This window comes from Prionailurus bengalensis, chromosome X, assembly GCF_016509475.1.
Source record: "Prionailurus bengalensis isolate Pbe53 chromosome X, Fcat_Pben_1.1_paternal_pri, whole genome shotgun sequence".
NCBI lineage: Eukaryota > Metazoa > Chordata > Mammalia > Carnivora > Felidae > Prionailurus > Prionailurus bengalensis.
Genome location: NC_057361.1, coordinates 98,370,776 through 98,441,875, shown reverse-complemented (window position 1 = coordinate 98,441,875; position 71,100 = coordinate 98,370,776). Strand labels below are relative to the sequence as shown.

General features: G+C 46.2%; 2 protein-coding genes across 2 annotated transcripts in view; one reads left to right on the top strand and one right to left on the bottom strand.

Moving 5' to 3' along the window:
* Positions 1–31,896: 31,896 nt before the first annotated feature.
* Positions 31,897–62,283, top strand: LOC122477767 (A-kinase anchor protein 17B-like). The gene is made up of 6 exons (XM_043571123.1): positions 31,897–32,264; positions 35,743–35,808; positions 50,469–51,237; positions 52,745–52,875; positions 55,592–55,826; positions 57,650–62,283. The coding sequence occupies exons 3-6, from the start codon at positions 50,485–50,487 to the stop codon at positions 59,288–59,290; spliced, it is 2,760 nt and encodes a 919-aa protein (XP_043427058.1). The 5' UTR covers positions 31,897–32,264; positions 35,743–35,808; positions 50,469–50,484; the 3' UTR covers positions 59,291–62,283.
* Positions 62,284–65,557: 3,274 nt separating this feature from the next.
* The window catches only part of PGRMC1 (progesterone receptor membrane component 1), an 8,461-nt gene continuing 2,918 nt past the window's right edge, over positions 65,558–71,100 (bottom strand). The window contains exons 2-3 of the mRNA XM_043571122.1: positions 70,037–70,192; positions 65,558–66,915 (exon numbers count right to left, since the gene is read on the bottom strand). Of these exons, the coding sequence (XP_043427057.1) occupies positions 66,812–66,915; positions 70,037–70,192 (260 nt within the window). The 3' untranslated portion in view covers positions 65,558–66,811. The remainder of the gene's footprint in view (positions 66,916–70,036; positions 70,193–71,100) is intronic.

The window sequence follows — 71,100 nt, the reverse complement described above, 5'->3', positions numbered from 1 at the left end:
TATGCAAACATTAACCAAAAGAAAGCAGAAGTGCTTCTATTAATATCACATAAAATAGACTTCAGAGTAAAGAAAATGACCAGTGACAGAGAGGGATATCATATGATGACAAAAACGTCAAAATTCGCCAAAAAGACATAGCAATTCTGAATCTATATACAGAAAACCAAAAACTACAAAATGTGTGAAACAAAAGCTAGAGACAGATAAATGCCACAACCGTACCTGGAGACTTTTTCTCAACAGCTCACAGAAAAACCAGACAGAAAATAAGCAAGGATGTAGAACTCAACAACATCAACCAACAACATGTAATAGACATTTCTAGAACACTCCCCCTAACAACAGCCGAATACGCATTCTTTTCAAGTGCCCACAAAACATCCACGAAGGTAGAGCATATTCTGGACCACAAAACAAATCCAGAAAAATTTAAAATAATTGTGTTCTCTGATCCCAATGCAATCAGAGTAGAAATCCATAAACAAGAAGGTAACAGGAAAATCTCCAGCCGTTGGAAATTAAAAACATACTTCTAAGGGCACCTGGGGGGCTCAGTCGGTTGGGCGTCCAACTTTGGCTGGGGTCATGACCTCGCGGTTTGTGGGTTTGAGCCCCGCGTCCGGCTCTGTGCTGAAGGTTCGAAGCCTGGAGCCTGCTTCAGATTCTGTGTCTCATTCTCTCTCTGCCCCTCCCCCACTTGTGCTCCGTCTCTCCCTGTCTCCCAAAAATAAATAAATGTAAAAGAAAAAAAAGTTTTTTTAACCCATACTTGTAAATAATCCACCGGTCAAAGAGAAAAAGTCTCAAGGGAAATAAAAAGAATACCTTGAATTGAGAATGAAAATTCAACATGTCAAAATCCGAGGCGTGCTGCTAAAGCAGTATCAGGAGGAAAATTTATAGTACTCGATGCCCCCATTAGAAAAGAGGGCAGTGTCAAATCAATAATCACAGCTTCCACCTCAAGAACCTAGAAAAACAAGAGCAAAATAAACCCAAAGAAGGAAGAAAACGATAATGACAAAGACAGAAATCAAAGAAATCAGAAACAGAAAAACAATAGAGCAAAACAATGAAACAAAGAATTGGTTCCTGGAAAAGATCAATGGCCAAACCTCTACTACCACTGACAAAGAAAACAGAGAGAGAAGGCACACTTTAGCAACAGCCAGGCTCAAACAGGGGCTAGTGCCATAGACCCTGCAGACATCAAAAGGATAATAAAAGAATACAATGAAAATTTCCACACACGTAATTTTGACAACTGAGACGGAACGGACCAACTCCTTGAAAAACACGAGCTGCCGCAACTAGCCAGATATGAAATAGCTTATTTGAATCATCTTCTGACTTCAAGAAATTGTTTATAACTTAAAAATTCTCGGGGCGCCTGGGTGGCGCAGTCGGTTAAGCGTCCGACTTCGGCCAGGTCACGATCTCGCGGTCCGTGAGTTCGAGTCCCGCGTCGGGCTCTGGGCTGACGGCTCGGAGCCCGGAGCCTGTTTCCGATTCTGTGTCTCCCTCTCTCTCTGCCCCTCCCCCGTTCATGCTCTGTCTCTCTCTGTCCCCAAAATAAATAAACGTTGCAAAAAAAAATTAAAAAAAAAAATTCTCGAAAAAGAAATCTCCACGCCCAGATAGCTGTACTGGAGAATGATACGAAACACGTAAAAAAGGATGTATACCAATTCTACCAAACTCTTCCAGAAAATACAAGAGGAGGAAATACAGTTGACCCTTAAACAACACTGGAGTTAGGGGTGCTGACCCACACAGCTGAAACTCCATGTATAACTTTAAACTCCCCTCCAAACTTAACTGCTAATAGCCTACTGTTGACCGGAAGCCTTACTGATAACATCAATAGTCGATTAACACATATTTTGTATGTTGTATGTATTATACAATACATTCTTACAATAAAGGAAGCTAGAGGAAGGAAAATGTTATTAAGAAAATCTTTTTATAATGTTTATTTATTTTTGAAGTGGGGGGGAGAGAGAGAGAGAGAGAGAGAGAGAGGACAGAGAGAGAGGGAGACACAGAATCCGAAGCAGGCTCCAGGCTCCGAGCTGTCAGCACAGAGCCCGATGCGGGGCTCGAACTCACGGACCGCGAGATCGTGACTTGAGCCAAAGTCGGATGCTTAACCGACTGAGCCACCCAGGTGCCCCATTATTAAGAAAATCTTAAGGAAGAGAAAATACATTTACAGTACTGTACTGTAAAATATCCACATGTAAGTGGACCCACGCAGTTCAAACCCATGTTGTTCAAGGATTTACTATACTTCCCAATTCACTTTATGAACTGTTATTAACCTGATATCAAAACCAGACAGACATCACACAATAAAGAAAACTATATACCAATAACCCTCATGGATACAGTGGCAAAAATCCTTAACAAGATATTAGCAAATAGGGAGCGCCTGGCTGGCTCAGTCGGAAGGGCATATGACTCTTGATCTTGGGGTCACGAGTTTGCACCCCAAGTTGGGTGCAGAGATAACTTAAATCAATTAATTAAAAATAAAAAGACTGGGGCGCCTGGGTGGCTCAGGCGGTTAAGCGTCCAACTCTTGATTTCGGCTCAGGTCTCGATCTTGTGGTTCGTGGGTTCGAGCCCCGCATTGAAGCCTGCTTGGAATTTTTTGTCTCTCCCTCTCTCTCTGCCCCTCCTCCACTTGCATGCATCCCCCCCCCCTTCTCTCTCAAAATAAATAAATAAAACTTAAAAAAAAATAAAAATACAAAGGCTCTCTGGCAAAACTCTTGGCTCCTGTCTGGCTTATTGATTCCTGGAAGACGGAGTGATGCAGATGTGAATTCATAACATATTTTCTATATGGTCCTTGTGGTTCTTAACATGGGCTTCTCTGTGTTAATGTAACGTAACGTTATACTCCTATTAGACGTATGTTACTTGGGGGCAAGTTGAGTCAGTACATCAGTACTCTGTCTAACCGGGAGGCAGTGACAATGCTTTACAATTGAATCATCTGTTGGCACTTCTAAAAGGTTTTCACGTATGACACAAGTGTCAACATAAATTGAAAATATGAGGGCAGGGATCACAGGAGGTCTCCAGAGGAGGCTGTCAAAGCGCCACTGAGCCAAAAGGAGAGGAAGAGAGACAATTGCCAGGGAAAGGTAATGAGCCCTCCTCCCCCCTAGAGAAATTGGTGACGTGCAACCTTTAAGTCTTAGCTGGCAAGACACCGCCATCTTGGGGGGGCCATTATTCTGTCTACCATGACTTCCCGTCTCCCTACTCTGTAGGGACCATTTCTCTCAGTCTCCACAGACGTCTTTCCCTGTGGCGTCTCCCATAGGTTTTCTGTGAATAGTCACTGTTCATAGAAGAAACTTGTGGCATTTGGCTTTGTTGTTTTCGTATTTTGTTTTTGGTCAGATGCGCCTCAGGATGAAAGGGACTGTCTCTGTCTTCACTGGTGGAGTTCTCTAGCTCTGAATGGAAACCCAGGAGGGCTGCTTTCAGTCTGGAGATCTCTGGGTCTAATTCACGGGGAATTTAAGGAAAGAAGCCGGTGGGAGTTTTGAAGTGGCCCGTCACTGGGAGCGCACACAAGTCAACCGGGCCCTTGGTCTCCACCACCCCTGGCTTGCCCCTCCACAACCCGCCCCCCACCCCCAATCTCAGCAAACAGCAAATCCAATTTTCCAGTTTCTCATGCAAAAACTCTCCTCTCGGGGCGCCTGGGTGGCTCATTTGGTGGAGCGTTGGACTTCGGCTCAGGTCATGATCTCACAGTTCCTGAGTTCGAACCCCAGATCGGGCTCTCTACTGTCAACACACAGCCCTTTTCCAATCGTGTCTCCCCCCTTTTTGTTTTCTCCTCCGCCGCCTGCGCTCTTTCTCTCAAAAAAAATCAACATATAAAAAACAAAAATCTCACGTTTCCTCTCACATCCAACATTTAAAACATCAGCGATCCCTGTTGATTATCTGCAACGTATGTTCAGAACTTGACCACTTCTTACACCTCTACTGCTGACACCCTGGTCTGAGCCACTGTCACCTTTCTCCCTAGTCATGGCATTAGTTTCCTATGTGGTCTTCCTCCTCCTGTCCTGCCTCCCTCCGGTTTCTTTTCTTTTCTTTATTAAGTCATCTCTATACCCAGCGTGTGGCTTGAACTCACCACCCGAGATCAAGAGTCCCAGGCTCCACCAAGTGAGCCAGCCAGGCGCCCCGCCCCCCTCCAGTTTATTTTCAACACAGCAGCCACAGTGGCCTTCTCGAAATGGACTCCAGATCATGTCTCTCCTCTTATAATTCTCCAATGGCTCTCAATCTTGTTCTGAGGATAAGGTAAAGTCATGGCCCACAAGCGCCTGGGTGCCCCCATAGGTTAAGCGTCGGACTCTCGATTTCAGCTCACGTCATGATCTTAGGGTTTGTGAGTTTCCAGCCTCCCCATTGGGCTCTGCCCTGGCAGAGCAGAGCCTGCTTGGGGTTCTCTCTCCCTCTCTCTCTCCCCCTCTCCTGCTTTGCACGCTCTCTCTCAAATTAAACACTAAAAAAAAAATTTTTTTTTAATGCTTCCTTCTCAGTGAGTCTTTCTGGCCATCCTTTCAAAATACAATGCCTCCTCCAACACCTCGCCTCCCTTTCCTGCTTAATTTCCTCCCTGGCTCTATTTGTCATATATATATATGGTGCAGTTTGTTAACTGCCTGCCTTACCCCTCCAATATAAATTCCCAAGGGCAAAGATTTTTCTCTGTTTTATTCATTGATGAAACCCCCAGTGCTATAAACAGTGCCCGTCACGTAGTAAATGCCAATAAACATTTGTTGGATGGATGAATAAACGAACTTTACATGTTCCTCCCCACCCAGTCCCACGCTAACTATTCCCTCACCCAATTTCAGCATCACAAACTTGCACCCTTCCCCTGAGACCTGAGTTCACTTTGCGTCTTAAAAATGATGTCCCAGGGACACCTGGGTGGCTGAGTCGGTTAAGCCTCCGACTTCGACTCGGGTCATGATCTCACAGCTCAGCTGGGGGGTTTGAGCCCCGCATGGGGTTCTGTGGTGACAGTTCAGAGCCTCAGCCTGTTTCGGATTCTGTCTCCCCCTCTCTCTGCCCCTCCCTCACTCACGCGCTCTCTCTCTCTCTCTCTCTCTCAAAAGTAAACATTAAAAAAATTTTAAAACACGATGTCCCAAGGTTCGAGGCTGACCACGCCCACTCTGCCAAAAGGTCCCTGTGGGGACACCGGCCCCGCCCTGGCAGTGTGGGAGGACGGGGTTCCAGCCCACCACGAGGTCTAGAGATCAGGGAAGGCTTCTCGGAGGACGTGACAACCGAGTGGAGGCTGAGGGGCCAAAAGTTTGGACCGCCCAGAGAAGTCAAAGCTCAGAGGGGACCGTTGGGAGCTTGAGGGAGGAGGCACTGGCGGCTGGTGGGAGCCATCGCTGCTGGGATCCTGGGTGACCGGGACTCCGGGGGCAGGGTGGGTGCACGTGCGATCCAAGCCGCTGCGAACATTGGGCTCACCCACGAAGCCCGTAGAGAGGGGCCCGGCCAGGGTGGCCTTGCCCCTTGTGACCGCGGCTGCATTGTCCCAGATGGTGCAGCCGCTGACCCTGGAGCTGCTGGAGGAAACCGGGCAGGCCACGGAGGTGGGGTGAAGTAGGATGCTTAGAGCTTGGAACAAGGGGGAAATAAACCTAAGAAATACAAAAACACCTGGGGGGAAAAAAAAAGATGTCCCCAAAGATTAGCCCCAACCCCACGGAAGGAGTTTCAGGTATTCTAACCAGAAAGGTGTTATTCTTGGAGAGTGAGAAGGTTATCTGCAATCACAGCATTCTTGGGAAGCCCGCAAGTATTTATTTTTTTATGCCTGGAGCGATCCCCGGCACGAAGATAAGGTCACGCCACGTAGACTGCTCCGCCCTTTGCAATCCCTGCAGAAGTCAGTGCGGTCCCTATAGCCTCACATAGCGGTCCTATGATCTCTGTGGGATAGATTCGCAAAGCGGGGTCACCGCTGGCTCCGGCGGCCTGGGCTTTAAAAACGTAAAAAACGGTGTCAGATGATTATCCAGAGAAGGTTGTAAACAGTCATACTCCGGCCAACTATGTAAGAGAATGCCTGTTTCCCCACGTGCTTACTAGTACCAGATGTTACCGATCTTTTTCATTGTTGCCCATCCGATGGAGCGAAATGGTATCTCGTGTGGATTTCCATTTCCTTTATCGCTTGGTGAAGTTGAACATCTTTTCATCGGTACCTTATTCATTCTCGCACGTCTTCGTATGTGATTATCTTTCCTTCGTCCAGCTGTCTTTCGGGTCATTTGTTATTTCTCTCTCTCTTTTTTTGTTTAACGTTTTTTTTTTTTTTTTTTTGAGACAGAGAGAGACAGAGCATGAACGGGGGAGGGGCAGAGAGAGAGGGAGACACAGAATCGGAAGCAGGCTCCAGGCTCCGAGCCATCAGCCCAGAGCCCGACGCGGGGCTCGAACTCACGGACCGCGAGATCGTGACCTGGGCTGAAGTCGGCCGCTTAACCGACTGAGCCACCCAGGCGCCCCTTCTCTCTCTCTTTTTTTTTTTAATATTTTACTTTTGGGGCACCTGGGTGGCTCAGTCGGTTAAGCGTCTGACTTCAGCCCAGGTCACGATCTTGCGGTTCGTGAGTTTGAGCCCCGCGTCGGGCTCTGGGCTGTCAACACAGAGCCCGCTTGGGATCCTCTGCCCACCTCTTTCTCTGCCCCTTCCCTGCTGATTCTCTCTCTCTCAAAATAAATAAATAAACTAAAAAAAGAGAGAGAGAAAAGAGAAGTTTTATTTTTAAGTAATCTTTACACACAACGTGGGGCTCAAACTCGCAATCCCGAGGTCAAGAGTCGCATGCTCTACAGACCAAGCCAGCCAGGCGCCCTTCATTTGTATTTCCTTATCAATTTATACATTGGGGGTATAGAGAGCCATGGATAGGTACAAGGTTCTGTTTTGGAGTGATGAAAATGTTCTAATATTAGATTACTATGATAATTCCAACAACTCTGTAAATACACTAAAAAGCTGTGAATTTACACTTGAAATCAGTGAACTTTATGGTAATAAATTGTATCTCAGTAAAGCTGTTAAAAATGAAAGATATATTGGGAAAGCAAATTTTTTTAATGTTTATTTATTTAAGAGAGAGAGAGAGAGAGAGAGAGAGAGAGAGAACTGAGGAGGGGCAGAAAGAGAGGGAGAGCGAGAATTCCAAGCTGGCTCCTCTCCGTCCAGGCAGAGCCTGACGTGGGGCTCGAACTCACGAACTGTGAGATCATGACCTGAATTGAAATCAAGAGTCGGAATCCTAACCGACTCAGCCACCCAAGCACCTAATGGAAAATGAATTTTAATGGCTGTATAAAATCCCTTTTAATGGAATAATCATATTTTATTTAACACCTCCAATTGCTCCTAATTATTTCCAGTATTTCATTCATAAAGAAATCGTGATGAATATCTTTGTGCATAAATCTCTGCTTTTTCTTAGGATACATTCTTAAAATAGGAGTTCCTTGGGGGGGGGCATAGATTTTTTAAGAGGGAAGTATGATTTCTAATAAAAAATATGAAACTAGTTGACAGTGAGCCCATCTTAATCTGAACATTTTATTTTTTATATAATGTTTTTTTATTTATTTTTGAGAAAGGTAGAGTGTGGGCGGGGCAGGGGCAGAGAGAGAGGGAGACACAGAATCCGAAGCGGGCTCCAGGCTCCGAGCTGTCAGCACAGAGCCCGACGCGGGGCTCGAACTCACGGACCATGAGATCATGATCTGAGCCAAAGTAGGATGCTTAACCGACTGAGCCACCCAGGTGCCCCTTATTTTATTTTATTTTTTATAAGACTTGCAGTGTGTTCTTTTTAAAAAATTTTTTTAATTGTTCTTTTAAAAAAATTTTTTTAATGTTTATTGTTTATTTTTGAGAGAGACACAGAGTGCAAGCAAGGGAGGGACTGAGAGAGAGGGAGACACAGAATCTGAAACGGGCTCCAGGCTCTGACCTGTCAGCACAGAGCTCGATGCGGGGCTCGAACTCACGAACCGTGTGATCCCGACCCGAGCCGAAGTCGGATGCTTAACTGACTGAGCCACCCAAGCGCCCCTTAATCTGAACACTTTAGAGTCTTCTCATTAAGTTCAGAATGCCACATTTAGTACCTCAAAACTATTGTGGGTGCCTGGCTGGCTCAATCTGTAGAGCATGTGACTCTTGATCTTGGGGTTGTAAGTTCGAGCCCCATGTCGGGTGTTGAGATTACTTAAAAATAAAATCTAAAAAACAGGGGCGCTTGGGTGGCTCAGTCAGTTGAGCGTCCGACTTCGGCTCAGGTCATGATCTCACGGCTCGTGAGTTGGAGCCCCGCGTCGCGTCGGGCTCTGGGCTGACAGCTCAGAGCCTGGAGCCTGCTTTGGATTCTGTGTCTCCTTCTCTCTCTGCCCCTAACCCACTTGCATTCTGTCTCTGTCTCTCTCAAAAATAAACATTAAAAAAAATCTAAAAAGCAAAACAAAATGATTCTTGCGGTACCTGGGTGGCTTAGTCAGTTGAGCGTCCGACTTCGACTCAGGTCATGATCTCACGGTTTGTGAGTTCGAGACCCGCATCGAGCTCTCTGCTGTCAGCACAGAGCCTGCTTTGGATCCTCTGTCCCCTTCTCTCTATTCCCCTCCTCCCCCCCCCCATCTCTCAAAAATAAATAAACATAAAACCAACCCAAGCTACCATTGGCCTGGGCTCTCCTACTATGGTGACATCAAGCGTCATTATAACTGCCCACAGAGATCATTTTCAGTTTTGGTCACTCAAAAATATACAGTGAACTTCTCTATCACCAAGCGTTTAATTGCTATAGACCGATGGCTAGAAAAACAATATGAGAAAGTAAGTTGCTTTCCCTGGCTCAAATCCCTGGGGAGTAGAGGCTAATTTTAGCACAATTTGTGGCAAACGCAGGAAGTAGTGTTTATGCGGTTTCATCTGTTACCATTTCTGTCAGCAAGATAGGAGAAAATGCAGCAATAGTAAAAGTTACCATGACTGGTAACTATAAGGTCCTACTCTGGACGGAAAAGAGCCGGTTTTCCTGGTTAACTGTGCTGAATGCTAAGAAGGAAACTCATCTGGAGGGACTGTGAAGGTAAAAGCTTGTATTTCCTACCTGTTCGCTAGACCCGCCCTCAACCCAAGCCCTTCTTCCATCCTCAAAGTTTTAGATTTAGCTGGGCGAATTGATTGACGGTGGTTGATTTCTTGATTTCTAGGACATTAGCAATACTTAAGAGGCTCTGTGCTGTAATGGGAAGTTTTTTGGGCTAGGAACAAGCATCCTGGATTTTTGTCCTGACTGCCATTTATTTATCGGCTGTAGGATTGGATGTTTGGTAAATCGTGTACCTTATGTGGATGTCGGTCTCTCGTGTCTAGTTGATTTCTAAGGGCCCTTGCAACTCTGACATGCTATGGTTTTAAAGGAATAGTAGAATTAGAAGTCTTCGATTAAGTGGTAGGTCGGGAAACAGATTTGGGAGTCAAGGTCAGAAGAGAGAAATTAAGTCACATCAGAAACCTATCATGATTGGCGTCCCTGGGTGGCTCAGTCAGTTAAGCGTCCAACTTCGGCTCAGGTCATGATCTCGTGGTTTGTGAGTTCAAGCCCCACATCGGGCTCTGTGCTGACAGCGCAGAGCCTGCAGCCCGTTTTGGATTCTGTGTCTCCTTCTCTCTCTGCCCCTCCCCGTCTCGCGCTCTGTCTCTCTCTCTTAAAAATAAATAAACATTAAAAAAAATTTTTTTTAAAGAAACTTATTATGATCTAGGGTATTTTATGTTAGATTCTTAAGGCCATCATACAAAATTGAGGAGGGCCTAGGTAGTGCAGTTGGTTAAGCGTCTGACTCTGGGTCTCAGCTCCGGTCACGATCTCATGGTTCGTGAGCTCGAGCCCCACATCGGGCTCTGCACTGATGGCGTGGAGCCTGCTTGGGATTCTGTCTCTCCTTCTCTCTGCCCCTCCCCTGCTTGTGCTCTCTCTCTCTCTCAAGTCAACTCAAAAAAATTAAAAAAATATAGTTGAGATGGCCCAACTCTGCATTTACTTAAAGAACCATATGTGCACAATGGTGGATTCTGTAATATGCAGACTGCACCTCAACAAAGCCTTCAAAATATACATTTGATTGTCATTTTATCTCCAAATAATAATGGGCAGGGTGTCTGAGATCGTGTGAAGTGAGAATCCGCTCACTTCCTTGCATGCATGACAATGAGTGAGGGCAAAGGGACATGTGAATAACCTTGGGAGTCTTGTTGGCTCCGAGAAGCTGCCAGGCTCTGGGGAGAATGATGGAACTAAAATGTCATTGTCACAAGGGAGGCAACTATTGATTTCACCGACAAACCCTGTAATTATGGAACACAATGCCTAGTCGCATTAATTAGAAGGGATGAGAGAGGGGAGCTGGGGGCCCTGCTGGCGGGAGAGAGGGAGAGACTCTTCTCGTAGGTGTGGCCTCGGCATGCGGGAACCAGCTTGAAGGTCTCTATCGGCAAGATGTAAGACTGGGCCAACATAACAATATATCCAGGCACGTGATAAAAATCCAGATGATACGGGGCTGGCTTGGTCGGTGGAGCGTGCGACTCTTAATCTCGGGGTTGTGAGTTCGAGCCTCGAGTTTGGTGTAGAGAATACTTCAAAATAAAATCTTACAGGGGCGCCTGGGTGGCTCAGTCGGTTAAGCTTCTGACTTCGGCTCAGGTTATGATCTCACGGTGGGTTCGAGCCCCGTGTCGGGCTCTGTGCTGACAGCTCAGAGGCTGGAGCCTGCTTCCGATTCTGTGTCTCCCTCTCTCTCTGTCCCTCCCCCACTTGTGCGCTCTCTCTCTCACTCTCTCTGTCTCAAAAATAAATAAATAAATAAACATTAAAAAACATTAAAAAAAATAAAATCTTACAAAAACTCACATGACATAAAAAAATGGCATAAGGGGATAGACAGTGAAAAATAAGCCTCCTTTCCAACTTTGTCCTCCCCAGGAACATCTACTATCTCATTTTTTTGTGTATCCCTCCAGAGATATTCTATTATCCTATGCATATACAAATATATGCATACACATATGTATGTATATATACAAATACACACACATACATATACATGTGTCACAAACGGTAGGATACTATTCACATTGGTTTTTGTCTGTATTTGTTTTCACTTAACAACATAGCTCGGAAATCACTTCATATATTGATCTGCCTTATTCTTTTTTTAACATCTATACAGTATTTTCTTGTCCTGCAACTTATTTAACTGGTCCCCTTTGAAGGATATTTCATTTGTTTCATTGGCATCTGGTCTATCTTCATAAATTGAAGTTCACCAGTGAACAAAAAAATTGTTCCCAACATGGTGTTGCTGATGAAGGTCTTGGATATTTTTTGTGCTTAGTATAACAATTTATTTATATTTGTATTTTTTTCAATAAGTAATCATCTCAGTATCCCCAAGACATTTTTTTAAACTGTCTTTTTTTTGTTAGGTTTTAATTTTGATTCTAGTATAGTTAACATACAGGGTTTTATTAATTTCAGGTGTATGATATACCAATTCAATAATTCCACACATCAAGTGCTCATTAAGACAAGTGAACTCCTTAATCCCCATCACCTATTTCCCCCACCCCCCCACCCACCTCTTCGGGAACCATCAGTTTGTTCCCTATAGTTAAGAGTCTAGGGCACCTGGGTGGCTCAGTGGGTTAAGCATCCCAACTCCAGCTCAGGCCATGATCTCCGTGGTTCGTGAGTTCGAGCCCCGCGTCGGGCTCTGTGCTGACAGCTCGGAGCCTGGAGCCTGCTTCGGATTCTGTGTCTCCCTCTCCCTCAGCCCCTCCTCCGCTCACCTCTGTGTCTCTCTCGCGCTCTCTCTCAAAATAAACACTAAAAAAAAAAAAAAAAAGAATCTGTTTCTTGGGGGCGCCTGGCTGGCTTGGTCTGTAGAACATTGCGATTCCTGATGTCAGTGTCATGAGTTCAAGCCCCAAGTACGGCTTAGAGTTTACTCAAAAAAAAAAAAAAAAAGTCTGTTTCTTGATTTTTCTCTTTTCCCTCCCTTTGCTTGTTTGTTTTGTTTCTTAAATTTCACATATGAATGAAATCTTTCTCTGAATGACTTATTTCGCTTAGCGTTATACTTTCTAGCTCTATCCAGGCTATTGCAAATGGCAAGATTTTGTTCTTTTTTATGGCTGAATAATATTCACAATGTGAATACCACAATGTGGTGTGTATATATATATATATGAAATATTATGTGTGATATATATATAATCACAGTGTGATTATATATATATATAATCTTATGTGTAATATATACGTATCACATCTTCTTTATTTATTGATGTCCATTTATCAATGGACACTTGGGTTGCTTCCATAATTTGTCTATTAATAATATTGCAATAAACAAGGATGCATATATCCATTTGAACTAGTGTTTTTAAATTTTGTGGTGGGGGGGGGGTGGTAAATATCCAGTCGTGTGATTACTGGGTTATAGGGTAGTTCTGTTTTTTAACTTTTTGAGGAACTTCTAAATTGTTTTCCACAGTGGCTGCACCAGTTTGCATTCCCACCAACAGTGCACGAGGGTTCCTTTTTCTCCACGTCCTCTCCCACACCTGTTGTCTTCTGTATTTTAGATTTTAGGCATTGTGACAGGTGTGAGGTGGTATCTCATTGTGGTTTTGATTTGTGTTTCCCTGATGATGAGTCATGTGGAGCATCTTTTCATGTGTCTGTTGGCCATCTGTAGGTCTTCTTTGGAGAAATGCCTATTCATGTCTTCTGCCCATTAAAAAAATTTTTTTTTAAGTTTATTTATTTTTGCCAGAGAGAGAGAGAGAGAGAGAGCTTGAGCAGGGGAGGGGCAGAGTGAGAGGGAGACACAGAATCCGAAGCAGGCTCCAGGCTTGGAGCTGCCAGCACAGAGCCCGATGCAGGGCTCGAACTCACTGTCGGTTAAGCATCTGACTTCCACTCAGGTCATGATCTCACAGTTCGTGCGTTCGAGCCCCGCGTCGGGCTCTGTGCTGGCAGCTCGGAGCCTGGAGCCCGCTTCAGATTCTGTGTCTCCCTCTCGCTCTGCCCCTCCCCTGCTCGTGCTCGGTATCTCTCAGAAATAAAAAAAATAATAATAAAAAAGAAATGCGATGGATTTCTGTACATTGCTTTTGTATCCTGCGACTTTACTGAATTCATCTATCGATTCTAGTAGTTTCTTGGTGGCGTCTTTCGGGTTTTCTATATAGAGTATCATGTTATCTGCAAATAGTGACAATTTTACTTCTTCCTCACCAATTTGGACTCCTCTTATTTCTTCTTGCTGTCTGATGGCTGTTGCAAGGACTTCCGGGACTGTGCTGAGTAAAAACGGTAAGAGTGGACATCCTCGTCTTGTTCCTGACCTTAGGGGAAAAGCTCTCCAGTTTTGCCTATTTTTTTTATTTATTTTTTTTTAATTTTTTTTTCAACGTTTATTTATTTTTGGGACAGAGAGAGACAGAGCATGAACGGGGGAGGGGCAGAGAGAGAGGGAGACACAGAATTGGAAACAGGCTCCAGGCTCCGAGCCGTCAGCCCAGAGCCTGACGCGGGGCTCGAACTCCCGGACCGCGAGATCGTGACCTGGCTGAAGTCGGACGCTCAACCGACTGCGCCACCCAGGCGCCCGGATTTTTTTTAAATGTATTGTTGGATTTGATTTGCTAGTGTTTTGTTGAGGATTTTTGCATGTATGCTCATCAGAGATATTGCCCTGTAGTTCCCTTTTTGTGTGGTGTCTTTATCTGGTTTTGGTATCAGGGTAATGCTGGCCTCATAGAATGAATTTGGAAGTTGCCCTTCCTCTTCTATTTTTTGGAATATTTTGAGAAGAATAAGTATTAACTCTCTAAAAAAGTTTTTTTTAATATGCATTTATTTTTGAGAGAGAGAGAGAAAGAGAGAGAGAGACAGAGCACAAGTGGGGGAGAGGCAGAGAGAGAGGGAGACCCAGAATCCGAAGCAGGCTCCAGGCTCTGAGCTGTCAGCACAGAGCCCGACGCGGGGCTCAAACTCACAAACCGTGGAGATCGTGACCTGAACCGAAGTCAGACTCCCAACTGACTGAGCCACCCAGGCGCCCCAGTATTAATTCTTATTTAAATGTTTGGTAAAATTTGCCTGTGAAGCCTTCTGGTCCCGGTCTTTTGTTTGTTGGGAGGTTTTTTGTTTTTTGTTTTTTGTTTTTTATTCAGTTTCATTGCTGGTAATTGGTCTGTTCAAATTTTCTATTTCTTCCTGCTTCAGTTTCGGTAGGTAATGTGTTTCTAGGAATTTATCCATTTCTTCTAGGTTGTCTAATTTGTTGGCATATAATTTTTCATAATATCCTCTTACAATTGTTTGTATTTCTGTGGTATTGGTTGCTATTTCTCCTTTTTCATTTGTAATTTTGTTTATTTGAGTTCTCTCTCTCTCTGATGAGTCTGGCTAGAGGTTTATCAATTTGGTAGATATTTTTAAAGAGCCAGCTCCTGGTTTCATTGATCTGTTCTATTGTTTTTTTGTCTATATCATGTGTTTCTGCTCTAATCTTCATTATGTCCTTCCTTCTGTTGGTTTTGGGTTTTGTTTGCTCTTCTTTTTCTAGCTCCTCTAGGTGTAAAGTTAGGTTGTTGATTTGAGATTTTTCTTGTTTCTTGAGGGAGGTCTGTATTGCTATAAACTTCCTTCATAGAACTGCTTCTGCTGCCATCCCAAACATTTTGGAGCATTGTATTTTCATTTGCATTTTCATTTCTTTCCCTGTAATTTCTTCTTTGATTTCCTGGTTGACCCATTCATTGTTTAGTAGCATGTTCTTTACCCTCCAGGTATTTGTGGTCTCTCCAGATTCCTTCTTGCGATTGACCTCGAGTTTCATAGTGTTGTAGTCAGAAAAGATGCCTGGTACGACTTCAGTATTCTTGAATTTGTTGAGACTTATTTTGTGGCCTAATGTGTGATCTATTCTTATTTTTCATTTATTTTTTATTTTTTATTTGAGAGAGAGAGAGAGAGAGAGCGAGCACATGGGTGGGGGAGAAGGGCAGAGGAGAGAGAGAGAATCTTAAGCAGGTTCCACGCTCAGCACAGAGCCTGATGTGGGGCTTGAGCCCACAATCCTGGGATCATGACCTGAGCCAAAACCAAGAGTCGTTCGTATGCTCAACGGGGCCCCAGTGTGTGATCTATTCTGGAGAATATTCCATGTGTACTTGAAAAAAAATGTGTATTCTGCTGTTCTGAATATATCTATCAAGGGCATCTAGTCCAGTGTGTGGATGATCCGTCCATTGATCTAAATGAGGTGTTAAGTCCCTTACTATTATCGTATTACAACCAAGTAGTTCCTTTATGTTTGTTATTAACTGTTTTATGTCGTTAGGTGCTTCCGTGCTGGGTGCGTGAATATTTACAATTGCTGTATCTTGTTGGATCGTCCAATTTATTATCGTATAGTGTCTTTGTCTCTTGTTACAGCCTTTGTTTTAATTCTTTTTTTTCCTGTTTTTTTTAATTTCTTTTTTAACATTTATTTATTTTTGAGACAGAGAGAGACAGAGCATGAACGGGGGAGGAGCAGAGAGAGAGGGAGACACAGAATCGGAAGCAGGCTCCAGGCTCTGAGCCGTCAGCCCAGAGCCCGACGTGGGGCTCGAACTCTCGGACCTCGAGATCGTGACCTGAGCCGAAGTCGGACGCCCAACCGACCGAGCCACCCAGGCGCCCCTCAGCCTTTGTTTTAAAGTCTATTTTGTCTGACACAAGTATTGCTACCCCGGCTTTCAGTAAAACTGCAATTTTGGGGCACCTGGGTGGCTCGGTCGGTTGAGCGCCCAACTCTTGGTTTTGGCTCAGGTCATGATCTCATGGTTCATTGGTTTGAGCCCCACATTGGGCTCTGTGCTGGCAGCGCAGAGCCTTCTTGGGATTCTGTCTCTCTCTGCCCCTCCGTGTTCGTGCTCTCTCTCTCTCTTTCTCAAAGTAAATAAGTAAACATTTTTTAAAAACATTATTTTAATGATGCGATAAAGAGCTACAGTTAAATCCAAGTACAAATCACTTCTAAAGAATGGATTTGGCCTGGCCAAATAGAGTTTGCCAGGCTGGACAGAGGTTTCTACATATTCAGGCTCCAGTTTGGAAGGGCAGTTCAAGCCTTTAAGAATACTTCCTTGAAGGAGAAGAACCCGGAAAGGTAGTACAATGGAGCGGGAAGAGTTCAGGGTCCGGAGTTAGCAGGCTTGAGTTCCAGCCCCAGGTTTGTCACTAACCAGCTGTGTGACCACCTTGGGTAAGTCGTGCACTCAGAGGTTCAGTTTTTTCTCACGTGTTAAATAGGGGCAGTGAAGTGCTTTCTAAATGTTAATTACAAGTATTACCTTACCTTCAGGGATGAAGACGTAAAACCAGAAAAGCTGGGGCTTCAGGTAGAGTAAACACACAGATATGCACAAATTGCAACCTGAAAGTGAAGAGATGGGCTGAGACAGAAATAGCCCCTTCTCAGCTAGATATATATTCACTCAGAACTTAACAAAGGGCCAGGTAACCCCTTTTTAAAAAGTTCCTGTAGGCCTACAATTTAAAGGTCCATCTTTGTGGGGCACCTGGGTTGTTCAGTCGGCGAAGCGTCTGACTGTTCATTTCGGCTCAGGTCGTGATCTTGTGGTTCGTGAGTTCGAGCCCCACGTCAGGCTCTGTGCTGACGGTGCAGAGCCTGTTTGGGATATCTCTGTCTCTGTCTCTCTCTTTCTGTCAAAAATAAATAAATAAACTTAAAACATTAAAAAAAAAATAAATAAATGTCTATCTTTGTCACAAATTGTTGGAAGGCGTACTGCTCTTCTCTGGATACAAATATCCAGAGTTGTCCGCATTACAAACCAGTGACCAAGGACAGAAACCCATAACTGTCAATGAGAGTGAGAGGGAGGATTTGCATTTTAAGGGGAAAATGATCTCTATTTAGATATGTCAGGGCAGACAGACCCAGCAGCTGTTTTTGAAAAGAATTGGGCGACTTGACGTTTCATTGGAATAAAACCTAGAACCAGCACTAGAAAGGAAAAACCAACCAGCACCCTGTGAGACAAGGAGAGGAGACAGAGACCAGAGTGTAAATGGATGTAAGATTTTTGGAAGGTAATTCGGCAATATATACGCTGGAAATAAAAATGCACACGCTCTGTCCTTCTGCCTCACTTTCCTAAAAAAAAATTGAGTTCGAAAGCCATTAGGGGAAGCAGAACAAGGTAGCCATCCACGGTCCGATTAGGGTGCTGGATACTGAGCACAGTGAGGGGGGTGTCCCTGCGGAGGGCGGCCTCGTAGGAAGGGCCAGGGTCCAAGCAGGCAGGTGCAGGTATCCTCGGGGAAGGGCGGCCCGGTGTGGGAAGCAGAGCCTGGGAGGATGGATGAGGGCATCTCATGAGGGCGTGTCATGATGGAGTGTCATTGCCAGGGAGTGTCAGCCTGAGCTGGGTGGGGAGGAAATCTGTGTAGGGGGGCAGCCCCTGACGGGGAACGAGGGACCCCAAACAGGACGAGCAGACTCCATGTCAAGGAGGGTGGTAATGGAAATGGGAGATTGGTTACCATATTAGTTATCTAGTTGCACGTAGCAATTTACCCACAAACTCAGTGGCTCAGAACAGCCAACATCTCTCAGCTCAGGTTTTGTGTGTCGGGAATCCGGGCCCGGCCCGGCCCAGCCGGATGCCTCTGGCTCAGAGTCTCTCACAAAGCTACAATCTGAAGGCTCAGCTGGGGGAGCATCTGCTTCCAAGCAACCATGTGGTTGTTAGCAAGATTTAGTTCCTGGTGAGCTGTTGTCTGAGGGCCTCAGTCCCTCCGTGGGTATTGGCCAGGAGCCTCCCTCAGCTCCTTGCTACATGGGACTCTCCGTTGGGCGGCTAGCTTCCCTGAGAGCAAGGGAGGGGGAGAGAGAGTGCAAGTGAGCAAGCCGGAGCAAATTAGGAGCCAGAATCTTCTTGTAACTTTTCTTACAAAATTTGCTGAATTCTATCATTAGGCGGGATTCACTAGATCCAGCTCACGGTCAAGGGGAAGTGGTCACACAAGTGGGAGAATACCACTAGGCAGAGATCATTGAGGGACATTTTAGAAAAATTGTCCATACTTCCCAAAGTGGCCTACAGATTCAAGGCAATCCCTGTGCAAGTCCCAATGGCAGTGTTTATAGAACTAGAAACAACAACCCTAAAATTCATAAAGAGCCACAAAAGGCTATGAAGAGCCAAACCAATCTTGAGAAAGAAGAAAAAAGCTGGAGGAAGCACACTTGCTGATTTCAAAATACAAAGTGACAATAATTAAAACCGTATGATACTGGCATAAAAAAACAGACACATAGGCCCGTGGAACAGAATAAAGTACTTGGAGATCAACCCATGTACAGTAAAGGTTCAACCAGGGTGCCAAGAATACACAATGAGGGAAGGACGGTGTCTTCAACAAATCGTGTTGAGAAAACTAGATATCCACGTACAAAATAATGAAACTAAACCCTTCTCTTATACACAAAAACCAACTCAAAATGTATTAAAGATTTAAATGTAAGATCAGAGGCAGTAGAACTCATAGAAGAAAACAGGGGAAAAGCTTCATGGCATTGATCTTGGTGATGGTTTCACGGCTATGAAACCTTTGGTGTTGCACAGGCAACAAAAGCAAAAATAGACAAATAAGACAATATCAACCTAAAAAGCTTCTGCACAGCAAAGGAAACAACATAGTGGAAAGGCAACCCATGGAATGGGAGAAAATATTTGCCAAACATATATCTGGGAAGGGGTTAATATCCAAAAAATATAAGAAACTCTTATAGGTGAAAAACAACAAAAAAAAATCGAATAACTTGATTTTTCAAATGGGCAAAAAGTGAAGTAGACATTTCTTCAGTTAAGACATAAAAATAGCCACTGGGTGTAAAAAGAAGTGATTGTCATCACTGATCATAAGGCAAATGCAGCTCAAAAACACCTCGCATCTGTTAAGGTGGCTATAATCAAAAAAGACACCAGATAACAAGTGTTGGTGAGGATGAGGAGAAATTGGAACCCTTGGGCGCTTGGGTGGTGTGACCACCATGGAGAAACAGAATGGAGTCTCCTCAAAAAATTAAAAATAGAACTATATTATGATCCAGCTATCCCACTTCTGGGGATATATATCCAAAAGAATTGAAATCAGGATCTCAAAGAGATATGTGTTCCCATGTTCACTGCAGCATTATTCACAATAGCCAAGATGTGGAAACGTCCTAGGTGTTCACTGACAGATGAAAGGACAAAGAAAATACGGTCTATACATACAGTGGATTATTATTCAGCCTTCAAAAAGAATGAAATCCTGCCATAAACAACAGCGTGGATGGACCTCGAGGACATTACGCTAAGTGAAATCAGCCAGTCATAGAAGGGCACATATTGCATTATTCCACTTATGTGAGGCATCTAAATCGTCACATTCATGGAAGAAGCTAGTAGAATGGTTGTTCGCAGGGGTTTGGGGAAGGAGGGGGTGCAGTGTTGCAGTTCAAGGGTATGAAGTTTCATCGTGGAAGACGAATAAGTTCTAGCCGTCTGCTGTATAACACTGTGCTTATTGTGCACTGAAAAATCTGTTAAGAGAATAGATCTCACATTAAGTGTTCTTACCACAATAAAGAAGAAGAAGAAGAAGAAGAAGAAGGGGAAGAAGAGGAAGAAAGGAGGAGGAGGAGGAGGAGGAGGAGGAGGAGGAAGAACAGCACAGTGCTTAGGAAGTCATTTAGATCTTTGTTTAACCCCAGCTCCATCCTATCTGTTTAATCCCTGGTAGCTATCCTACCTTGGGCCATTTACTCTCTCTATGCTTCAATTTCCTGTCTAAAATGGGGATAATCATGCCCATCTCATAGGGTATACTGAGAACTCAACGAAGTTTTGCATGTAAAGCGGTAGGATAGTGCTTGGCACATGATAAGCAGTCAATAAATGGTAGTTACTGCTAAAAAAGAAAAGAGGGGCACCTGGCTGGCTCAGTCGGTGGAGCATGTGACTCCTGATCGTGAGTTCAAGCCCCATGTTGGGGTTAGAGATCACTAAAATAAATAAATAGATAAACACACACACACACACACACACACACACACACACAAATAGAAAAGAAACTTCCCAGCACAGTTACATACAGGGGGATTGATAAAGTGAGTAACTATATTAAGAATAATAGAAACTAGTTATCTTGGGGTGCCTGGGTGACTCAGCTGGTCAAGCATCTGACTCTGGATCTCAACTCGGGTCTTGATCTCAGGGTTGTGATTTCAGGCCCGGGGGTTGGCTCCACATTGGGTGTGGAGACTACTTTAAAAAAAGAAAAGAAAAGAAACTAGTTATCTCACTGTCACAACAAATACAGAAAGCCACCAGACTGGAATGAGTGAAGTGGTGTTGGATGGGATATTTCAGAGTGAACTCATGGTTAGATAGAGAGAGAGAGACAGCTATAGCTATAGATATAAGGTCTGTGAGTGTGTGTGTGAGTGTGTGTGTTTAAGCATGTGAGTAAAGATGCGTAAGTGGAGACCTTGAGAGGGCCAGAGAGAGGCAACACACTGGTAGCCATATCTACACCTAGCACCCAGATTTGGCTTCTTTTTCCATTTATTGAGAGAGAGAGAGAGAGAGAGAAAGGAGAGAGATAAAATGGGGGAGGGGCAGAGAGAGAGGGAGAGAGAGAAAATTCCAAGCAGGCTCCACCCCAACAGATGAGGGGCTCGAACCCATGAACCTGAGATCATGGAGATCACGGAGATCGTGGAGATCAGGAGATCATGACCTGAGCTACAGTTGATCGCTTAACCGACTGAGCCACCCAAGCGCCCCCAGATTTGGCTCCTAAATGCTATTTTCCACTAAAGGGAACTGGAGCTTCTCAGAAAGGTGGCTAATTTCAGGACTGAGGCAGTGAAAGTACAAGATGATCCTGGACTATCTTGCGCCAGAAGCACTCAAAGAATGATGGGGACGTGTCAAAGGGACATAGAAGCCAGTTCAAAGGAGCCCCCGGTGACCAAACCTAGGACAACTCGAGTAGCAAAGGAAACAATGGAAGTAATCAATAAGAAACCCCGAGTCTATACCATTATAAATAAACAGATGAAGACATTGAAAGTTTGATGGGAAATGGAAGATTTACACAACTTCAAAGCACTTTCCCGCGATATATTTATTGACGACGAAGAATCAGGGTGGGGAAACATCAGGACATGTAGACATCACGCTCCGCCTGATGGCATGCAGAGTACGGTGTCACTTCTGTCACAGTCCCGCCAAAGATGTGTAACCTGAACCTAATTATGAGGACACATCACACCCACCCAAACTGAGGGACATTCTCCAAAAGAACTGGCCTCTAGTTTTCATAAGTGCCAAGGTCTTGAAAGTCAATGAAGGACCAAGGAAATAGTCCAGACTAATGGAGATGAAAATGTGACAGTGAAAAAGCACCATATGGTTCGGAACTTTTGCTATCACACACCATCTGGGGGAAACCGAGGAGGCCTGAGTGGGACCTGAGGATTCGATGTTAATTATTAATGCTCATTTCCTGATTTTGACGATTGTGCCATAAATAGGAAGATGTCCTTGTTGGCCACAAAACCCACACAAATTATTCAGGGATAATGGGGCACCGGGTTGGTAACTCACACTCAAATAGTTCAGGAAGAAATACCCAGGACATTCTGTGCTGTAGTTGCAACTTTTCTGTAAGTTTGTGGTTGTTTCATAATAATAATAGTAAATAATAATAATAATAATAATAATAATGGCTCAGTCAGTGGAATATGCGACTCTTGATCTGGGGGTTGTGAGTTTGAACTCCACATTGGGTGTAGAGATTACTTAAAAATAAAATCTTAAAAAAAACAATAATGAAAAGAATGGCTTGGTTTGAAAGGCAGAGACCGTCGGAGGGACTCTTTCAGACTAAGGGAGGCTAGGTGGAAACGACAAATGTCAGGTCTGATTCTGAATTGCATCCCAGAAACCCCATCCCCCAATTTTTTTTTTGCTGTGAAGAATATTATTTGTGCAATTAAAGAACTATGAATATGGTCTACAGGTTAGACAGCAGTATTTCATCAATATTAATTTCCCAATTTTAATATTTGTGCTGTCCTTACGGAAGAGAAATATTTTGTTCTGAGAGATACATGCTGAAGTATTTAGTCTTTTTTTTTTTTTTAATTTTTTTTTCCCAACGTTTATTTATTTTTGGGACAGAGAGAGACAGAGCATGAACAGGGGAGGGGCAGAGAGAGAGGGAGACACAGAATCGGAAACAGGCTCCAGGCTCCGAGCCATCAGCCCAGAGCCCGACGCGGGGCTCGAACTCACGGACCGCGAGATCGTGACCTGGCTGAAGTCGGACGCTTAACCGACTGCGCCACCCAGGCGCCCCTGAAGTATTTAGTCTTAAAGTAACATCGTGGGTAAAATTTATTCCCAAATACTTCAGGAAAAAAAGGAATACCCTATTATTCAAAGGAAATGATAAAGCAATTGAACAAACTGTTAGCAATTGAGGAAACTGGGTTAAAGGAACATGGATGTTCACGCAACTTGCCTGTTAAGTCTGAAATTGTCTTTTAATAAAAAGTTACTAAGGGGCACCTGGCTGGCTCAGTCGGTAGAGCATGGCACTCTTGATCTTGGGGTCGTGAGTTCGAGCCCCACGTTGGGTGTAGAGATTACTTAAAAAAGAAGAATAGTTCCCAGGGCATAACACCTTTGATCGGCTCTAGAAATATGACTATGGTTCTCAAACATTTCCTCCGGGCTGCCTTCCTGTGTGTACTCCCCAGCCTCCCTGATTATAAAAGCAGGTCTTACAGAAGGTGGGGTTACAGAGATCTACTTCTGTTCTTAGGTCCCCTTAATAAACCATTTCTTGTGAAGCTGGAAAAAACAAGCTACCAAAAAACAACTACCAAAGTTACCCCAGATGCACACATTTTTGTCCCGGCAATTCCCCTGCTAAAAAGTACCCAACACGTGTATAAAGAGATACACGCATGGATGTTGATTGTAGCATTATTTGAAATAGTTGCAGACCAGGCTCCATCGAATTGTCCGTTGATAGAGGTTTTTTTTCTGTACCATGAAACACTGTGTAGCTGTTAAAAACAAAGAGTAAATCACCTCAGGCCTGTTAGGGTGACTACTATAAAACAAAACAAAACAAAACGAAACAGAAAATGACAAGTGTTGGTGAGGATGTGGAGAAATTGGGACTCTTGTGCCCTCTTGGTGGAAATATACAATGGTGCAGCTGCTGTGGAAAACAGTGTAAAGCTTCCTTAAAAAAATGAAAACTAGGGGCGCCTGGGTGGCGCAGTCGGTTGGGCGTCCGACTTCAGCCAGGTCACGATCTCGCGGTCCGTGAGTTCGAGCCCCGCGTCGGGCTCTGGGCTGACGGCTCGGAGCCTGGAGCCTGGTTCCGATTCTGTGTCTCCCTCTCTCTCTGCCCCTCCCCCATTCGTGCTCTGTCTCTCTCTGTCTCAAAAATAAATAAACGTTGAAAAAAATTTAAAAAAAATGAAAACTAGAACCACCGTACGACCCAGCAACCCCACTTCTGGGTATGTATCCAAAAGAATTGAAGGCAAGGTCTTGAAGACATATTTGTACATCATGTTCATAGCGGCACTATTCACGATAGCCGGGAGGTGGAAGCCACCCAGATGTCCACTGGCGAATGAATGGATAAATAATATGCGGTGTCTACACACACAATGGAGTATTATTCAGCTTTGAAAAGGAAGGACATCACGTGTCACACCATGGATGAACCTTGAGGACATTATGCTAGAAAGAAGCCAGTCACAGGAAGGCAAATACTATACGATTCCACATATTATGAGATGTCTAACCTAGTCAAATTCACACAAACAGCACAATGGTGGTGCCAGGGGCTGGGGGACAGGGAAAAGGGTTGTTAAATGGGCATAAGAGTTTCAGATTTGCAAGACAAAAGGTTCTGGAGATCTGTTTTAGAACAGTATGAACATATATATGTATGTTCTTTATATATTCAATATATATATTCAACATATATATGTGTACTGTATATATTCAATATATATTTATATATATTATATATATTCAATATATATTCTTTTTTTTAATTTTTTTAACGTTTATTTATTTTTGAGACAGAGAGAGACAGAGCATGAATAGGGGAAGAGCAAAGAGAGAGGGAGACACAGAATCTGAAACAGGCTCCAGGCTCTGAGCTGTCAGCACAGAGCCCGACGCGGGGCTCGAACTCACGGACTGTGAGATCATGACCTGAGCCGAAGTCGGACGCTTAACCGACTGAGCCACCCAGGCGCCCCCCAATATATATTCTTTATATATATTATATATATACTCAATATATATATTCTTTATATATATTATATATATATTCAATATATGTATTCTTTATATATATTATATATATATTTAACTGTGTACTTAAAAATGATAAAAAGGGTCAATTTCAGGTTCTGTACTTTCACCACACTAAAGAAATGAGTAAATCTAGATGTTTGCTATGGAGAGATTCCCAAGGGAGATCATTAAGTCAAAAAACAAGGTGAAAAATGGTGTGTATGCCAAGATTCTGTGTTTGAAAGATACATGTTTGAGTCTGTCCTTAAAAAATTCTGGAAGGATACATCAGAAGCTGTTAACAGGGGTTACTCCAAGAAGTAAGGCTGGGAGGGGTGCCAGGGTAGCTCAGTCGGTTGAGCGTCCGACGAAGGCTCAGGTCATGATCCCGTGGTTCATGGGTTTGAGCTCTGTGTAGGGCTCTGTGCCGACAGCGCGGAGCCTGGAGCCTGGAGCCTGTTCGGATTCTGCGTCTCCCTCTCTGTCTGCCCCTTCCTCGCTCACAGGCTATCTCTCTCAAAAATAAATAAACATTAAAAAAAAAAAAAAAGAAAGAAGGCTGGGAGTTAAAAAGGGGAAAACTATTTCTATGTTCTCACTTTACTTTTTGTGTTAAAGTCTTTTGTACTGGGGGGAGGGGAAAAATAAATAAAAATAAAGCCTTTTGTACTATTTTTCTTACCACATGCATACATGATATTTATAATAAATGTTTAACATTTTACATTATGGCTAATATTGAGTGCTTACAATGTGCCAGGCATTGTTCTAAGCACCTACATGGAGTAGCTCATTTAATCTGAAAGTTACTCTATGAGGTAGAAAAAAAACTAGTGTTATTGCTACCTTATAGATAGGAAACAGTCTCAGAGGGATTAAGTAACATGGCCAAGGTCACTCAACGTCACTCAAGGTAGTAAGTCCTCCTTGAGTCAAACTCAGGCAATCTGACACTAAATCCTACATTTTATTTTTTAATGTTTATTTATTTTTGAGAGAGAGCGGGGGGGGGGGGGGCAGAGACGGAGAGACAGAGGGAGACAGTGGATCCAAGCGGACTCTGCACAGCCAGGGCAGAGCCCGATGTGGGGCTCGAACTCATGAACCGTGGAATCAGGACCCGAGCTGAAATCATGAGTTTGATGCTTAACCGACGGAGCCACCCAGGTGCCCCCATTTTCCTTTTAAAACACCTTTTCTCGGGGCGCCTGGGTGGCGCAGTCGGTTAAGCATCCGACTTCAGCCAGGTCACGATCTCGCGGTCCGTGAGTTCGAGCCCCGCGTCGGGCTCTGGGCTGATGGCTCAGAGCCTGGAGCCTGTTTCTGATTCTGTGTCTCCCTCTCTCTCTGCCCCTCCCCCATTCATGCTCTGTCTCTCTCTGTCTCAAAAATAAATAAACGTTGAAAAAAAAATTAAAAAAAAAAATAAAATAAAACACCTTTTCTCAAATCCTCTTATAAATAGTCACAGTGTTTTTAAAGCTGGCAGCGAGGGCCCCACATTCATTTTAGAGGAGAGGCAAGTAATCAAATCTTTAGAAAAGCAGGGAAAAAAAAGATGGGGAGAGGAAAGTGTGGGTCTGCCGTTACCGAGGAATGGCTTCCCTTTACTTGTTCATGGATGTGAAAGTCTAGATTTTATTGTTCCCGTTCTTTCTATTTCAGATTTATACGTATTTATTCATATTTATTCATATTTCATATTTTTCTCTATTCGTACGGGGACAGTTTCGCTGGGGCAGTATATGTAAGGGACTGTGGCCGGGGAGCACCAGGACACTGGGAGAATTTTTCCAGGAGCCCAGTTGAAGGAAAACCAAAAGATGATTGCTGTTTTAAGCTACTACAAAAATGGTTTATGTATAATGATGGGGAATCCTGGAGTGTTAAAAAGTTAGATCAAAAATCTGGAGATTATCTAGCCCAATTCCCTCATCTCACAGGTGGAGAAACTGAGCCCCAGAGGAAAAAATAAATCACTACAGGCCACACAGCTACTGAAGATGGGGTCTGTACTAAATCTAGGTGTCCTGATTCCTTGGCCACTGTTTTATAAGACTTCCAAAGCCCATGGGGGGTGCCTGGGGGGCGCAGTCGGGTTAAGCGTCCGACTTCCACTTCGGCTCAGGTCATGATCTCATGGTTTGTGGGTTCGAGCCTCACGCCGGGCTCTGTGCTGACAGCGCAGAGCCTGGAGCCTGCTTCGGCTTCTGTGTCTCCCTCTCTCGCTGCCCTTCCGCTGCTCAGGCTCTCTTTCTCTCTCTTAAAAATAAACAAACATTAAAAAAATTTTTTTTTTAAAGCCTTCCGAAACCCTTTAAAACCAATGAACAAATCCTTGTAAGAACTCAGTGAGGTAGGTTAGTGTGGTACTTCTTTTGACTTTTGAGCCATTTACTGAAAAAATGATTAGGTGGCTGTAATGGAAAACTGATTCTACTGTAATTAAACATGTTTTTAAACACTCCAAAAAGAGCAGACTATTAAGGAGGCTTATGACCTCAGGAATTAGCTTTCGGTTTCTTACGCAACCAGTTTAAAGATCACCGCTTCTCACCTGGCATCTTAAATTCCTTTTATATTAGGCATAAAGCCTGTCTTTGCTTAGTGAGATTAAGCAAATACGGGGTCATTAGATCAGCTGCATCTCAGTGCTGTCAGCAAATGAATGGGGGGCAGGGGCAGTGTGGCATCCGCGACTTGCATAAATTATTAGAGTGCATCCCTTTGCCTGTTGGCTTTCCTTCCAAAAGGCTCCCTTTAGGCTGTGGCTTCTTATCCGCCCTTTTGTTATATGGAGTACGCAGGGGGCGCACAACAGGCTTATGGAATTTATTGTGGTAATTTTTATCTGAGTATCACACAGTTTGCCCAAGCAGACTTTTTTTTTTTAATATGAAAGTTATTGTCACCTTGGTTTCCCTACAACACCCAGTGCTCCTCCCAACAGGTGCCCTCCTCGATGCCCATCACCCGCTTTCCCCCCCTCCCGCTTTCCCCCCCCACCCGCTTTCCCCCCCTCCCGCTTTCCCCCCCTCCCGCTTTCCCCCCCACCCGCTTTCCCCCCCCCCCCCCGCTTCCCCCCACTCCCGCTTCCCCCCCCCTCCCGCTTCCCCCCCCCCATCAACCCTCGGATTGTTCTCAGTTTTTAAGAGTCTCTTATGGTTTGCCTCCCTCCCTCTCTAACTTTTTTTTTTTTCCCCTTCCCCTCCCAAGCAGACTTTAATTAAGGTTTGCATAGACGGTTCTTTTTTTTTTTTTCAACGTTTATTTATTTTTGGGACAGAGAGAGACAGAGCATGAACAGGGGAGGGGCAGAGAGAGAGGGAGACACAGAATCGGAAACAGGCTCCAGGCTCCGAGCCATCAGCCCAGAGCCTGACGCGGGGCTCGAACTCACGGAGCGCGAGATCGTGACCTGGCTGAAGTCGGACGCCTAACCGACTGCGCCACCCAGGCGCCCCAACATAGACGGTTCTTGAATCATTAAGGGCAGATGGGTTGGAATTTTTAATTCAAAATTCTAATGGAAGCGACTGCATCATGGACCTGAGGCATAGGTTAAGTTTGGAGTTCTGGGCTTCTGGTCTGTCCTTTCTCAGGTTTTCCTCCTTCTAGTGTTCACTGCTCTCACGCTGGAGCATGCGCGTCCTTTCCAAAAGGTACCTCTGGTCCGAAATTATTTCCTGCCACCGTGAAAATGCCCAGGGCCCCAGTGTCCTGATCGCAGCCAGCAGGATGGGGGAGATGACAGACCGAGCTGAAAGAAAGCTTGCAAAGCATCTCACTTGATTTTAGTGACGGGGAAACTGAGACCTAGGGTGCCGGGTCGGTCACTTGCCCAAGGTTAACAGCAGAGCTGAAATTTGAATACCCCGAGGAATGATTTAACGTAGATGAGTAGATGAGTCTTCGCTTCCTCCCCTGTAGAATGGAAAACGAGGTATTAACTCAGGTCACTCTGAGGATCAAATATGATAAAGTAAGTGAAACCACTCTGAAAACTGCAAATTGGGATAGGCACCTTAAAAAGTTTTTTTTCTATTGAGCTAGGCTGTCTTCCTTTTGCTAAATGTTAATCACTAACACATACTGGCATGTGGCTCTTCCAAGTGGGATTTGCATTTTGAAATTTTTTTTTAAATTTTTTGAGAGAAAGCGCATGCGTGGGAGCAGGGGAGAGGGGCAGAGAGAGAGAGAGAGGGAGAAATAGAGTCTTAAGCAGGCTCCATGCCGAGTGTGGGGCTCGATCCCACCACCCTGGGATCAGGACGCAGGCCGAAATCAACAGCTGGACTTTCAACCAGCTGAGCCACCCAGGTGCCCAGGTTTTATTTGCATTTTGAAAGAGGAGATCCTGAGGACACGTCTAATCCTAGAGGGGGAAAAAAATGGACAGAGAAGCATTCTGGGTGCCCCTCAAATCCCTTAGTCGTGCAGAGCCAATATTTGAACAGTAAGAACACAGCCTGCTTTCAGAGGCCAAGGAGCTGAGGACTTTGTAAAGAACCTGAAAAACTGCCCACATAGTAGTTTCTAGCATCTAGGGTGAAATTTGATTAAATTAACTTAAAAGTGCCTTCTAACACTGAAGTTCTGTAATTACATGATTCCAATGGCTCCATTTTGATAACATACAGTCAGTCCTGTTCATGTCCTTTCTCTTCAGATCCAGAAACATCCATGCCTATGGTATGTTACAAATTGCTATCTGGATCTAATTGTTCATCTAAGTTTTTGAGATATAATTGACATATAACATTGTGTAACTTTAAAGTGTACAATGTGTTGGATTGATTTATTCTGATGTTTTTTATTTTATTTTTTTTAAGTTTTTATTTATTTATTTTGAGAGAGACAGAGGCAGTGCGGGTGGGGTACGGGCAGAGAGAGAGGGAGAGAGAGAACCCCAAGCGGGCTGCACGATGTCAGTACAGAGCCCGACATGGGGCTCAGACTCACAAAACTGAGAGATCATGACCTGAGCCAAAACCAAGAGTCGGACACTCAACCGACTGAGCCCCCCAGGAGCCCCCCTGGTCTTTTAAAAAATGTTTGTATATTTTGAGAGAAAGAGAGTGTGTGTGCACACATGTGGGGAAGGGGCAGAGAGAGAATCCCAAGCAGGCTCCTCTCTGTCAGGCAGAGCCTGACTCTGGGCTTGAGCCCACGAACTGTGAGCTCATGACCTGAGGTTTAATCAAGAGTTCGACACTCAACTGACTGAGCCACCAAGGTTCCTCTGATTTATCCTGATCTTAAAAAAGAAAAATAAAAGACAAAAAGAATTCAACATACACAATAAGCACATACTCTCTCAAATACAGAATATTTTAATCTTACATTGTTTTTTTTTTTTCTAAGTTAAGGTGAAGGACATGAAAGAAAAGGGCCGTAACCTCCGGCCTTGGAAATGCCAACCTTAATGGACTGAGTTTGAATATTATTCGCTGATACTCCACAAGGAAGAAAATCCCAATCTCAGTTGCCTGGATGAATCTGGAGTCCAATCATTACAAATAGCTGCCTGATGTCTATGTGGCAATGTGAGTGGAAGTAGAATCATTATACTGGAAGCACCTGATGAAGGGATCGAATCAAATATTTAGAAATCATGTTGTTATACCCCCTTCCCCATACTTGACACACGTAGGTGCTCAGGATATGTGTTCAATGAATGAATAAAATACATCAATGTGTTGTAGGTCAGGATTAGGAGGGTAGGGGACAGGTTATTCCAGACTTTGTATCAGAGGCATAGAAGTGTCGGAGACCATGGCTCATTTGAGAAACAGAAGGAAGTTCAGCGGATCTGAAGTATAGAGTGCTCTGTGGTGCAGGTGAGACAGACGCCGGGCAGGTGAGGCCAGATCACCGAGGGTTTCACATGTTATTAGGGGGTTTGGGATCTTATCCTGGAATTGAAGGCGGGGGGTGGGGAGGGGGTTGGAGAAGGAGTAAGAAAGGATCTGAAGCTGGGGTGGGCTTTTAGGTCAGGTGGGGTAACAGGATTATCTTCGTGTTTTAGAGACGACTGTGGCTTCTGGTGTCAAATGGATGAGGAGAGGAGCATTGGGAGGCCACCGGGAGGGCACAAGCCTAGAGGTAAGGTGTCCTGTGGGGAGGCAGTTGTGCACACAGGATGAGGGCCTGAGCTTGGCGTTGGTAGCAAGACAGATGGAGAGATGTTAAGTACCGAATGAGCCAGTGAAGAGGTCCTGAGAGAAAAGAGTGAAATTAGCACTCCCCTCCCACCCCCAGCAAAACCCAATGACATTTACCAGCTAATCAAGTAGAAAACAGAGCCCTGTGATAGCAGCAGCAGTGAGAAATAGCCCAGGGGTTAGTTGACAGTAAATCTAATATTCGTTGGCTGTGATATAGCCGTCAAGAAAGCAAATGCCATCTTAGGGAGCTCTGAGTAGAAAAATCTAGTGTCTAGACAAGGGATGTGACTGTCCTGGTCTGCTCTGTACAGAAGGGTCTGTGCCCTGGGGTTGGGGGTTGGGGGGGGGGCGGGGAGAGAGACTCATTTCCCACCTTCCACTTGGGAAAGCTATAAAGGAATTGGTGTAAACTCGAAGGAGAGACTTGAACTCCGTTCTTTGTAACAACAGAGCCTGGAAGAACTGTGGGGCCAGATTTGCCTTCAAATTGTTGGACCCCCGTGGGAAGAGGGGCCAAGCTGCCTTTGTGTGGTTTCAAGGGGGTAGAAGTTACCAGGGGGCCGGTTTCACTCAGTCTCACGCGACCCAAGTGGCGGTCCGTGGTGCCAGTGAGTGCTTGTCACCAGAAGTTGTCCAGCCTGGAGGGCAGAGCCCCTGTACGTGGGACAAACAACAACAACAACAAAACACAAGCAAGACACACAGCAATGCGGGGACAGAGTCAGCGGATGACCTTCGAGGTTCTTGCTGACCCTGTGATGTGTGAGTTGTGGCCAGGACGGTGTACATTTCGCAGCGGCCCTGCTCAGGGATGAGATGGACAACGGTACCTCTCTCATTAGCTTTTTAAGTATTCGCTTATTCAGAATAGGTCGCGTGGGGGTCGGCAGACCGGGTGAGCTGCAGCCTTGAAATCACTGAACTTGGCGCGGGGGGGGGGGGGGGCTGGGGGGGGGGGAGCCCGGGCGAAGCCTCTCAATCGTCAGGAGCAACCGCGCAGTGGGATCAACTTTGGCTGCAGCTCCGCCGCACGAGAGGGGCGGGGTTAACTTGAACGGGTCCTCAGGAGAAGGCGATTGGCCCCGGGGGATTCGAAGGGGCGGGACTAGCCCATCGTTGCCATTGGTCCAGAGGGATCGCAGCCAGGGGGCGGAGCCGGCGAGGGCCGGCAATTGGCTAGGCGAGAGCCCACCAAGCGGTGGGAGGGAGCCGGCGGACGGACGGGCGGGTGGGCGAGCCCGCTGCCGGGAGCCGGGATCCCGGAGTCGGGAAGCAGCCGCGGCGAGCTCGCCAGGGCCGCAGCGGGGCGAGGGGGCGCACGGGGCGTTGGCATCGGGGCGCGCGCGTGCGTCGCCGGCTTGGACGCGGCCATTCAACAGCTGGCCTCGCGGGCCACAGTCGCAGAGAGCGATCGAGAGCGTTGGCGGTTGCGACTGCGGCGGCCGGGAAGAGGCGGCGGCGGCGGTCCCGTTACCTCAGCGGAGACCCGAGCGGAGGCGCAGCGGCCCCTCAGGCTCCGGGTAAATGCCCTCCGCGGCTCTCGCTGACAGGCAGCCACGTCCCGCTGCGTCTCTCGGGCCCCCGCCGGCCGCCCCGGCCTAGGCGAGGGGGGGGCGGGGTGGGGTGGGGGGGAAGCTCTGGTACCGCTTCGACCGGGCCACGAAGGACCCTCGGTGGAGATTGGGGAGGGGAGGCGCGGGAGGCCCGGGCCGCCCCACCTGCCCCCACAGAGTCGGGCTTTCCAGAGATGCGCCTGGGCTCTTCCCCTGGTCCTCTCCCTTCTCCCTGGACCGCGCCGGGCCCCGGCGCCGCACTAGGGGGCGCTCAGGGGCCCCCTCAGGCCGCTGCCCCGACAGAGGTCACTCGAGGCGCTCCCCCGGGGTACGCCGGCGGCGGCTTCCCGCTTCTGGGAACCGAAGGTGCCCTCTTCTGTTCGAGGTGGGGGCCGGGGCCGCCCCCCCCTCCTGCCCCCGCTGCCGCCCCCGCGCCCGGCCCCGTCCAGTTAACGGGGCCCCGCGGGTGACTGGGCCCCTTTGGCTTCAGGGACTTGTCAAGAGTGTCACTTGAGGTGTTCCGGGGCGGCGGGCGGGATAATCCCTTCCCCTGTCTGACTGGGAGAGCCGGACTCCCTCCCGGGGCCCGAAGCACCGGGTCCCGAGGTGGGAACGGGGTGGGGGGGCGGGGGGGGCCGGGGAACAGGGAAGGGGGGGCAGGGGGCGGGGCGAGGGGAAGAAGCGGGGTGGGGAGGCCGAAGCTGTGGGAGAAACTGCCGTCCCCGAACTCGGGGCGGGGTGGGGGGGGGGGAGACGGGGTAGCCTCGGCCCTGGGGACCCTCGGCTTTGCGTGTGGCGTCCTGCCCTTTTTGCCGTTTGTTCGGAAGGCGGCCGTTCCCGGAGCACTTTTGATCGCGGCCGACCCTGAGGCGCGGCTCCCAGCGCCGGGGCGGGTCGCCTTGGGGGGCCTTTTCGGTTTCTCGGGGTCTTTTCTCGTTTGAGGGTAAAGGTTTCGAGGGTGGCGCCCATTTGGGGCCGTTTGCCCGCCGGCCTCTGAGGTAACTTTCAAAGTTCGTGCCGTTGACCTAGCGTGAACTTGGGCGGTGCGCCTGGGGCGTTCATGCTGAGGAGATCCCCGCCTTGGGCTAATCTAGTTGGGATCCCCCAAGTTCTGGTTTTTCGGTTGCCTTTCTTTTTTTTTTAAGCTATTTATTTACTTATTTCCGAGAGAGAGAGAGAGAGAGAGAGAGAGAGAGAGAGAGAGAACAAGTGGGGGAGGGGCAGAGAGAGACAGGGAGACAGAATCTGAAGGACGCTTCAGGCTCCGAGCTGTCAGCACAGAGCCCAAAGGGGGATGGGGGTGGGGTGGGGGAGGACGGGGGGTTGGGGGAAGGTGGGGGGCTGGGGCTCGAACCGACAAACCGTGAAATCACGACCTGAGCCTAAGTCCGAGGCTTAACCGACTGAGCTACCCAGGCGCCCCTAAACCCACCCACTTTAAAGTGAAGCCCCTGTACCCACCCACGTTATTTTTTTTTAATGTTTATTTATTTTGGGGGGGGGGTAGGGGCAGACAGGGGGGCAGAGGATCCTAAGCGGGCTCTGTGCTGACAGCAGAGAGCCCGATGTGGGGCTCGAACCCACCAACCGTGAGATCATGACCTGAGCCCAAGTCGGACGCTTAAGCGACTGAGCCACCCAGGCGCCCCCTTTTGGTTGCTTTTTAAAGAATATGGCATTCCAGGAGTCACATTTTTTCTGTGCCCTGCTTTTTTGGGCGGCGGGGGGGGGGGGGTGTCTCTCAAAGCACGGAGTCACTGGAGGCATGGAGTAAATTGCGTGAAGGGGTTTTTACCCCGACTCCTGTTAAGCGCAGAGAAAAGTGACAGTGGAATAAGCCTGCTCGCCCCGGTCCCCAGGGAATCCCAGCTAGCATACATATCAGAGAATGAATGGCACTGATTTGTGGGGGAGTAACACTGGGGGGAGGGGGCCTGCAGAGGCCATCTTAGCTCCTGTCGTGAGTCAAGGGCTGTCCCTGGGTCAGCCTTAGAGGGGTGTGCTTCAGCCTGCACGATATTTTAGAAAGCCATTGAATTAGGGGTCAACAGTGAAAAACCAAAAGATCTTGGGGCACCTGGCTGGCTCAGTCGGTGGGGCATGTGACTCTTCATCTCGGGGTTGTGAGTTCGAGCCCCACGTTGTGGGTAGAGATTACTTAGAAAGAAAAAGAAAGGTGGAACTAGAGGGTATGATGCTAAGGGAAATCAGTCAGTGAGAGAAAGAGAAATATCATGGGATTTCACTCAGATGTGGAATTTAAGAAACAAAACAGATGAACATAGGGGAAAGGAAGGAAAAATAAGATAAAAACAGAGGGAAGCAAACCATAAGAGACTCTTAAATACAGAGAACAAGCTGAGGGTTGCTGGTGGGGAGGTGGGGGGGGATGGGCTAAATGGGGGATGGGCATCAAGGAGGGCACCTGTTGGGGTGGGCACTGGGTGTTACAGTAAGTGATGAATCACTAAATTCCACTCCCCAAAGCATTATGACACTATATGTTAACTAGCTCGGATTGAAGTAAAATTTAAAAATTTTTAAAAAGATAAAAACTGAACGATTTCAATAAAAGTCAGGATTTCCAGTTTCTCTTGGAACACCAGAAGGCTTGATCTGCATCTCGCCTGTGGAAGGCAGATGCTAACTGCTTTAGCGGGGGTCTGAGTGTCCCACATCCCCCCAGTCCTGGGACCTACCGGACCACTGACCCAGACCACCGCTTGAGGGAGACAAGCCCCCCCTCGGGAAGATTCTAATTCAGGATTAGCTTCTTGTCCTACTGTGTGGTTAGAGAATTGCTGGACACGCAGCAGAGCTGACTCTGTGAAAGGCGAATAAACGTGCCACACGGGGATGTCGTGGGTGTCACTGGGGACGGTCTGATGGTCAGACTCTGAGCCCTATCCAGAGGTGGTAACCTCGCTTCTGGACTGGGGTTTTGAATCCGGCTGTGCTAGGGACCCAAAGAGGCATTTGGGCTGGCCTTGCCATTCTCTTCATCCTTCAAAAAAAAAAACCCCATTAATCGAGAAGTCCCCAAAGGCACCGCATGTGTTCTGGATGGATAGGTGCGAGCCATTTCTGCCTTGCCATTTGGGGTGGAGCGTTCTCCCTTGTGTCGGTCTGTCCAGGCGCCGCAGGACGTCTAGCCCCCCTGACTCCCAGATTGCCACGTGGCAGCAGTGCCCTTCCCTGTGCCAGCCCCTGTGACAACTACAACCGGCTGTTCCTACGCGTGTCCCAACACTCCTGAAGGGAGCAGTTACCGGGACGTTCAAAACCCCCTGGATGCGTATCCCCAGGAATTCGAACACTCATTTCAAGCGAAAGGCTGTTCGAACCCTTTCTGCTTCTCGGTGACCCAGAAATAGCCTCTGCTTCATCACTCACCGTTTTCTTCCTCGGCTTCCAGTTAATCGTCTTCATTCCTTTTTCTCTCTAGACTCCCATCTTCGAGGGCGACTTCTTGCTGTAGCCCCCAAAGTGTCTCAAACGGAATCGTCACTTGGTAGGTACACTTGGTTGATCTCGACGACATTCGCTCACTGATAGCTCTGAGAGCCTGAAGGGGCACACGGGCCTGCTTTTCAGCATCTCACTGTTCCTCTTTAGGTTTTCCTAGGTTCAGGTTTAGCACCCTGAAGTTCCCGCGACGTGCCAGGCACCATTCTAGGCTCTGAAGATAAACTGGTGACCCAGACAGAGGCCGGTGCCTGCCCTCGTGGAACTTCCAGACTAGGGGTGGGGGCGGGGCAGCTAAAAACCATGTCAACAAACGCACATGATAATCGAGCATTTCAGTGTCACGCTGAAAGTAAGATGGGGTGCTATGCTTCAACATGACAGGGGGCGGGGGGAGCCGTGCTATTTAAGATAGTGTTCTGGGAAGGCTTCTCTGAGGAGGTGGCATTTGAGCCAAATGTGAGAAATGAGAAGAAGCCAGCCGTGAGAAAAGGTTAGGGGAGAGAGCACTTCAGCCAGAGGGAACCGCAAGTGCAAAGGCCCTGTGGCGTGAACTTGGATCTGCGAGGAACGGTAAGAAGGCTGGATGGAGAGAGAACAAGGGCGGTAGGGGAGAAGGGGCACACAGTGTGTTGAGCCGGGTGGGCCGGGGCTGGGTTTTGAGGGTAAGCCGTTTGAATTTTGTTCAGAGCATGATGAAAAGTCACGGGAGGGTTTTAAACAGAGTGACACAATCTGACTTGAGGTTTAAAAAAAAAATCGTTTTGACCGGCACTTAGCATAGACTCTATGGGGCAAGGACGACAAGGAGAGACTGGTTGGGAGGCTGTGGCAGTCATCCAGGTTCCCGATGGCGCTGGCTTGGACCCGGGGAGCAGCGGCGGTGATGGAGGTGGCCTTGGAACGTGGTAAAGGTGGGATCAGAAGGACTTGCTGAAGGGTTGAATGTGAGCGGTGGGGAGGGACAGGTCCTGGTTTTGAGCCTGAGCTCCTGGGAGGTGGGTGGCTGTGTTTAGGACGATGGGAATCGCTGGGTGGGTGGGGGGTCAAGTTTGAGGTGGGGGGCAGTTGGGAGGGGCATGGAAATGAAGAGATCTGTTGCACTTGTTAGCTGGGGATGCGAACGAAACCTTCAGCTTGGAGACGTTGAATAGGCTGTTGGACGTCAGCGTAAGCTGAAGCCAACCTTTACTTTTTATTTAATTTAAGAAAAATGAGATGCGAATTCAAGCCACTTCAAGTTGCCGTTACCTACCAATAAAAGTAGCAGAAATAAAAATGGAAACGATCCAGTGTCAGCAAGCCTACAAGGGACTCGGGCACGTTAATACGGCTACGGTCGTGATAAATTGTCGTAATCCTTCACAAGAACAATTTGCCAGTCTGTCATGAGCCCTATAAGCTCACTCCTGCCCCTTGACGTGGGAACACATTTTGAGGAAATAATTTGTTAAAAAATGTGTACAAAGATAGAGTGGTAGTGGTGCTCCTTTGGGAAGGGTAGTGCTCTTTCTCTTTTTTTTCTTTGAGAGAGAGAGAGAGAGAGGATGAGCCAGGGAGAGGGGCGGAGGGAGGGAGGGGGAGAGAGAGAGAGAGAGAAGAGAGAGAGAGGAGAGAGAGAGAGAGAGAGAGAGAGAGAGAGAGAGAGAGAGAGAATTTTTACCAGGCTCCACACAGCACAGAGACTGACACGGGGCTCAATCCCACGACCCTGGGATCATGACCGGAGCCGAAATCAAGAGTCGGACTCTCAACCGACTGAGCCACGCCCCTGTGTAGTGCTCTTTCAATAATAATAATAATAAAGATTAATTGGAAAATGCAAATCCCTAGAGAAGGGGACTAGCTTACCAAATATATACTCAGTCTTTCTAGCACTTGTGTAGGGTTTCTCTCTATATGGAATTTCTACAGAAATTTGCTGTAGGCACGAAAAATGAGCAACGTGTTGACCACCTCGACATCTGTTTTCGCTGTTTATGCTGAAAGTCGTAAATATACCGCTGTCTTTTTTTTTTTTAACGTTTATTTATTTTTGAGACAGAGAGAGACAGAGCATGAATGGGGGAGGGGCAGAGAGAGAGGGAGACACAGAATCGGAAACAGGTTCCAGGCTCTGAGCCATCAGCCCAGAGCCCGACACGGGGCTCGAACTCACGGACCGTGAGATCGTGACCTGAGCTGAAGTCGGATGCTTAACCGACTGAGCCACCCAGGCGCCCCTGTCTTATTTTTTTTAAAACCATTCCATCCTCTTTTGACTTTGCACTTCTTTCTGCCTGGCAGTGTTCTGTGGTCAAGATGCCACGACACAGCAGGCTGCCATGAAGAGTTCACATGCATTGTGGCTTCTCCAATCTTTCCTTCCTTGATCACATTTTCGCCATAAGGTATTGGGCGATATCCTCTTCATAGGACTCGTATTCAAATAAGTTTGCCTTGGGATTTTCAAAAGGTTGGGAAATACTGCCGCTTTGAGAAACTGCTTAGTTGTACCAAGCACCGGCTCATGGAGAGGTTGCTTTTCCCCGGTAGGTGGCGACTTGCGGGCAGGGATTTTGCTGGTAATTTTCAGACAGTGAAGGTAAAACTGAGAAGTAAAACACGGGTGCCTTCGTGAAACGCATTGCCCACGGATAATGTCCTGACTGTCCAGTGAGTGAGACAAAAAGAAAGCTACTCAGCCGCATTGCTTTAAATCCCTGGTAGCTTTTATTGTGTCACAAGAAGAGAAAGCAAGAAGTCTACTGTAGTAGCATTATGGTAAATTAATCCAAGATACAAAGTTGTGTTCCTGGCTGGAAGCGTCTGGAGAGGGGTGTTCAAGAATGTTTCTGGTGCTGAGAAGGGGGCAAAAGACCAGAGGACTGGTCAGCTGGCTCTGCTCACTGCTGTGTGCTTATTTAAAAAAAAATAGCTCCCCCCCCTCCCCACACCCCAAAAAAGCTCCCTTGCTCCTGTCCTCACCAATATATAGAGTTATGTAAATCCATTTGCATGGAAAGGCCTGCTACAAGTCTTTCTTTGGGTTAATTTTTTTTAGTGGCTTTAGAAACACTTTGCTTTTACAAACATTATCAGACAAAGGATGCATTAGTATGACCTCTTGAAATAGGGACAAAAAAAATTAAGACTAGAACTGCCATATGATGTACCTGGTCTGCCATGGATATTTATCTGAAGAATATGAAAACACTAATTTGAAAAGACAGGCCCTTCTGTATTTATTGCAGCATCGTTTACAATAGCCAAGATAGGAAACAACCTAACTGTCCATTAAAGATGAATGGATAAAGATGATGTGGGAGATATGTATATGCACACACACACACACACACACACACACGCACACACAATGGAATAGTACTCAGCCATAAAAAATGAGATCTTGCCATTTACGACAACGTGGATGGACCTTGAGGGCATTATGCTCAGTGAAATAAGTCAGAAGGAGAAAGACAAATAGCATATGATTTCACTCATATGTAGAATCTAAAAGCCAAACCGTATGAAAACAGGCAAACAAAACAAAGCAAGAACAAATCCATAGACACAGAGAACAGATCAGTGGTTACCACAGGGGAAAGGAGATGGGGGTTGAGCCAAAGGGGTAAAGGGGGTCAGTTGTAGGGTGTTGGATGGTAATTAGACTTTTGGGAGTGATCGCTTTGTAGTGCATACGCATGTCAAATTACAATGTTGTACACCTGAAGCTTACAGAATAAAACGATTTTCCTCCTATACCTTAGAACAGATTTTCTTTGAGTGCTGGCAGAAGAGATTCTCCCTCAGCAGGACTCCGGTATGGCCACTAATGTATCATTGCTGAATGGCTATGGCTCTCCAAAAGTCCCTTTTTGTCTGTTCCAAAAGCCCCCAGTACCCCAATAAGCCCTCTAGGACCATCTTGATTTGGAAATTTAGTCATTCTGTGCGTCCTATATTGGCTCTATTCCTGTTACTGCAACACTGACTGCCACTCATTTTAATTATGTGACTTTTAGTTTTTTCAAGATCAGAGCATATGGTCAGCCTCAGTTTTAAAATTGCTGTTTGGGTTAAGGATGTGTCAAAACACGTGAATATTTATCCATGACCTCTTGGCTGGAGAGCCAGGGAATATTTCTATTTGGTCAAGGCTCACTGGGACTGTGTACTAGCCAGGAGCCTGGAAATTGGCTAGGTTGCTTTGATCCATATACATCTCGGCTGCCCCACTGCCTATAAATATGTTGATACAATTTTATACATCTGAAATGCTTTCAAAATGACTACCTTCAAGGTTCAAAGGCCTGGAGAGAAAAGAAAGGCAGCAAAGAACTACTTTGAAAGAGGATATGGAGTTGTGCAGATGGTCCTATTTTTTTCCCCACTGTTTTTAAAAACACGCCTCGTTGAAATGGCTTTGCTGGCACTCCGATAGCAAAGATTTATGAGTGTGAGTAAAAGCGAGAGAGAATGAATGATGGACACTTATGCTTATGATTCAAATGCTTTTAAAGTTGTAAAGTTATACTTTTGATCTGAGAGCCCTGAGATGTAGCAGAGGAATCTCTCTAAGTATCTTCTGAGATGAAGGAAGGTATTAGAGGGACCTTGGACGCAGAATTTCTGGAATTTTCACTGCTGGTTAAAACAACCATTTTACACTTGTGAGAGCATCTCAAGACTGGCTTCTTTTGTCTGTTCTCTTATGCTACTGCGATTTGGTCAGCTTTGCCGCTGGGTATAGAGGCAAGGAAAAAGAGGCGGACAGATGACTAGAGAGGGCAATCTTTTTCTCTGAGAATCTGCTAGAAATGTCCTGGCATTGGGAGCATGTTGAGTGAAATGCCTTGGTAAAGCTGTATACACAAGATACCGCTGGAATGCACACTGTGTAAACATCGTTGAATGACTACAATTTTTTAAGGTTGGAGGAGCTCTCGTTTGCCTCTGCAAAGCTGTTAAGGAATAGGTGGTCTCAGAAGTGTTGCTTTTAGGGGGGCCTGGCTGGCTTGGTTGGCCGAGCATGTGACTCTTGATCTTGGGGGGTTGTGGGTTCAAGTCCCATGTTGGGTGTGGAGATTGCTTAAAAATGAAATCCTTCAACGAAGCAAAACAAAAAGTGTTGCTTTTATTTATTTATTTTTGAGAGGGGAGAGGGGCGGAGAGAGAGAGAGAGAGAGAGAGGGAGAGAGAGAGAGAGAGAGAGAGAGAGAGAGAGAGAATCCCAAGCAGGCTCTGTGCTGTCAGCAGATAGGAGCTTGATCTCACAAACCGTGAGCTCATGACCTGAGCCGAAATCAAGAGTCTGACACTTAACTGACTGAGCCACCCAGGTGCCCCAATGTTTATTTATTTTTGAGAGAGAGAGAGAGCAGGGAGGGAGAAGCAGAGAAACGGGGGGACAGAGGATCCGAAGCAGTCTCTGCGCTGACTGCAGTGAGTCTGATGTGGGGCTCGAACTCTTGAACCGCTAGATCATGACCTGAGCTGCAGTTAGTCAATCAACTGAGCCACCCAGGCGCCCCGATATATGTTTTTTAGACACGTTTTTTTTTTTTTTTTAATTTTTTTTTTTCAAAGTTTTATTTTATTTTTGGGACAGAGAGAGACAGAGCATGAACGGGGGAGGGGCACAGAGAGAGGGGGACACAGAATCAGAAACAGGCTCCAGGCTCTGAGCCATCAGCCCAGAGCCCAACGCGGGGCTCGAACTCACGGACCGCGAGATCGTGACCTGGCTGAAGTCGGACGCCCAACCGACTGCGCCACCCAGGCGCCCCTAGACACGTTTTTAATGGAAGTATAATTGACATAGAGTGTTGTGTTAATTTCAGGTGTACAACATAATGACTCAATGACTTTATACATTACTCAGTGCGCACCACGATAAGTGTGGTCACCATCTGTCACCAAAGAATGCTATTACCATCTTATTGACCATATTCTCCATGCCTCAGTCTTTTTATTTTATTATTGTTTTGTCATCCCTTTTTATTGATGCGTAGTTAACATACAGTGTTATATTAGTTTCAGGTGTGCAATAAAATGATCCAACAATTCTATACACTGCTCAGTGCTCATCACCATAAGTACACTGTCAGTCCCCATGATCTATGTCGCCTATCCCCCCACCTGCCGCCCCTCTGGCAACCCTCAGTTTGTTCTCTGTGTTTAAGAGTCTGGTTTTTTGTTTGTCTCCTTTTTCCTTTCTTTGCTTTGTTTCTCAAGTTCCACATATGCAGTAATCCCAACCTGAAATTTTATCCTGGGGAAATAGTTCAACAGAAGTTTGACTCTAGATTCACAAAGATACATATTAACAATAATAGCCCGTGTTTATTAAGTGTTTACTGTGTGCCAGGCCCCGTTTTTAAGCGCTTTACAATTGCTCATTTGGTCCTTACATCAATGAAATGATACACTGTGGTGATACTTATACTAAATTGAGCAGACTGACGTATGGATGGCTTACACAGTTTGCCCAAAACTACAGCTAGTAAGTGGTGAGAGTTGGGATGTAAACCCGGGCAGTGTGGCTCTAGAACCCACAATCTTATCCCTATACTGTATACTATAAAGGCATTATCCACAATAGAAACAAGGTGAAAATAACCCAGACCCTCCACAAGAGGAATGGTTCTATCAGTTATGGTGAGGTTCTTCGTAAACGAAACATTTCCAAACAATACAGCATGAGCTGAAGACTATTCAAATTCTTGGCATCATGCCCTGAAATTCTTTTTCACTCCATTCTCTAAATGAGGGTGTCCCCCTGGGTTGTGTCCTTAGCCATCTTCTTTCTGGATTTCTCTTTACCCATATGTGGCAAGTTACAATTTCCAAATCACTTTCTCATACATTATATCCCTTGATCCTTAAAGCCTCAGCTGACCCTATAATATTCTCCAGATACTGCTCCATTTCTCCTCCTCGTCCTCCTCCTCGTCCTCCTCGTCCTCGTCCTCCTCGTCCTCCTCCTCCTCCTCCTCCTGCTCTTCCTCTTCTCCTCCTCCTCCTTCAGCTGTACGCCCAGTGTGGGGCTTGAAGTCATGACCCAAGATCAAGAGTCACATGCTCTACTGACTGAGCCAGCCAGGCGCCCCTGCTCCATTTCTTAAAATCCTAATCTACACACCATCTCTGCTTCTCTACTTCTTTTAAACTCTTCAACTTAATACAATCTGGATTTTGCCCTCAACAGTCCACAAGACCATGCTTGCTAAGATCACCAACAGCCTCTAATGCTGCCAAATTCAGTGGACACTTTTTTGGGGGGCCTGGCTGGCTTTGTTGGTAGAGAATGTGACTCTTGATCTTGGGGTTGTGAGTTCAAGTCCCACGTTGGGTGTAGAGATTACTTAAGAATAAAATCTTAAAAACATTTTTAGTGGACACTTCTCTATTCTCCCCTTACTTGACCTCTTTAAAAATTTTTTTAATGTTTATTTATTTTGAGAGAGAGACAGAGCATGAGCGGGGGAGGAGCAGAGAGAGAGGGAGACACAGAATCCAAAGCAGCCTCCAGGCTCTGAGCTGTCAGCATGGAGCCCGATGCGGGGCTTGAACTCACAAACCGTGAGATCATGACCTGAGCCAAAGCCGGATGCTTAACCGACTGAGCCACTCAGGTGCCCCAGTACCTTACTTGACCTCTTAGGAGTAGTCAACACCACTGACTAATCCTCCTTCTTGAAACACTTCTACATGTCTGGCTGCTTCTTCTGTCTTCTTTTTTTTTTTAATTTTTTTTTAACGTTTATTTATTTTTGAGACAGAGAGAGACAGAGCATGAACGGGGGAGGGGCAGAGAGAGAGGGAGACACAGAATCTGAAACAGGCTCCAGGCTCTGAGCTATCAACACAGAGCCCGACGCGGGGCTCGAACTCACGACCATGAGATCATGACCTGAGCTGAAGTCGGACGCTTAACCGACCGAGCCACCCAGGCGCCCCAGCTTCTTCTGTCTTCTTGCTGAGCCCTCCTCCTCATGCTGACTTCTAATTTCCCACGGGGATTGGTTCTATGTTTTCTCATTCCCAGAGGAGCTCATCTGCACCTGTCATTTTATTTATTTTTTAAAAATGTTTGTTTGGTTTTTTTTAATGTTTATTGATTTATTTTGAGAGAAAGAGAGAGAGTCAGAGAGAGAGGGAGAGAAAGAATCCCCAGCAGGCTCTACACCATCAGTGGGACCCCAATGCGGGGCTTGAACTCATGGAATCGTGAGATCATGACCTGAGCTGAAACCAAGAGTTGGATGCCTAACTGCGAAGCCACCCAGTAACCACCCCCCTTTTCTTTTAAAGTTTATTCATTTATTGTGAGAGAGAGTTAACTGTTTATTTATTTATTTTGAGAGAGAGAGAGAACGAGAGAGAGGGTGTGTGTGCATGGAGTCAGGGAGGGGCAGAGAGAGAGGGAGAGAGAGAATCCCAAGCAGGTTAGCCCTGTCAGCCCAGAGCCTGACGCCGTCTCGATCTCATCAACTGTGAGATCATGACCTTTGCCGAAATCGGGAGTCAGATGCTTAACGGACAGAGCCACCCAGGCGCCCCTACACTTGCCATTTTAAACATGATGTATTTGCTGAAGAATATTGCATATAGAAAAAAAAAAAAAAAACCCAAAGGCACAACCAAAAGTTCAGGGAAAACCCAAGGCACAGCGAATAGTTGTGTACACTGATGTGAATAGTTGTGTGAATAGTAGTGTTCACTGATGTACAGTCGGGAGACTGTCAAGAGCCACTGAAATTTTATAAAGAAGGAAGTCCTTGGTTAGCCAAAGGGCTATGCGGTAGAGTGGAACAATAACCCAAAGGGAAACAGACAAGAAATCACACGGTCCCCAAGACAGATGAGAAAGTAGCAGCTTCAATCCCTTAGCAGCTTCAAGAAGAAAATGGAACCTGGTAGGGGCGCCTGGGTGGCGCAGTCGGTTAAGCGTCTGACTTCAGCCAGGTCACGATCTCGCGGTCCGTGAGTTCGAGCCCCGCGTCAGGCTCTGGGCTGATGGCTCGGAGCCTGGAGCCTGTTTCCGATTCTGTGTCTCCCCCTCTCTCTCTGCCCCTCCCCCGTTCATGCTGTCTCTCTCTGTCCCAAAAATAAATAAAAAACGTTGAAAAAAAAACTTAAAAAAAAAAAAAAGAAAACGGAACCTGGCAACAATACCAAAAAAAAAAAAAAAAAAAAAAAATCTAGTGCCTCAGTGGACCATAGGTTCATTATGAACTGACATATGCCTCAGTATTTTTAAAAATTAAGATTGGAAAATTAGCTCCCTATTCTGGGAGAGTATTTTAATTTTAAGATGAAATACTCATGAACATTTAATTTTAAAGCCCACGAACAACAGGGAAAGATATGAGGACAACTGTCTAATTCATTATTGTTACTATTTGGGGGAGCCAGGAGTTGGCCGTGGGGATTTTATTTTATTTTTTAAAAGTTTATTTATTTATTTAAGTCATCTGTACACCCGGCCTGGGGCTTGAACCCACCACCCCGAGATCAAGGGTCACGTGCTCCTCCGACTCGGGGGGGGGGGGCCTGCGTTGGGAACTTTAAAGGGGGTCATTATTGTTTGTTTGTTTGTGTTTTTAAGACCAATCTTGGGAAGGTCAGAAAATAGCTTAGGTGCTTCCTAATCCAGGTGTAGGGTCTCATCCCTGGAGAAAGAGCTGAGAGCAATACTCTAGAGCAGAGAGGTCAAGGACTAGCACGCCAGAGAGTCCTGTAGATGTGTTTATTTGTACTCTGCACTGCTTTTAAATCGTTTCAATTGATTGCCAACATCTGAAAATCAGATTTCACGTAAGGACCTGGATTTCTGGTGCTTCTGGAAAACACGGGCGTTCTGGCCGATCCTGGCCCTTCTTCCCTCATTGCAGCTGGACCTGAGGAGGACTTGCCCTTTGAGATTGGCCCGTTCCTCAGTCTCTGCTCAGTTTACTTTGTTCACTGAGACCGTCTTGCTGTTGGCTGTAGGCATCCGAGTTATGGCTTCTGCTGTAGAATTTACTGCTTATTTTTGCTTCAGTGTGAGACGGAAGCGATAGCCAGTTTTTTGAAAACTGTCAAAAACACGGTTCATCAAACACTTTAAAATGGTATTTGGCTCATTTCTCTCCAAACTTGATAAGAGCCTTTTTTTTTTTTTTTTTTTTTTTTTTTTTTTTTACACTTCAGGAAAGTGGAGAGATGTGGGTAAAGTATAGAAATTTGTTTTGTTATGTAGAAATCATCCTTGTGAGGGGTGTGAGGCATATGTTAAATCTCAAAACGGTGATGATTTTTAGTCGTCTTTGTGAATTTAATTTTAAGTAGAAGAAATTTTTAAATAAGATCTATTTATACTGGTCATAATTTTAAACAAGTGACTAAAAATGCATCTATTAAAAGTTTGATTAAATCAGTAAATGTGTCATTAAAAACTACTTTCCCGGGGCGCCTGGGTGGCTCAGTCGGTTGAGCGTCCGACTTCAGCTCAGGTCGCGATCTCACGGTTCGTGAGTTTGAGCCCCGTGTCAGGCTCTGGGCTGATGGCTCGGAGCCTGGAGCCTGCTTCCGATTCTGTGTCTCCCTCTCTCTCTGCCCCTCCCCCATTCATGTTCTGTCTCTCTCTGTCTCAAAAATAAATAAACATTAAAAAATAATTAAAAAGAAAACTACTTACCAAAAAATTCATAACTCAATTTCTGGACTTTATTCCTGTGCATACATAATTTGCACAAAATTATATCCAAATGACACTGTAATAAGTGGCTTTGAGCAGGTTTGATTTTGTTTTTTAAAGTAGGCTCCCTGGCCAATGTGGGGCTTGAACTCATGACCCTGAGATCAAGAGTTGCATGCTCTACCAACTGAGCCAGCCAGACGCCCATGCTTTTTTCTTATTTTAAATTATTTCTCTAGGATAAGTTTCTAGAGCAGGTTACTTGATAAAGGAGATGAGAATTTTTATGATTCTCGGTTTGTTTGGCTAAATTATTCCAGAAAAAGATGATTTACATGGTCTCTAGCAAGATATGAAGATGCCTGTTTTTTTCTTCCCAAAACTCTCCCAGGAATTGGCTTTTATAACTTTTTATTCGTTTGTGTAAAGACTATTAAATGGAATTGTGTATCTATTTAGTGTTGAGAGAGAGAGAGAGAGAGAGACAGAGCGCGAGCAGGGGAGGGGCAGAGAGAGAGAGAGGGAGACACAGCATCCGAAGCAGCCTCTAGGCTCCGAGCTGTCAGCACAGAGCCCGACGCGGGGCTTGAACTTATACAAATCACAAGATCATGACCTGAGCTGAAGACGTACGCTTAACTGACTGAGCCACCCAGGTGCCCTTGTAATTGTATATCTTGAAACGAATTAAGAGTTCGATACATGTATCAGTTAGCTATTGTTGTGTAACAAACCATCTCCAAACTTAGTGGCTTAAACAACAGGGATTTATTGTTTCTTCCAAGTCTATAGGTTGGCAGGACTGTTGTACTTGCTCACGTGTCAGTGGTCAGTTGGTGGGTTGGCTGGGGGCTGGCTGGTCTAGGACATCTTCCGAAATCAAGAGTCAGACGCTTAACCAACTGAGACACCCAAGCGCCCTGACTCTATCTCTTGATAGCAGTAACTCAAAGTCACATCGCAGAGTGTAGATACGGGGCTGGGTGGAAACTTGCGATTACTTTTACAACTCTTATACCACCACATTCAAATGACTGTTGTCCTTCAAAGTTGTCATCTTTCAAAGCTCTACACTCATTCCAACGATGTACCCACGAATTAAAAAAGCAAGAATCAGAGCCTTTATTAGAATCTCCTTTTTTGGGGGGAGGCGGTTATAAGCCAGTTAAGAAAATCAGTTTGTTTTTTATAGTCAACCATTTTATTCAACGTTCTTGATTCTAGGTCATTTTTTTTTTAATTTTTATTTATTTTTGAGACAGAGACAGAGCATGAACGGGGGGAGGGTCAGAGAGAGAGGGAGACACAGAATCTAAGCAGGCTCCAGGCTCCGAGCTGTCAGCACAGAGCCCGATGCGGGGCTCGAACTCACAAACTGTGAGATCATGACCTGAGCCAAAGTCAGACGCTTAACCGACTGAGCCACCCAGGCGCCCCAATTCTAGGTAATTTTTGATAATTTCTAAATATCAAATCCATGATAAAAGAATTTCAAAATTGACCCCCGTCAAGGCTATTTAAAAGAATGTAACCCGGACTTTGAAATCAATCCAAAAGGAAGCATTCTGAAATGTTTAAGACAAAGGCTTGTCACTGGAATAAATGGGGAGAGCATGACAAACCTGATCACTTTGAAGTGGTTAACTACTCTGTGTGTATTTTTTCTGGAAGGTTTTTTAAAAGCCGTTGCTTTGAATTAGGTTGTGTAAACAAATACCTACTGACTGTAGATGAATTTGGGAGTTCTGTGTATCTTGGTTGAATATCACATTAATTTTTCTCCCCTAAAGGAGCTTAGCGTTGACTCTCATTTAGGTTGCACGTTGCAGCAAAGTAACTGGATTTTTTTCCTCATTTTGCTATTTAGATAATGTTTTTGGAGAAAGAGAGCATGTTTGTTTTCATAACACCCCAGTTCAGTGTTGCTATTATAAGAATTTCTAAGAACCTTAATATCTTAGATATAACCTTTGGAGGCCTTTAAAAAAACAGTCTACGCAAACTTTGTCTCCTCAAGGAAATTGACTTGGACTGTCCTTTGTGGACAGTTATTAAAGAATTATGTACCTACAAAGTTAACCAAGATTTAGTAGTGGATTTTGTGTTAGAATTTCTATCATCTGGCCATGTATGCTTGAGTCTAAACCTCTCAGAAGTTGACATTGGAAGTTGACATAAAACATGAGAAACTCAGGCTTTATAGACTCTGGATATATCCACTTTAGAAAAAACTCCTTTATTGGAAAGTGCTATTTGAAGTCAGCAAATAGGAGCAGAAATCCTTGATTCCCAGTATTTGTAATCTTGGGGCACCTTGGGCAGCTTAAAAGAGTTTGTTAATAGGAAATGCCAGCAGGCACTCATGTTTGGGGGATTGTTAGGTCAAGGGCAAATTCACTTGGTCATTCATTAGAAGAGGATGGTTCTTCTGCATTGGAACTTAGAGTTCAGTTTAGTTCATGTCAATAGACTGGGAGCATACGAGTGGATATGTCCACGTAAGACCTAGAAACCAACCTGGACCAAGGATGTTAAATCAGGTGCGTGTTCCCGAATGCGCTATGGGTGTTTTACCCTTGCCTCGTTTCTGTAGTACCCCCAGCCAGTTTTTCTGGGATTTGACCTTTGAGATCAATCATGCAATAGATTGGAGATTTGGGATCTTGGGGTCTCAACGTGTGGGCAAGTCACTGAATTTTTCTGAATCCGTCTGAATTTCCCTATCTGTAAAACAGGCATGAAAATTCTTATAGGTTGCTTCGTGAATCAAATGAGATAAAATAACACTTTTGCCACAAATAAAGAATCATCATAGCTTGTGTGTATTGAGAACTTCCTTTGTGCCGGGCACTATTCTTAAGCTTTCACATGTACTTGCTCGTTGAATCCTCTCAGAAATCCTAGAATCTCAATTTTTCAGTGAAGGAAACTGAAACACAGTACAGTTGGCCCTTGAACAACACAGATTTGAACTGTGCGGGTCCATTTATACACGGATTTCTTTGCGATCAATACAGTACAGTACCATACATGTATTTTCCCTTATGATTTTCTTTTCTTTTCTTTTTTTTTTGAATGTTTATTTATTTTTGAGAGAGGGAGAGAGAGCGTGAGTGGGGGAGGGACAGAGAAAGAGGGAGACACAGAATCGGAAGCAGGCTCCAGGCTCCGAGCACTCAGCTCAGAGCCCGATGCGGGGCTCGAGCTCACAGACTGTGAGATCATGACCTGAGCCGAAGTCGGCCGCTTAACCGACGGAGCCACCCAGGCGCCCCTTTTCTTTTTTTTTTTAAGTTTATTTATTCACTCAGAGAGAAAGAGAGAGAGTGCGCAAGTGGGGGAGGGGCAGAGAGAGAGAGAGAGAGAGAGAGAATCCCAAGCAGGCTCCTCCTCACTGTCAGCACAAAGCCCAGCGTGGGGCTCGAACTCATGAACCGTGAGATCATGACCTGGCCGAAGTCAGACACTTAACCGACCGAGCCACCCAGGCGCCCCTTCTTCTTCTTCTTCTTCTTCTTTTTTTTAAAGTAACCTCTACACCCAATGCGGTGCTCAAACTCAGAACCCCGAGATCGAGAGTTGCATGCTCCACTGTCTGAGCCAGCCAGGCGCCCCCATTTTTTTCCTTCCTTCTGATTTTCTTCAGAACATTTTCTTTCCTCTAGCTTACTTCATTGTAAGAATACGGTATATCATCCATATAACATGCAAAATATGTGTCCCTCGATTGTTTCTGTTGTCGGTAAGGCTCTGGTTAACAGTAGTTGGGTTGGGGGGCAGCCAAAATCATGCGTGGATTTTCAACCGCATGAGGGTGAGGGGGGTTGGTGCCCCTCACCCCCGTCCCGTTCAAGGGCCAACTGTATACGGAAACTTTGAAACCCCTAAAACACATTAAACGAATGCGAGCTGTTGTCTTCAGTCTCCCCAAAGTGTGCTTTCCCCTATCAGTTGACCTGAAGTCCAGGAATGCTAGCAGCCTTCGAAGTCCAAATCCGTGTTTTGCTCCATCTGTATGAAAATGTTCTCTCTCACCCTCTAAGGTTTCCGGGGGCTACCATGACGGTCACCGTGGTGTATGATAACTCTGAGGCCACAGAGCTCTGTGCAGCTCAGCACCTCTACCTCAAGCCCATAGCAAAACTGATGATCAATGTATTGCTCCCAGAGAGCTCAGAACCCATGAGACCCTTCTCCAACTGGGAAGTTCTCGACCAGCTTAAGAGCCTAATTTGCCCTGATCAGTTCACCACAGTCCGGCTCTCTAAGAGTACCAAGGACTTCATCCGGTTCGAGGGGGAGGCCGAAACGCGAAGTCTGGTTCAGATCTTGAAGGCAAAGTTACATGGAAAGATCATCAAGCTAAACGGTTTGAAAACAGACTTAAAAGTAGTGGCTACGGACGCCCAGGGAGAGTGGGAGCGCTTCCCCAGGGAGAAGGAGGCCTCGTCGAGTGATGGGGCTGAAGAGCAGGACCAGGATAAGAGCCCCGACTCTATATATTTTGAAGGCTTGCCCTGCAAGTGGTTTGCACCTAAAGGTTCCAGCGGGGAGAAGCCCTGTGAAGAGATCCTCCGGGTGGTCTTTGAAAGCTTTGGGAAGATCAAGAATGTGGATATCCCTATGCTAGACCCCTACCGAGAAGTGACGACTGGTGGGAACTTCGGGGGCTTCGGCTTCGGCTTGCAGACGTTTGAGGCCTTTATACAGTACCAGGAGTCGACGGACTTTGTGAAAGCCATGGAGTCCCTTCGAGGTATGAAGCTAATGCTCAAAGGAGACGATGGGAAAGCTCTGGCCTGTAACATCAAGGTAAGAAGGAGCCAGAATTTCTTTCATTCCCCACTGTCCAGGTGGTCCTGAGCAAAAGCTGGAAGGAAGCATCTAGAATAAATTTCCTTAGACCCCACCAGGCTCTGATTGACAGCTAATGTGGAGATTTGTGTTGTCACTAATAAATGGATGTTTAGGAATAAAAATAATCCGGATTTGAACATTCTCTGCTAGCAGGCATGCTGCTGGCTGGGGTTTTGTTATTATCCGGGGTTCTGCCCTAACTTCTCCAGGGCACTGAAGAATTCCTCTGGCCCTTATGGAACTGTCTCGTATGCCTGTTCTATTTGACGAGTTGCTGAGAGAGAGGGATACATGCAGTTTGAAACCACAGGAGAGCGGTTTACTCCCTCTGTCCTCTTGGGGCAACAGCTTACATTTTCAGGATGTCCGTCAGGTAAATTGTTGGAACGTAACCTCAACAAGCTTGGATGCTTTCCTTTCAAGATCATCCTGTCTGTCCAGTCATGCCACCTCATCGATGTCTGAATGCTTGGCCATCTTCTTAGAGAGAGTGCGTGCAAGTGGAGGAGAGGGGCGGGGGGGGGGGAGGGAGGGGGGAGGAAGGGAGGGGGGAGGAAGGGAGGGGGGAGAGAGAGAGAGAGAGAGAGAGAGAGAGAGAGAGAATATCTTAAGCAGGCTCTACACTCAGCGCAGAGTCCAACCTGAGGCTTGATCCCACAACCCTTTGATCATGACCAAAATCAAGAGTCAGACGTTCAACCGACTGAGCCACCCGGGCACCCCTAAAATATATCTTTTTAAATTAGGAGCTATTCAGCCAGACAAAAGATATAACACGTACCATGGTGACCACCCATGTACCCATTGCCCGGCTTACAAAAGAAAACATCACCAGTGAGATGAGACCCCATTCCCCTTCCTCCCCTCAAAGATAGCCATGATTGTGAATTTGGTGTTTATCATTCTTGTGTATATTTAAAAGGGCTATTTCTGTCTCCTTTTATTTTTCGAGCAAATTTGTTTGTAGTGCCTCGATCTGACTTTCACTGTATTTTGAGATTTGCAAAGTAGCTTAATAATCACTACAGTCCGATGTCTGTGTCCCATTAGGTCAGTTTTCTTGCCTCTTCGCTCCCCGCCCCCTCTGCTCCCCCCCCCCATTTTTTGACTATTTTTGTCTCTGATGATTAAAAAAAAAAATACATGAACTCAGTTGATTGCTATAACAAACCAGAGGTAATATACTCACATCCCTCAGACCCTGTGCCCAAAATGACACCGTGATGTCATCTATAGCTATATTAGAGCTCCTCAAGGGTTCTGCCAAAGGAAATTCGACAGGGCTGTTTGGCAGGTGACCACGAAGCAGCGGAACCATCTGGACACTGGGATGCAGAGAGGGCATTTTGAACTCCTTGGGTTTTGGATGGTAATGTACATACCTGTTCCATCTCACTGACCTGGGACATACCCAGCCAGCTGGCAAACTTTTCTAATGAAGCTCTGCATTGTTTGTGGGCAGGTTATGTTTGATAGGACCAAACATTTCAGCGAAGGAGCCATAAGGAGGAGAAATCAAGAAAGGCTAAAATTACAAGAACTAGAGGAAGAAAGGAAAAAAGAAAAGAGGAGAGACGAGGAAGAGGCTGCGAGGTGAGGAGACCGACTTTAACAAAGAGGGTTTTTCACTTCCGATGAGTGGATTTTTTCCCTTTGGGTGAATAGGTGACAATGAGGTGGGGGGCAGTAGGAATTGCTGCAGGTTGGAAAATTCTGTGGAAGCCTATCGTCTTCCGACTGTGCTGTTACAAGACCAAAATGGCCAGACAACTGAAAACAGGAAACTTAAAAAGAAGGTTCTCGGGGAGAACAAGTAATGAGCTAGATTAAGATATCTGGGAAGAAAGGATTCAAAAAGAAAGGATCAGGGGCTTTTAGAATGAAAATCCTAGCCCACCAAATTAACAAGTATACCAATTTACCCCCCACTTTACCAAATTTTACCTTGCCTACCAATTTAAATAAAAACAAATTCTTTCTAGGACTGGAAAAGATTTTCTTCCACAAAATGCTCAGCAGTCAAACCAACTGACAGGCAGGAAGGCATGTATTTCTTGGCATTCTATTTCCTGTTGGCCTAAGGTCTTTCGGTGAAATTAAGGAGCCCCCATGTTTATTTCTTTGAGCTTCTCCTCGTCTTGAAATTAGGGACTTGGGCCTAGAAAGGGCGATTGGATTGCCAAAGGTTTGCCACGAAGGTACAAATGGGCTGGAACTACAGGGCTCTCAAAACAAGTCTTACGTGGGGCGCCTGGGTGGCTCGGTCGGTGAAGCGTCCGACTTCGGCTCGGGTCATCATCTCACAGGTCCATGAGTTTGAGCCCCGCACTGGGCTCTGTGTGGACAGCTCGGAGCCTGGACCCTGCTTCAGAGTCTGTGTCTCCCTCTCTCTCCACCCCTCCTCCGTTCACGCTTTGTCTCTCTGTCTCAAAAATAACATAAACATGAAAAAATTAAAAAACAAACAAACAAGTCTTACCTCTTGGCCCCTCCACTTCCATGTTTATTCTTGCAGTCTTTCATGTGAATTATAGCGGTTCAAAAACGGAGAGAAAGGGTACCCCTTCATGGACCTTTCACTTTTTTGGCCGGTGGGGTAATAGGAGTTGATTGAGATCATGTCTGTGAAACTTGGCCAGAAATTGAGCCCAGTCAAGGTAACTGTCGCCCCAAATTTCTGGACAAAACATGCAGTTTAGATAATCCTTCAGCTTTTGGCTAAGTCCTCACTCAGGTAACTGTCCCTTCTTTCTCCTTCCCCACGTTTCCATAAGGGCCTAACCAAAACCGTTTCATTTTTCACAGAACAGCTATAAACAAAGCCCATATTCTTCTTCTTTTTTTAAGTTTATTTATTTATTTTGAGAGAGAGAGAGAGAGAGAGAGAGAGAACGAACACAAGCAGGGAAGGGGCAGAGAAGAGAGAATCCCAAGCAGGCTCCACGCCATCAGCGCAGAGCCCAACTCGGGGCTTGAACTCACGAACTGTGCGGCCCTGACCTGAGCTGAGATCAAGAGCCTCACGAACCGTGCGGCCCTGACCTGAGCTGAGATCAAGAGCCTCACGAACCGTGCGGCCCTGACCTGAGCTGAGATCAAGAGCCTCACGAACCGTGAGGCCCTGACCTGAGCTGAGATCAAGAGCCTCACGAACCGTGAGGCCCTGACCTGAGCTGAGATCAAGAGCCTCACGAACCGTGAGGCCCTGACCTGAGCTGAGATCAAGAGCCTCACGAACCGTGCGGTCCTGACCTGAGCTGAGATCAAGAGCCTCACGAACCGTGCGGCCCTGACCTGAGCTGAGATCAAGAGCCTCACGAACCGTGCGGCCCTGACCTGAGCTGAGATCAAGAGCCTCACGAACCGTGAGGCCCTGACCTGAGCTGAGATCAAGAGCCTCACGAACCGTGCGGTCCTGACCTGAGCTGAGATCAAGAGCCTCACGAACCGTGCGGTCCTGACCTGAGCTGAGATCAAGAGCCTCACGAACCGTGCGGCCCTGACCTGAGCTGAGATCAAGAGCCTCACGAACCGTGCGGTCCTGACCTGAGCTGAGATCAAGAGCCCAACGCTTAACTGACTGAGCCACCCAGGTGCCCCAAAGCCTGTATTTTTCTAAGCCAGTATGTTTTTATGATAGTGTACTGTGTTAAGTACCAGTTCTCATCCGTAAGATTTTCTGAGTGCCTTGACTTCCCTGTTTTATAAGCCAAGGTGAAGTCAACTCCACGGAAGGTTTTGATCTCAAGAGAAATGAAATCAGCACTGCGACAGCTGAGTCCACGAGCTGGACTGCTTGCGGTTTGAGGAAGTGGGGACTTCTAGAAGCCCCTCCTTTGAATTCTGGAGCCTTCCTTTTGTACACTCTCTCCTGTACATGCGTCTAACCAACCAGCTCAATTTTGTGTCCTTCTGTTTCGACTGATGCACATGGAGCCTTTTTTTTTTTTTAAGTTTATTTATTTATTTTGAGAGGGCGAGATCAGGGGAGGGGCAGAGAGGGAGAGGGAATTCCAAGCAGGCTCTGCGTTGTCAGCCCAGAGCCCGACGCAGGGTTCGAACTCACGAGCCATGGGATCATGGCCTGAGCCGGAATCAAGAGTCAGAGGCTTAACTGACTGAGCCACCCCGGTGCCCCGTGCGTGGTGTCTTATTCCCTAAGTTGTCTGTGTCAGGCCCTGGGGTTCGCACTGAGTGATTCCTGGAAACCTAAACGATCCATCCTCCCCGGGCAGTGGGGAGGGAGCTGGAAGGGGAGCAAATACCTAATAAATACCTTCTGAATGACTGAATCTTCATCATTGTCCAGGAAAAGGAAAGAGGAGGAGAGGAGAGCCCAGGAAAAGAGGAGGAGGGCCAGGGTCAGGCGGCGAGCCCTGAAGGAAAGAGACAGACACCGGCAAAGGAAACAGAAGGAGCCAGCCAAAGCTGAAGCTGCGCGTGAGCCCGACTCTTGGGAAGAGTGGGAGGAGAGGAAGTGCCTGCTGGCTCAGAGGAGGGGGGAGGCCCTTCGGTTGCTACGCGTCCTCTTGAGGAAAATTGCAGTAAGGCTCTTTCTCGATCAGCCATCACTTTTGGTAGGTACTGATCTTTCTGAGGCACACTTCTACGCTGAAGCAGTGGCCTGTTTCAAATCGACTCCATGGAAGACTCTTTGCCTTCCTTGGGATTCGTTTTCAATAGGCTGATCTCCAGTAGCCCAGTTGTGGATTTGCGAAAGAGGTACCCAAATTGTCCAAAGCACTCGTGTCTCACCCTTACCGTCTGGCACACTGTGTGCTCCCGAACTCCAGGATGGTCTGACCCAGAGCCCTATAGCTAGTGTATCTTCTCTGAGTTTCTCGTGGATATAACGGAAGGCGCCAGGGCGAGGGAAGGGGTGTTAGGTGCGTAGCCTTCCATTAACTTGTCCGTTCATCTGCAACAGGTTTGGATGGGAAGGAAGAACCTTGAACAGAGACCTTAGGGTAGCAGGTTCATGTTAGTCTAGTCTTACACTATTTGCTAAGGAATTTCTCACATCACAGAGCAATTGTTTTGTTTGGAGAGTTTCCGTTTGGGAGTTTTGGGTTTTGCTGTTGTTGTTGTTGTTGTTGTTGTTGTTTTTGGCTTTTGCCCCACTTTACTGACCTCCTAAAGATAACCAGGCTCCACAGATATCCTGGAGTGAAGGTCAGAAAGGTTCCCAAATTATTAATTTAAAAATGCATATTCAGTGTTTTTATTTATTTTTTTTTTTTGAGAGAGAGAAAGAGCAAGAGAGAGAGAGAGAGGGAGAGCAGGGGAGGAGCCGAGAGAGAGGGAGACAGAGGATCCAAAGCAGGCTCCTCGGTGACAACAGAGAGCCCCTTGCGGGGCTCGAACTCACGGACGGTGAGATCAGACCTGAGCTGAATTTGGACGCGTTACCGACTGAGCCCCCCAGGCGCCCCTTCAGTGTTTTTAAAGACGAAGAGTAAATGGCCTCAGTATCAGAGGCCGCTCATTAGTGTGGACAACCGACCCGAGTGAAATCAAGATCAGAAAACTCTCACATAGACTTTCTAATAAGGCTAGCTGAATCTTTTAAATGTACCTTACTGATCTCTGGGGGCGACCCCCTTTTTAAGAATTTACCTTTTTACACGTGTGTGGTGCCTAATCCTTGGCCCCACTGATACCACACACTGATTGCGTGCGGTCCTCAGGTTTGGATCCCGGGTAACGGGTGGGCACTGTCCCGACTGACGCGAGCCGTCAGTGAGGGCACAGTGCACACTCTCCCCGAGGGGTGGGGCCCGTGGGCAGCACCTTTAACCCGCCCTTTGGTTGTGCAGAGCAGACAACACAGGCAGAACCACTGGCGTGGTCGTGTTTTCTACCTGTCATCTTGCTTCTGAATGAAGCAGGGGAGAGGGGACAGCTCAGGGATGTCCTCCCCTACAATCCACGGGAAGAGGCTGGAATGAAAAACAGAAAGGCGGTTCATGTTTTAGGCCAGGCGATTCCCTTTTAGACACACATCGCACCCATCAGTCTCTTCTTGTTCTAGGATTTTCTGGGAAGGCTGTAGAGCATGTCTCCTTTTACTGTCCCCAGCCCCTAGCGTAAGACCCGGAACAGTAAATGCTCGCCAGTTTGCGCACATATAAAGGAAAGGGTCGTGTGCTCTGAAGGCGTGTAAACGGTCGAGCACAGACCTAGTGTTTGCGTTAGCCCGAGACACTTCATTCGTGCCTCTTCTCTCCTCAGTGCGATGTTGTTCCTAGTCTGGATCCACCTTACAGCTTAGAAACCACTTCAGAACCATGCCAGAAAGCCCAGTTTTCTTTGAAATGTTTAAACCGTTACAGTTTTCATGTGAGGTGTTTAACCTTTTTCTTTAAAGGAATCCACCCAGTTTAACCCACAGGGGGTAGACGATCCAAGCCCCAGAGCGAACCAGACTCCAGGGAACACGTTGGAAACTCTGAAGAAAGAAGAGCTACACAGCCAGTACCTTCAGAATCAAGAAGAAGTGCCAAGATATCAGGTTGCCAAGTTACACCATAAACAAAAACAAAAAATGAAGAAAATAAATAGGGCTCACTTACATCAATCTCCCCACCACCTTAGGAGAAAAGAAATAAGCTCTTCAGCTAGAGGAGCAAGAGCTGGAAAATCATTAGCTGATGGATACAACGATGGTTCGGTCTCTGACCAGAGTTCTCTGCAGAATGCAACAGTCCAAGGTCAGCCTCTTGAGAAAGAAGACCACAGCAATTCTCATAAATCCAATTCCTCCAGATTGTTTGAGCGAGGGCGTGGCAGGAAGCAGAAGATCTATGAAACAGATGAATTTATTGATTACATGTTAAACTGCTATCAACCTCCAAGCCATGCCCGTATCTGCCTAGAACCAAGTGGCCCAGAAAGCACGCGTGAGTGGCAGAGGGCTGTCCATGCTAAGGGAAATGGATTGCGAGTCACTCTGAGAAAACGTAACTATCACTCCACCAGCCTGAACCCAGTGCAAACCCTGGCAACAACACGACAGGCTCAAAAAGATGATGGCTGCTCAGAGATTTGTACTCGGGGTCCTGAGCATAAACCACAAAAGAGAGGAAGAGCGGATCATGCCAGAGAAAGTCGCAAGGAGTTAAATCATTGCAAGGACACAGCCAGTGAGGCTGGTGGTCATTTGTCCCCAGCTGATGCAATGAGCCATCTGTCGGAAGAGATTTATGCTTACGAGGTCAGAGTTTCCAAATCCACCAGTCAAAGCCAGGATTCCTCACCCAACAGGTCAGCAGACTTAGAAATGGAGTTGACCGATTTCTTAGAGGAAATCAGTAGTGATTCTGAATGCTTCAGCGAAATCCTTAGCATAAAGAAAGAAGACAATGAGAAATCTGTGACTACGAATGATAGCTCCCCAGAAAAAAGATCTCTTGATGCTGCTGAAATTATCACTAGCCATCAAGAAGTTAGGTCAAGTCCGCAGACCTGGTGTTCAGAGTGGAACCGTGAGGGCGAGGAACGCTACTCTAAATACGAGCTTTGGAAACCAGTCAAGAGGTCCAGGTATGAGCTGACATGCCCATGGCTTGAAGGTGAAAACGGTTCCATGAGAGGTGAGAAGAACAACAGCCGAAACAGGGAAACACTGGCCCCCAAATATTTGTTTGATGAAGGCTACTGCCGCGGATCCAGCCCCAGTGATCTGTTAGACGACAGGGTAAGAAAGAGGAGGAGGTTCGATGATAGCGCATTCGGCCAGAACGCGAACTACAGGCCCCCTCATGTGCCAATGACATCATCAAACAGCGCCGATGTTTTCTACTTGAGGGGTTTCCCCCCAAGAAGAAAGACCCCCTGGAGGCCAGACTACAACCAGGAGGTGAGAAGGTTCAAAAGATATGAGAATTCTAAAGATTCCAGGCTGAATTCTGATAATTATTCTATTAGACGCAACAGTCAGGAGCACGCGGACTATGGCAGCTATTCACAAAACGGCTACACTAGTCCTCTGTATTATCAAATGTTTTGAAGTTCTTTCAGTTCAGAAAACGCTCTCATTCGCAGCAAACAAATTGCAAGAAGAAGACTTAAAACCAAATATAGCGATGTAGTTGGCAACTACAGAGCAAGAGAGCGACACTTAAAAGCTTGAGCAAGGTCAAATGCAAAAACCTTGTTTCTCTTGCCAAAGCATAAAGCATAAATGACTGCCAGTGTGCTGGCAAACTTTAGAAATAAAAAACATCCAGACTCTGAAGGTTGGTAAAACAGTGTGCCCGCAAAACTTCTTGATCCGAGGACAGACATTTCTACGGTTCAGCCGCGACTTTAACTGGGTGCCAGCGAGGGAGCAAATGAACGTTGAGAGGAGTTGAGATGGCCCTCTGTGGCTCTTTAGCTGTTCTTACAGCATCATTTAGTGTCATTTATCTTCAAAAGGGACAACAGCGCATGAAATAAGGTCTTTTTATACCTTCTTCGCCTTGGTCAGAAACACCACGTGCAGCGACGAAACTTTCCTGACTTTTATCCAGAAATGGCTGTGGGTGACAGAAGGGATGACAGCAAGGACATACCAGAGACTCCTTCACGACATCGGAAGGTTACGTGACCACCCACCAGAGGGAAATTAATCTTTTAAATATGTTCACAGTACTCAAAGAGTTGTCCTTTTAGAAACAAAGTTTGGAAGACGAAACTAAAAGGGGCTCGGATTGTCCCTTGACGTTTAAACGGATGGTGGACCATTTGCAGAGTTTTGTTTCGTTCTTTCTTTTTTGTTCTTGTGTGTGTGTGGTTTTTTTTTTTTTTTTGAAGAACCCCACGTCATTCCATCCTAGAGAAACAAGAGAATGGAAATAAAAGAACCGGTGGGATTTGCAAAAGGAAATGCCGAAAGATCCTGGGCCACCGATACCAGCACTTTGGGAGGACAGGACGTGGCAGTATTTCATTTCAGGTTGTGTAATCCTTTCACTCAGGGTTGGGTGACATCAGTTTGTAACAAGCCGCTGACTATCCCCAAACCGACTTTTGATAACACGTTAACAAGTGCCTCCCCAATCCTCAATAACGCCATGGAGTTAAGAGTCGAGGGCAAAGCCCTAGTTTTCTAGCTGGGGAAAAATGGTACGCGTGAAGGCTTTGTAAACTCGTAACATAAGCAGTTTCTCTTTTTACCTACTGGTTTTGGACTTCTTGACTATGTTTTTAAATTGAGATCTTTTATAGATTCATAAAGACTTACATCTTAACGCAGTGCATGTTCTATTAAAAGCTCGGCTGATTCATTCCGCCTTATATCGGATTTAGGACCCTCAGGGGCAGTAGATGACCTTTTTTTCCCCCACCCCCAGCCAAGCTCTCCCTGACTCGGCAGTTGAAGACATCGATGAGATCAGACCGGCTGGCAGGACGAGAGGGTGATTTTCATTCACAGAAGTAGTGGAAGGCAACATCTCCCTGTGACATGATTCATTTCAGTCTTCACTTGATATTCTGTGGAAAAGTACCAGCCGGTAGAGGCAAGGTGGAATGCCAGTCAGTGTGGTTGCCCCGAGTGACGAGGCACGTTAAGTGCTCATAACCAGCCAGCCACTCGAGCAACCTGATCTCTAAAGGGGCCCCAAGATCTTCTAAGTTACCGGAAGTAAGAACCACACGTTGTTTCATTGATCTCTTCTCCTCCCATTTAAGAGAGCTACGCTAGTACGTGCGAAAGTTTACAAGTAATGTAGTGGATTGTGTTTATCATTAAGGAGATGATAACCAGCGGACGGTTCGTTGGTTCTCTTGTATTCGGTTCCACTTTCAACCTAGTGACTCTGCCGTTAAAACTAGGTTTGGCTTGTCAAATCTGAAAAATCGTTTCGTGGGGTGAGTGCCTTTTCTCCTCTGAAGACTAGCAGTGACTATTAATGTTCAAAGTACTGTTGTCCAGAGTAGCCTTTTAAAGTGCTAAGAGCTTGTATTTTGTCAGACAGCTTTTGGTAACTAGGTGTTTTTCTCCTCCTCTGCCTCCTCCTTTTTTCATGCTCCATGCCATTGAAACCAAGAACACTATGGGTTCGTAATGGAAAGCAGTTATGGTTGTTTGGAAAACAAATCTTCATTTCTGCTGTCACTAGATAATTTTTCTTTGCAGAGATTTTGGGGCATGAAAACAATTTGCTGCTCAGTAACCAGGCATAAAAAATAAATTGCAGAATACAGCATGTGCAATTTTTTTTTTTTTTTTTTGGTATAATAGAACCGGTGCTAAGTCCCTTCTATCTAATATTTTTGTCTGGTTTTGTTTGTTTGCTAAATACCATCCTGGGACCTAGAAGTTAGTAAAAATACTGATTTCATGTTTACTTTCTGTACCACCTTCAATTTTTATATGTCTTATAGTAATGAGTTTTAGATTTAAATAAACTTCTTTTGTGTGTGTGTGTGTGTGTGTGTGCGCATAGGCCTTAAATGAGGAAGAGAACAATGTATCCTATACTTTTCAATGGAGTGAGTGGCTTAGTAAGCAATGAGATAGAACCGAAAATATTGTGATCACTTTCTATTAGTTCTAGTTACTTAGTTATTCTTTGTTGTGCTGTTATTTAAGTGGTGCAAGAGTTTTTTCTCACATCTTTTTTCTATGTCTTATTAAGTAAGTAAGGGCCTGAACTTTAAATTTTGTCTTTTTAGACAGACATCTCCATGTTTTTCCTCGTATGTGCTGATAGTGCTTTACGAAAACTAAAAACCTGTCAATGTATTTTTGTTCAATTTGTTTGAATTTCTCAGGTAGAAAGCCATGTAACCTGGTAATTTTGAAAGTAAGAACCAAATAAACGCATTTTTTGTGTGGCAAAGACTGTTTAGAATGTGAACTCTTAAACGCTAATAATTTCACCGGGGCGGGGTGAGTTTCTACTTGTAGGATGCCGCTTTGCACTAATGTTGTCGATCCTCATTTGCATTGTTAGAGAAATAATACATATTTAATTTTCAGATATATTAAAAATAAAATGGTCATAGTGACTACCTACTGCCTGTTCATTTACCACGTGCATCATCTACATTTTCTGTGAAAATCTACGTGCCCAGTTTTTGGGTTGTTTTTTTTAAGTTTCATTCACTCATTTAAGTTCTCTCTACACCCGGCATGGGGCTCCAGCTCATGACCCCGAGATCAAGAGTTGCGCACTCCTCCGACCGAGCCAGCCGGGCGCCCCTATCCATGTCCAGTTTTAGTCTTGCTCCTATGTGGGGGTCTGTTGAGCACTCGACTTCAGCTCAGGTTGGGATCTCGCAGTTCTTGGGTTCGAGTCCTGCGTCGGGCTCTGTGCTGACAGCTCTGACAGCTCGGAGCCTGGAACCTTCTTTGAATTCTGTGCCTCCCTCTCTCTCTGCCCCTCCCCTGCTCCCACTCTGTCTCTCTCAAAAATAAATGTTAAGAAAAAAATTATAGGGGCACCTGGGTGGCTCGGTCAGTTAGGTGACCGATTTCGGCTCAGGTCGTGATCTCACGTTTTGTGGGTTCGAGGCCCGAGTCGGGCTGTGCTGACAGCTCAGAGCCTGGAGCCTGCTTCGGACTGTCTCCCTCTCTCTCTCTTCCCTTCCTCCTCCCCTACTCCTGCTCTGTCTCTATGTCTCTTTCAAAAATAAACATGAAAAGATAAATTTTTAAAAAGAGCCTTTTTGCTTCTATGCAATTTTTCCCTTTATGACGCTGATGTTTGGGAACTGTGTCAGAGCTCACACAACCGAAGATCACAGTTTGAGCTTCAGTTTGGATAAGGTGAAATGATAGTATCTGGACTTAAGACTATCCTCCCTTCGGGAAAGGTTTTTTTTTTTTTTTTTTTTTTTTTTTTTTAATGCTTATTTATATTTGAGAGAGACAGAGACAGAATGCGAGTGGGTTAGGGGCAGAGAGAGAGGGAGACACAGAATCCGAAGCAGGCTCCAGGCTCCGGGCTGCCAGCACAGAGCCCGACGCGGGGCTCGAACTCACGGACCGCGAGATCATGCCCTGAGCTGAAGTCGGACGCTCAGCCGACTGAGCCACCCAGGCGCCCCGGCAAAGGTTTTATCAATAATCTTTGAAGGTAGCAAAACGGACTCCATGGCATCTCATTTCACCCCTTCAGCACCTGGTGGCAGTGTTCAAGTTCTACAATAGCCGGGACTAAGTGGGGGTGTGGGGGCATCTCAGGGGCTTCCCTGGTCAATCTTTGACCGTTCGGGTGTCACCTGTATTTTCACGTGAAGCGTCCGGCACGCTGCCTCGAAGTGTTCCGTAACAAAGGCTGCCTGTACCTTAGTACAATCTGGGTACTTTACAGCTGAAAGGGTCCCTTTTGGGGGGGGGGTCAGAAAGCTCTCTCTCTGAAACAGCAAGGGCCGTCCGGATGCTTGTTCTGGGTCTAGGATTAGCCTGTTTGGCCCTCCGACGACGACGTGTTGTGAACGTGTTGTTATGTAGAGAAGCCACAGATACGGGGAGGCGCGGCAAACACGGAGAGAATGCTTAGGACGCTAGTCCTGAGAACGCAGGGCCTCTGCAGGGGCTGGATAAAGGCAGGGGAACAAGCAGATGTTCACCTCACACCTCCCCCACTGGCCGGGTGCCTGTAACCTCCACGCCCCCATCTTAAATGGCACCTTTTACATAATGTGGCTTCTGAATATGCTAGCTGGATTTGAGAAGTTTCTAGACTGAAGTCCTGCCTTCTAGTAATATCCTTTTACATGTCATCAATACAACGTTGATTTCATTCTCAATGGTGGGGAATCGGGCTATTTGAGATTGAAACTTTAACAGGGCCCTGGATGTTTTCCTCTTGGCATCGGACACACCCGTTTAGCTTAGAAAAAGGAGCAGCCTAATCTTCGCATCTGAAAGATTTCAGGCTGCAAGGTGGCCCAACTTCTCCCTCCCACCCCTTCCCAGAAGCACACAGCGTGACAGGGTGCTTGGCACGAAACAGGCAACTGGAATATTAGTTGCATGACACCTAGTGGGGGCGGGGCGGGGGGCGGGGAAAAGCTCATTTAAAAACAAAAACAGGGGCACTTGGGTGGCTCAGTTGATTAAGCAGCTGACTCAGGCCATGGTCTTGGCTCAGGCCATGATCTCCTGGTTTGTGAGTTCAAGCCCCGCATCGGACTCCGTGCTGATGGCATGGAGCCTGCTTGGGATTCCCTCCCCCTCTCTGCCCCCCCTCCCGAAATAAATAAATAAAAACTTAAAGAAATAGGCAACGTTTGGTAACAGAAAAACCGGAAAGCTGCAAGCCCTCTTTCGTCCAGGGAGTACATCCCTCGTACGAAAACTCTGCCAATTTTAACGTCAAAATGGCAAAACACTAATATTAATAGGCTGTATTTATACAACCAAGTGCATACGCAAATCTGATCTTTTGCTAGGAGGGGAATTAGCTACCGTGAAAGAATTCCTGAATATTCTCCTGGTCAGATGGTATCTGGAAACGGAAACAACCAACCGTGCCTTGGCACTTGCTAATGCCATCAGCAGTTACCCCTTAATAACCTTGCTATGGACCCGAAGGCAGAGGTCTGCCTTGGAGTTTAGAAAAGTTCTGAGGCAGAATTTGACAAGTCACAAAAAATAAATTCACTAGTTTTTTAAAAAAATGTCCATTTGTACGTTGGAATTAAGGCAGCTTAGCTAATCTCGATTCACTGTCTTCTTAGGTTTATTTTTAATGTTTATTTTTGAGGGAGAGAGAGAGTGCACAAGCAGGGGAGGGGCAGAGAGAGAGACACACAGAATCCGAAGCCGGCTCCAGGCTCTGAGCTGTCAGCCCAGAGCCCGACGCGGGGCTCGAACTCACAGACCATGAGATCATGACCTGAGCCGTAGTCGGACGCTTAACCTACTGAGCCCGGGTTTATTTTTATTTGAGAAAGAGAGAAAGAGAGCAAGCCGGGGAGGGGCCGAGAGAGAGGGAGACAGAATCCCAAGCAGGCTCCGCACTGTCCGTGCAGAGTCCAACGTGAGCCTTGAACTCATGAACCCCAAGACCATGACCTGAACCCATCAGGCGCTTAACCGACTGAGCCACCCCCAGGTGCCCCTCAATTCACTACTTCTTCACCAGATAAGCTGGTATTTGGTTTGTGGTGTGAGGGTCTGAGGTCTTGCCCCTTAACGGGTTTCTTTTTGAATACACACACACACACACACACACACACACACACACCCCTCAGGAGCAAAACTGAATATTAAGCTAAAGTAAAATGACCGAATCTGATTTCCGAGGTTTAAAAAAAAAGACAACCCACCACGCTATACTGGGTAAGACCGTTTTTATTAACTGACCAAAGCACTTCATTTTGTTTTCTGATCTGAGGTAAAACCATTAAACACGGTTCACAAGAAAATACAAGGACTATTCAACTACAGTTACAAGGGTTGGAGACCTCACTAGTTCATATACTTTTACGAATTCATACGACTGTACAGTCTACTTAAGCTAAGTTTATTGTTAACCGAAAAGACCCAGTTATCAGAGACCTAGACACCCGGCCCGACTCCTCTTGTGGCGGCTACTTTTGTCGGGACAGAAGAATGACGGTTACCTTAACGAATGGATTTTGAGAGCCGTGTGGCTACGGCGCCCTGTACTCTCTTCGTTCCCCAGAGGTGGGCGCGAGGGCTGCCGGGAGAGCAAACGCGTGTTCTGTTCGGCACGCCCCCCCCCCCCTCGCGGCAAACCGGGTCGGATAACCATCGTCCCACCGTGAACATGGGGATGGGGAAGAGGGTCCCTACGTTTTCTTCGTGGAGTTAGCTTTTCAGGCAAGCCGGCTGATTTCTTCCAAGGCTTCCCTTCGAATGTTCAGATCCTATTTCAAGCCTCCCTGTATAACCGCTGTGTTAGCGGGGGCATCTGAGTGTCCAGAGGACAAAAAAAAAAAAAAAAAAATCGTAAGGCGGTCTAGAAACACAGCGAATGTATTTTTCCCAACTGAGCCCAGCTTTGAGATTTCAAAAAAAAATTTTTTTTTTTAATGGACAGCTTTCTTTAATCAATACCAGAGGCTTTGGAATACTGCCGATTTGCTTTAGAGGTAGATAAAACAGAAATCGTGCAGCTAAGTCAATTGAGAAATGAGGGATTTGCCGTCTCGAGAACGTCGGGACTGCAAGTTCATCCTTCGTTCTCGGTTGCTGGAAGGGCTCTGCACACTTAACACCTTTACCTGCTTGGGCAGGGAGGGAATACCCAAGTCTTGCCTGTCTCTTTCAGGAAAAACAAACTGAAAGTCGGCCCGTACTGACTACAGAGAGAAGGGAACGGTAATAACGTCTGTATTACGGCCCTGCAGTTCACGGTCTGGATTTGCGACACACAAACGCATCATGCACTTGGGAGACGGGAGTTAACTGTGTATCAGTGTCACGAGTGATGTTAATTACAAAAACTTACAGCCAAGTTCGAAACGTTTCTAAATATTGGAAATCACCATGTTTTAAAGACAGACTGGAATGTTACAAATGATTCTGCAAAATACAAAAATAGATATGCTTCCACTGGACGCTCTAATCATTTTTCCGAGCGCTCTCATCTTTTGCTTCTTCCTCATCGGAGTACACGGTGGGCTCCTCCCCCTCCTTCAGCAGCTTGCCCACGTGATGGTACTTGACTGGAGGCAAAGAAAACACAAATGATCGCTCTCGTGCCTTACCCAGAACCACTACCTCCCACCTGCAAACATTCACTAGAGGCCTACGGTCCACGCGGCGATGTGCCGGGCTTCTTGAAGGTCTCTGTTAGGAAGGTCTTATGCCACAGGCCTTGGGGACCGGGAATTAAGAGTTGTGTTCAGAAGAAACACGGAAGGGGTGGCGGTGTGTCGGGCGAGGAGTGTGCAAGGGAAGGCTGACGCAGAGTCGTGTTTGTGTGCACAAGCGGGAGAGCAGGGCTCGCTAGGAGTTAGTTGCAAGGGTTTCAGAACGCCTCACGAAGGACGACATGCTTGGGAGGACGCGTAGGAGGACGTGCGGCAAGAGGGATTTCAGAAAATGAAAATGCCGCGTACCGAGGCACGCAGGCGAGGCTGCACACATCTGGGGAACGTCAGGGAGACCGAGTTGAGAGCTCAGCGGCGCGGGAGGAAGGTTGGCTAAGCAGTGTGGGCGAATATGATGGAGGTGGCGGACAGCCGGCCCGAAGCGTCTGGGCTTCGTCTACAGGTGGCAAAGGGCACTGAAGGTTTGTGACAAAAGAACGGCATGGGAAACCAGCGCTTTGGCAGACCAGGCAGATGACAGCAAGGAGGCCCAGCGCAGGGAGCCCAGGCGGCCACATCACTATGTGAAGGAACAAGGGCCAGGAGTAAGCAGGACGTCCATGGGAATGGAAAGGGAAGGATGCGAGCTACTTTAAAGCAAAACTGGAAATACGAGTTAATGAAGTTCCATCGGGAGCTGGGGACTCTGGAGAGGGCCCCCCCCCCCCGGGGGGCGGGGGCACGTGACAGGAGCTCTACAAGGGCGGGAGGAGTGAAGTTAATACTGGCAAGAAGCAGGTCCCTGGAAACCTTCAGGAAGGGAAGTTCTGCGGGACTGTGGGGGCGGAAACTGCACCGCTGGGAGTAAGAAAGCAGTGGTTAGGGACCAGCACTTCTTAGACGGGTGACAGTGAAGGGCAGGAACGAGGACTCCAGTGGATGGAGGAAAAGGGGGAGACGGTGGTTTTTCCCAACACAAGCAACAAGCTATGCATCGCTAAAAGCAAGTGATTAAGGAGGCAGGAGAGCACTGGAGATGTTGGACACAACAGATTTAAGGGTGCAAACCAGAATGCAAAAGGCAGGAGAAGGGATCACGGCCCCACTGGCTGCATTCTTGAGGTCAAGCTCATGAGGGATTAAGCCTATGGATGCCAGAGGCCAAGAGGGCCGGGTCTCCTCTTTCTGAACAGGTAGTAACCAACCTGTCTAACCAGGCAGCCAGACCGGCTTTGGTGTGAAATAATCACTAGACTGGAACTTCCCTATCTGAACATGTTGTAAAGGTCCCTAGGGTGCCCGGGATTGCATAAAGCAAATAAAAGGCGGGTGGCGCCCAAGAAACCTGCTTTAAGGGGAACCCACGCTAGTTTTGAGTGGAGCTCCGGTGTCACAACAGAACTTGGGGCGGGTCTTAGTGGAAGCGGGGGAAAGTTTTTACGGTTTTTACCTCCTTGGTGAAGGCAGGCCCTAGAAGATAGAGCTTTGTCAGTAATAAATTACAACTCGCTGGTTTCATACGGAAGAATATTCTCTATGTGTACAAAAGCATCCTTAGGATACAAGAAAACCAGGGACTGTGTTAGATAGTGTTAAATAGCTGAACCACGTTTTCAAAGTAAAAAGACTTGCCTCTAGACTTGAAAGCTATACTTTGTCTGCTTGGGATTCAAAATCTAGGGGTAGAGCCATAGCTGGCTAATAATTAACACCGAAGTCAGCATTATTTTCAAAAAAAAAAAAAAAAAGGTTGGATTTAGCCAAAAGAGTCAGTAATATTTAACTGGCTATAGAGAACAGCAAATAGAAAACTGCATTTTAGAATAAAAAATCTTAGGGGGTGCCTGAGTGGCTGTCGGTTGAGCGTCTGACTTCAGCTCGGGTCATCATCTCACGGTTCATGAGTTCGAGCCCCGCGTCGGGCTCTGTGCCGACAGCTCAGAGCCTGGAGCCTGCTTTGGATTCTGTGTCTCCCCCTCTCTCTCTGCTCCTCCTCTATCTCGCTCTCTCTCAAAAATAAACAAAACATTAAAAGAAATTAAAAAAAAAATAAAAAATCCTTAAAAATTTTTTTAAATGTTTTTATTTTTGAGAGAGAGAGAGAGAGAGAGAGAGAGAGAGAGAGAGAGAAGGGCAGAGAAAGGGAGACACAGGACCGGAAGCAGGCTCCAGGCTCTGAGCTGTCGGCACAGAGCCCGACGCGGGGCTCGAACTCCCGAACCGTGAGATCATGACCTGAGCTGAAGTCAGGTGCTTAACCGACTGAGCCACCCAGGTGCTCCAAAAATAAATAAAAAATCTGAAAGTGATGGTCATGGTCTTTATATCCTGTTTCAAAGCTGGGAAAGGTTAGTCAAATTCTTAGCAGTGAGATGTTGCTAAAGTGATAAACGCTTCGGTGTGACAAGTGCTGATTCCTCAACTCCCAAAATTTGAACTAATCCCCGTCCTCCCTCCCCCCACCCTCCAGCCCCAAAGACCTCGGCCCATAGCATAAGCCAGGAAACAAGTGTCTCCTTTTCCCTTTCTTTTTAAAAATGCAGACACCATTGTTGCTGGGCAGATTATAAGCATCATTTGTAGATGAGGCCTATAGTCAGGCTCAGTTAGATTCAAAAAGAAGCTGTTTTGTTGAACACAAGTCTCCCATTCTTCAACAGAAATGTGGGCTGCTTTTAAATAGCAAGGCTTGCTCGTAAGGACTTCTGAAATCCCTCTCTGTAGCCTACATGGCCATGATCCTTTCCCCGACAGGCCAAGCACCGAATCCTAGTGTGGAATCCAGGCAAACCCGTCAAAAACTTAAATAACAGAAACCCAAGTTTCCCTGGGGAACTAGCTAAAAACTGGACGCAATCATGGCAGGTGACTCAGCACTGCTGCAATCACTTCAAGCCATGAACTTGATCCGTCCGTTCAGGAGCCTATCAAAAGGCTCCCCAGTTCCAGGCTGCTTAGTAGTAACTATTGTGCTGCCGTGAATCCCATTACTGGTAGAAATTTGATCCAGGCACAATTTTACAAAAATGCTTACAAGTGAACTGAGAGTCCCAGTCACTCAGGGTCTCCTGCTGGGCGGGAGTGAGGTCAGAAAGGTCGTCATGCTCGTCCTTCAGGGCTTCCTTATCCAGGCAGAAGGTGGCAAGGCCCCGGGATGCGTCTCTTCCGGCAAAGACCCCATACGGCCCCTCTTAAGAAACAAAACCAAACCAGAGATCAGTTCTTTATTAGACGGACAGTTTCCCTGTGGTTCATACATAGGAAATAGCTTCCTTACCCATCAACGGAAGAAAGCCCCCTTCTGCAGTATCCAATTCCATTTGGAACCCCTAAGTGACGTTGATGCTTTTGTCATTACATGGTGGATACTGGAGGATCTGTTGTCCTCAGACTGTCACAAATCAGTATGTTATGCATCATCATCCATTTCCTGTGATTTTCAGACAGCTAATAAGAAAGCCATGAATGCTTATCTCCTAGGGCGGGATGCGGTGGTAGGAAATCGTTTAAGATAACACTGAGCCCACGGGTCAGAATCCGGCTTTAGGACTGAACCCAGAGCCTGCCTCTCCTCTAGGCACTAGGGCTACGGCAGCGGAAGTTACAGTTTCTTAAGGTAATAAATACTAAGGCATAAATGAAAACATTTCCTTATAAAATGTATTCTGATCTGTTTTAGCGACTCCAAAGTATCTCATGGCGATCTTTGGTTGTGAGACTGTATTAAACATTAACATGCGGTATCTGCAGGAGAAATCATTTTATGAGAGTTATCAGCGGTTCAGAAATCTCTCCTCATGTTACATAATCTACACTGTCAATAAAGAAGAAATAGCACAGAGATCACCTCTGTCACTCTGGTGAGCTTGAAGACAAGACTCAAAATCCTCACACTTTCATGGAAAACAAAGACTGAATCAATATCCCAAACAAATATATGAGACATGAGAATGCTATTATATAGACTTTTGTCTAAGGGAGCGGTGAATCATTTTGTAGGTACTTGACGTGGATGTTTAGACTTATTTAAATATTGCACAAGTAAATGAAAAGAATCCAGTGTACTTTAAACCATGTGCTGTTTCCCCAAGGTAGATT

Bases quoted from the DNA above. Each gene is read 5' to 3' on its own strand.
- LOC122477767 (XM_043571123.1), top strand. From the start codon at position 50,485: ATGACGGTCACCGTGGTGTATGATAACTCTGAGGCCACAGAGCTCTGT. The intron at 51,238-52,744 runs GTAAGAAGGAGC...GTTTGTGGGCAG, and splicing joins CTCTGGCCTGTAACATCAAG to GTTATGTTTGATAGGACCAA. The intron at 52,876-55,591 runs GTGAGGAGACCG...ATCATTGTCCAG, and splicing joins GACGAGGAAGAGGCTGCGAG to GAAAAGGAAAGAGGAGGAGA.